Source organism: Capricornis sumatraensis, chromosome 3 (genome assembly GCF_032405125.1).
Source record: "Capricornis sumatraensis isolate serow.1 chromosome 3, serow.2, whole genome shotgun sequence".
Lineage (NCBI taxonomy): Eukaryota > Metazoa > Chordata > Mammalia > Artiodactyla > Bovidae > Capricornis > Capricornis sumatraensis.
Genome location: NC_091071.1, coordinates 45,443,871 through 45,515,959, shown reverse-complemented (window position 1 = coordinate 45,515,959; position 72,089 = coordinate 45,443,871). Strand labels below are relative to the sequence as shown.

General features: G+C 39.2%; 1 protein-coding gene across 1 annotated transcript; it reads left to right on the top strand.

Moving 5' to 3' along the window:
• The first annotated feature begins 11,453 nt into the window (after positions 1–11,453).
• On the top strand, positions 11,454–68,751 carry TUBGCP5 (tubulin gamma complex component 5). The gene is made up of 23 exons (XM_068967619.1): positions 11,454–11,599; positions 13,729–13,782; positions 13,895–14,003; positions 33,603–33,699; positions 34,080–34,159; positions 34,546–34,681; positions 38,627–38,741; positions 45,608–45,697; positions 46,153–46,246; positions 46,731–46,977; positions 48,686–48,888; positions 50,045–50,160; positions 52,068–52,336; positions 53,339–53,537; positions 54,657–54,845; positions 55,649–55,831; positions 60,467–60,551; positions 60,666–60,786; positions 61,275–61,453; positions 62,681–62,806; positions 63,606–63,694; positions 66,219–66,319; positions 67,746–68,751. Exons 1-23 carry the CDS (start codon positions 11,454–11,456, stop codon positions 67,790–67,792), a joined length of 3,075 nt encoding a protein of 1,024 aa, XP_068823720.1. The 3' UTR covers positions 67,793–68,751.
• Positions 68,752–72,089: the final 3,338 nt, after the last annotated feature.

Below are 72,089 nucleotides of genomic sequence, written 5' to 3'. Positions count from 1 at the left end.
ACAGAGGATAAATGGGGCCCACTGGCTATGTGAGGAATTAGCTGGAACATCACCTGTTGAGCCTGCAAGAGAGTTCAGGATGAAAAAAAAAAAAAAAAAAAGGATGAGGCACTCATCCTGATAGTTAGATAGTTAGATGCATATCTCTGAAAGAATTTCAGGACTTCCCTGGTTTTTCCAGTGGTTAAGAATACTCCTTCCAATGCAGGGGACACAGGTTCCATCCCTGTCCATGAAGATCCCACATGCCTTCAGTTCAGTTCAGTTCAGTTCAGTCGCTCAGTCGTGTCCAACTCTTTGCATCCCCATGAACCACAGCACGCCAGGCCTCCCTGGCCATCACCAACTCCTGAAAATTACCCTAACTCATGTCCACTGAGTTGGTGATGCCATCCAACCACCTCATCCTCTGTCGTCCCCTTCTCCTCCTGCCCTCAATCTTTCCCAGCATCAGGGTCTTTTCAAATGAGTCAGCTCTTCACATCAGGTAGCCAAAGTATTGGAGTTTCAGTTTCAACATCCGTCCTTCCAATGAACACCCAGGACTGATCTCCTTTAGAATGGACTGGTTGGATCTCCTTGAAGTCCAAGGGACACTTGAGTCTTCTCCAGCACCACAGTTCAAAAGCATCAATTCTTCGGCACTCAGCTTTCTTTATAGTGCAACTCTCACATCCATACATGACCACTGGGAAAACCATAGCCTTGACTAGACGGACCTTTTTTGACTAAGTAATGTCTCTGCTTTTCAATATGCTGTCTAGGTTGGTCATCACTTTCCTTCCAACATATGCCTTAGGGCAACTAAAAATGAGTGCCACAACTACTGAGGCCCACAGCCTCCAGAGCCCATGCTCCCCGATAAGAGAAGCCACTGCAATGAGAAGCCTACGTGCTGCAACAATGATCCAGCAGGTAAAAAATAAATAAATAAATATTTTTAAAAAGTCTTTAAGAAAGAATTTCAATGAGCCAGATTTTTGCATGTTCCCATACATGGGAAAGCACCAAAATCATTACCTTGAACTCTCTTTGTGGCTAGCAGTAATCTTTTAACCACACTTTGGGTAGCAAGGTCCACTTTTTGGGAATGTTAAATTCTTTGCTACTTGTTTTGGGAATTTCGTTTGTTTTCTTTTAGCAAACCAAAGCTAGTGACTTGGTTGTCAGAAGGAATATTTAAGCTCTTTCCTTTAATGTAATTTGGCCAGTTGGCATTTGAGCTAGGTTGAACTTGAGTTGGATTTTTATTTAGGTCTAAATAGTTTCATAATTAATGATTTTAAATTGTATAGCACTGAATTTTTACAATCAAAGAGAATTGTTCTTTATTTTCCAACATTTTCTTGTGGTAGTCATAATTATGTCTTCTTTGGTCCTCTATTTCTGCCCTTTTTCTTTCTTTTAATTCTTCAACAACAGAAGGAAGATCCCTTAGGTTCTTGCACTCTGGCTATTGATTCTTATATATTTGTCTCTTGTCTTCCTTTTAAGTTATATTTTTAACTGCAGAATGCCTCAGTTTCTGATCTCTAAATTATTGCAGCTTGCCTTTGATGCATTTGGTAATGTTAGTTAATGGATGACCAGGAGAAATGTTTTGAAGTTGTAAAATGACATGAGTATCTTAAAGGGTTGAACTTTCTAGCTTCTGAACAATTTGTTGAAATTAATAAAGTGCTTTCTTTAAAAAAAATCTTTTTAGTTGTGATAAAATACACATGACATAAAATTTATCATTTTAACCATTTTTTAAGTGTACAGTTCAGTGACATTAAGTGCATTTTCATTATTGTGCTACAGTCATTTCCATCATCTGCAGAACCTTTTTCATCTTGCAAAACTGAAACTCTCAAGCCATTGAATAGTAACTCCCCAATTCCACCCTCCTTTCGGCCCCTGAGAACCATCATTCTACTTTGTGTCTCTGTGAGTTTGACTATTCTTAAATACCTCATATAAGTGGATACAAACAGTATTTGTCCTTTTATAACCAGGTTATTTTATTTAGCATCATATCCTCAAGGTCCATCTTGTAGCATGTGTCAAAATTTCCTTTGTAAAAATAAATAATATTCTGTTGTATGCATATTTTGTTTACCCATTTATATGTTGATGGATACATGTGTTACTTCCACCCTTTGACAGTTATGAATAATGCTGCTATGAACATTGATGTACAAATACCTATAGAAGTCTGCTTTTTTAATTTTTAAAAATTAAAGTATAGTTGATTTTACATTGTTGTTTTTCAAGTGTATAGCACAGTGATTCAGTTGTATGTATATTATATAAATATATATAACACATATATGTGTGCCTGTGTTCTTTTTAGACTCTTTTCTCTTATAGGTTATTACGAAATATTGAGTATAGTTCCCTGTGCTATGCAGTAAGTCCTCAAGTCTTTGCTTTTAATTCTTTTAGGTATATCCCCCTAAGTGAAATTGCTGAATCACATGATGATTCCACTTTTAATTTTGAGGGGTCCTTTATTTTTATTATTCTATTTAGATATTATTCTCAGTATTGCTTCAAACTGTAGGCAAGCTTTTGGTGCATTATAATTAGCTTAGTGTCACCCACACACTGAGCAAATGAACTCAAATGTCAAGTTTCTACCTCAAAGTTTCGCTATTTCTGCTTCCAATATTTGTTCAGTCACTGACCTTATATTGAGAGCTTCCTTTGTGCTAGGTACTGCAGACTAAGTATTAATGAAACTTCCTCTCCTGTCCTTGAAGTACCAAGTATCATTATCATGTATTTTGAAATTTTGATCCATGTTTTCTGCTAATTGACTGGTCTTGTGTCCTGTTCTTCTTCAGTTAGGAACCCAGAGACACCGCTGGCCACCCTGGGACAGGTAGTGTGTAGTTAGGGACCCTTGGGCTGGAATAGGCCCGGTGCTGGGGCCAGGCTGCTCTCTGCTCTCTGCTGCTTTCTCAAAGCCGCTCTGCCTATCCGCAGAACTTCTCCCTATTCCTCCTTCCTTTGGCCCATCCTCTGTATATCTCTAGTCCAAATTCCAGAGGAAACCTGTCTGACTGACTTGAGCAGCTGCTCTTGTCCTTTCTGGGCAGAGCCTGGCCTCAGCAGTTCCTGATCAGCCTGTTAATTGGCCCCTCTTGGATCAGAGCCTGTTGCTCCCATCCAGAGGGTAGCCATCTCGACATTCCTCTTCCTACTTCTGATACAGGAGCTGTTACAGCCAAAAGGAAGTTCCCCTGTCTGTTCTGTACCTGGGGTAGTGCTGGGTTTAATGGATATTTGCTAGCAGATGCCCAAATGGGATACAAATTGTCAGGCCCTGGGGATGATGGTCTGGTTCATGTTTTGAATCAAAATTGGAAAAACAGTCACATAAAATAGCAGATCTTTTTTGAAGAGCTTATTAGACAAGGTTGATAGTAAACTATTTGATTTCCATCAAGGACAAAAACTCTCTCTTAATAGGGTAACATGCGTACTTGAGAGAGAGAAAAGAGGATCCCCAGTTTGCAAGAGGTCTTATTAAAGCTTTAATCTCTGTGAACCAGAAAGATTTCCAAGTCTAAACATTTTAGTTATTTAGAAGGTATCTACTAAGCATTTGAGCTTCCCAGGTAATGCTAGTGATAAACAACCTGCCTGCCAATGCAGGAGACATAAAAGATGCAGGTTCAATCTCTGGGTCAGGAGATCCCCTGGAGGAAGGCACAACAGCCGACTCCAGTATTCTTGCCTGGAGAATCCCTTGGACAGAGGAGCCTGGTGGGCTACGGTCCATAGGGTCGCAAAAAGTCAGACACAGCTGAAGCAACTGAGCACGCATGCATCTCTTCGTGACTAGCAGTAACCTTTTAACCAAGATATATGCTTGAATACATGTATTTCCCTAGCCAGAAAAAAAAGAAAAAAAAAACACCTCATTTATATACAGGCTCCTTCCCTACCTGTTTGGCACAGTTTCCCACAGTATATCTGATTTTCTTGAAGTCAATAGTTTACAAGGAGAGAAAGTTGAATGGCACCCATGTGGGTGTTCATGAAGTGTATGTTGAATGGTACAGGTGGATGAGTAAGAGGTGGCCACTGAACCACACAGAGTAAGTGTGCAAAAGTGACATCTGGATGACAAAGCAGGCAGGCAAGATGCAGTCTTAGGTTGATGCACTGTAGTGTTCAGACAGTGGTTTTGAATCAACACAGCACAGATGCTGAAAGTGAGAGTGGGTGTCCAAGGAGTGGAAGTGGATGATCAAAGAGCCGAAAAGTCGTGTATAACAGCTGGAAGGGAGGAGGCTCACAGTGGGTGTGAGAGTCATATAAGCCAGATGACTTGGTTGGTGTGTAGACTAGTAGGTGCATGAAACACCCAGATGTGCAAGGAGTCATGTTAGGATAACGTGGAATGGGTGAGCAAAGAACTATTATTTCTCTGCAAGGAGCTGTAATTGAATTGCACAGTCTGTGTGAAAAGTGTGGAAATGGAGAGAACAGCCTGATTGTGCAGCAGCTGTCAGGTGAGTAGCACAGAGGGGGCTTGTCAAACAAAAGCTGGCTGGAGTACAGTGGATGTGCAAGAAGTGTCATTGCTGCAGGTCTTAGTGGCCACCGGGAAACATTCTTACGTCTCCTCTCCAGTGGCGGCCAGAAGAAGGTGGCGGGGAGGTGCTGTGGGGTGGGGAGAGGCAGGGCAGCCACAGGATGTGCCTCCTGAGAAATTGCCTAAGCCTCCCCATGGAGGTAATGTCCACCAGGCTGGAGAGTCTTAAGGAGGATGTCTTTGGCTGCCCTGGTCATTGCATGCACTTCCCAAAACCTTTCCACCACCTCTGGCCAAGTGGGTCTGGCCTAGGTTAATCTGGTGCAGCCAGATGAGATCGCTTGTGATACTCAATCATGGAAGCACCTCCTGAAAATACTTTCTAAGTGTTCTCTGACATACAGAACCTGCCTGAGCCTCATCCAATATAAACATCTTGAAAAATCTTTTAAAATTCTTCTCCAGAGGACTGAACCAGCATTTCCCCCAGAGGACTACTCCAGAAATGTTCTAGGAAGCATGTAGTTTCTTTTCCCAGGGAAAGATGGTCCTGCCAATGTCCATTTCTGCAAATGAGTTAGAAGTATCTTGTAAAGGTGGTTCAAAACCAAGGGCCACGTGGTCCTTCCTTGATGCCCCTCCACACCTTGGCTAGCTTCATTTCCCCTCCAAAGTGACACAGAAAACCTTTTGAAGGTGCATTCTGCAACAGAGTCCTGTGCCTCCTATAACCAACCCAGGCTTACTTTGGTGAAGTCCTAGTGCTTTCCACAGAACTTCCTGGACCCTGTTCCAGAGGGAGACAGAAACATCTTCATGGGGCGCAGCCTCTTGCAGCCCAGGAAGGGTTGTGGTGGGACTGCGGTACCTCCACTGGCCTAATGGTGCAAACCAAACAGTCCTGGCCCCATTCCCCACATTTAGACATTTTTTGATGGAGGCTACCCATTACTTTGGCCACCTCATGCAAAGAGTTGAGACTCATTGGAAAAGACCCTGATGCTGGGAGGGATTGGGGGCAGGAGGAGAAGGGGATGACAGAAGATGAGATGGCTGGATGGCATCACTGACTTGATGGACATGAGTTTGGGTAAACTCTGGGAGTTGGTGATGGACAGGGAGGCCTGGCGTGCTGCGATTCATGGGGTTGCAAAGAGTCAGACACAAGTGAGCAACTAAACTGAACTGAACTGAAACCATTACTGAGACCCCACATGATTGAGGCATGACCAGGTGTGCAACCTATGGCCCCCTGCTCAACCTAAACCGCTATACCCACTCCAGGGGGTGAATTGGAAATGGTAAGGGAGATTCGTACAATTACCATGCCCTGCTGCTGCCCAACATGACTGTGACCAGACTTGCTGCTCGCAGGGCCTGCCTGTCTATCCTGGGTTGTCCCCACCACCACAGATGCTTAGAAAACATTGGGAGACACACTGACCAAGCAGAGTCAGCCAGGCCAAGGTACCCCCTGTAAAAGAGCCAGACATTAGTTAAAGCCATGAAAACAGGTTTTACTAGTAACTTTTGACAGTATACCGCTAAGCTGTATAGGAATACAGGAATACAGCTAAACTCTGTTCCAGTGAGTGTGTTTTAGGGGAGTACAAGGGAGGGGAGTGTGGTTGCTGGGCAGAGAGCTGAAGAAGTACACAGGGTTTTTCAGTACAGATGCAATCTGTTCTACACGCAAAGTAGTTCACTGGCAGTTAGAGATGTTACGACAAAGACTGGAAGACAAAGACCTTATCCTCAGCAATTACATTTCCAAGGAATGGCTCTCAGGTCATTGACAGAGATGCTTCTGAGTTGCAAGTGATACTGTAGAAACAATTACAAGCCTGTTTTAGTAAGTACTCTGGAAAGGGCAGGGGCCAATCATCAGGTGTTGGCTGGAACAAATAGTACAATTCCTGTCAGCATTGAGCTTTATCAAGCAGGTATTTTATGTGGGGTGGGGGTTGGGGAGGATCAGGGGTCATCCTAGAGACACATGCTGCCAAAAGACAAGCTACAGCTCCATCAGGTCTTTCAGTGAAAGTGTTCTGTGCCAGGAGTCCTTACCATTCTTACCCTCTGGGCCTCCCAGGACGACCAGTTCCCACCAACACAGGAGGCAGGCCCCATGCAGCAGTGTGGGTGGGCATGGACAACTTCCACAGTCATCCCTCTCTGACTGCATCACTTCAGGACTGTAGGAAAACTTGTGTGAGGTGCTTCAACTCTGGGAGTAGGAAGCCAGTCCCAGACACCATCTCCATGCCTCCCTGGGTCCAGAAGTGGACATGGAAACGTTTTCTAAAGGGGCATGTGATGACAGAGGCCCATGTGGGACTGTGACTGAACCATCTGCCCCTCCACGGGCATCTCTGGCCAGCCATTCTACAGACATGGAAAAACTTTTCAGACGCACGTCTGGCCACTGAGCCATACCTAGGACTGTGGCTAGGACAGTGCCATCACTGGGCCTCCCTGTCCATCCTAGGTCAGTCTCTGTCTCCAAAAGGAGCTTAGAAAAAATTTCAACAGACACATATGATAAACAGGCCAGACTGTGCCCGGGCCCCAGAACCACTTCATGGCATCCCTACCCAGCGCTATGCGCAGAGACAACTTGGAAACATCTCCCACACATGACCAGGGCCCATGTCTGACCATGGTTGGGACACCTCATGAGGCTCCCTGGCCATTTCAGGCCAGTCTCCACCATCTGTGAGAGCTTAAGAAAGTTGCTGGGTGCTGCCTCCAGTGACCAGGCCCTTGATGACCTGCCCTGGGTGTGATTTCAGGCTGCATCCAACCCGCCTGCAGCGCCTCCTCTGGTTGGGGACAGGAAAACATTTGGAGGGGCTGCACACAATGACCAGGCCCACATGGGATACCACCAGGCCTGCGTGTGCCCTTCTTGATTCTCAGTGGTTCCCATTCATTGGAATGGGACTTAAGAATATTTTAGAAGGGACTTCTATGACTGGGTCCCACAAGGAGCCTTTCCAGGGACCTCTCTGGCCAGCTCAGTCCAATCCCCATTTGTAAGGGGGATCCAGCAACCACGGCTGAGACTAAGGCACCCTCCTAGAGCCTCCATATCAGTCACAGGCTGGTGTCCACCACCAAAATGGGACATAAACAGTTTCTGGGGGCACATCAAAAATGACCTCACACAGTTGAGGGCCCACATAGGATTAACTTCTAGAAGCCATCCAAAGTACACACCCACACAGGATCAGGGCCTGGCCCTCAGTGTCTTCTCAGGCCTCCCTGGCAGGTTCATGGTGGCATGCCCCTCCCCTTGAGGGGAGCTTAGAAATGTTTTTGGAGGCACACTAATGACTTGGGCCCATGCAGGACCATAGCTGTGTCCACTCTACCTACCCCTGCTTCCAATTTGGCTTGGGACTATGAACATTCAAGTGGGTGCTGCTGACTGCCATGCTTTCATGGGACTGTGGTAGAGCCCAGAGCCCTCCCCAGGCCTCCCTGGCAGGCTGTTTACTTCTCAGTCACTGGAGGGGGACCGAGAAACATTTTGGGAAGGCACCTTTTCCTTTAGAGTCAGAAGCTAGCCCTGTACCAGGTCCTGAGGGCACCTCAGTTCTGACCATGGTCCCACTTAGATACTAAAAGGTGGATGTACATTCTGAAGATATTTCTGTCTCCCTCTCGAGGGGGTCATCACCAACACCAGTCTGGAGACTGTGGAGGCACCTTGAACTTGGCTGTCCTCCTGCCTGAGGGCTGGTCTTTGGAGACACCCCAAAACATTCCTAAGCCTCTCTCTGATGTAGAAAGACATGGGAAGGACAGAAAGACCTAGAAGTGGAGTCTGGTTAGCTCCTGGTATTGGGAGCCCCACCCCCAAAGTTTCTAATGCCTCCTCCAACAGGCCCAGGGAGGGTACAACAGGCCCGAGGAAGGTACTCTCACTGGCCACAATCCTGTGTCAGTCCTGTTTATTGGCTATATTTCCCTCAAACACTTCCAATTCCCCCATCCCAGAGGTGGGCATCACTTTGTGCTTGACATGAAAAAAGGGATGAGCATTGCACATAAATACCCCTATTCTCAATTTTCGAAAGTTGCCTCTAAAGGCCAGGACAAACTTGGCTGGGCAATATCTACAGTAGGCCTCTCTAGACTGGCACAGTCCCATATGTGGCACATTCCCAGAGATACCCCTTAAATATCTCTAAGTCCCGCCAAAGAGGTTATTGGGACAAGCTAGACAAGGAAGATGGGGATGGCACCCTTAGCCAGGCTACAGTAGTGCCTGGGGCCTGGTGTTTGCATCAGTCAGTTCAGTTTTGTCCATCTCTTTGCGACCCCATGGACTGGCATTACCATCTCCAGAGCTTGCTCAAACTTATGTCCATTGAGTCTGTGATGCCATCCAACCATCTCATCCTCTTTCATCCCCTTCTCCTCCTGCCTTCAATCTTTCCCAGCATCAGGGTCTTCTCAGATGAGAAAGTTCTTTGTATCAGGTAGCCAAGTATTGGAGTTTCAGCTTTAGCATCACTCCTTCCAATGAATATTCAGGACTAATTTCCTTCAGGATTGACTGGTTTGATCTTGCAGTCCAAGGGACTCTCAAGGGTGTTCTCCAACACCACAGTTCAAAAGCATCAATTCTTTGGTGCTTTGCTTTCTTTATAGTCCAATTCTCACATTCATACATGACTACTGAAAAAACCATAGCTTTGACTAGATGGATCTTTATTGGCAAAGTAATGTCTCTGCTTTTTAATATGCTATCTAGGTTTGTCATAGTTTTTCTTCCAAGGAGCAAAATGAAAGTGAAAGTGAAGTCGCTCAGTCGTGTCCGACTCTTTGTGACCCTGTGGATTGTAGCCCACCAGGCTCCTCCGCCCATGGGATTCTCCAGGCAAGAATACTGGAGTGCGTTGCCATTTCCTTCTCCAGGGGATCTTCCCGACCCAGGGATCGAACCCAGGTCTCCTGCATTGCAGGCAGATGCTTTAACCTGACTTCAGTCACTATCTGCAGTGATTTTAGAGCCCAAGAAAATAAAGTCTGTCGCTGTTTCCATTGTTTCCCCATCTATTTGCCATGAAATGATGGGACCAGATGCCATGATCTTTGTTGTTTTGAATGTTGTTTTAAGCCAGCTTCTTCACTCTCCTTTCACTTTCATTGAAGCTCTTTAGTTCTTCTTTGCTTTCTGCCATAACGATGGTGTCATCTGCATATCTGAGGTTACTGATATTTCTTTCAGAAATCTTTATTCCAGCTTGTGCTTCATCCAGCCTGGCATTTTGCATGATGTACTCTGCATGTAAGTTAAATAAGCAAGGTCTTTGAGTACACGTTCAGAAAATTTATATAGAGGCCACTCTGGAGGACTGCATTGGCCTAGACCAGTAAATGACATGCGGTAGTGCACCCAGCCTGTTTGCTGTTCTTGCTTCGCATATTCTTTCCAAAAGTATTTCCATGTCCCCAGCCTTAGAGGCCCACAGAGGACACCTGGGGCCCAGTGGTATTCTGAATGAGGCTCCAACTCCTTTTCTTGAAAAGGAACATTGGCCTACGCCAGCCAGGGAGGTGTGTGAGAGTAACTCAGTCCCTACTGGGTCTAAGTCATTGGGAGCACGCTATGGAAAGTTTTCTAGGTCTCCCTCCAGAGGTCAAGACCAACTGGCTCGATAGGGAGTCAGGAGAGACACATGCTAAGTGTGTATGTTCATTTCTGGAAGTGTACAATAAGCAATTTTAGATTTGGAGTGCTAAGAAAAATGTGGGTTGCATACGCAAATCTGAGAGTTATAAACACACAGATGACAGTTGAGACTGGAGTAGAAAAGATTGCCCCAGGACGAAGGTATAAATTTCTTCACGGAATCATTTCTACTCCTATGATTTCCCCCTTCTTATGGGATTTATTCAGTTGTGTGCAGTCTATGTTTTAGTTAGTTGCTATAGTCTGGGTGTTTGTGCACCCTCAAAATTAATAATTTGACATCTTAATGCCCAACATGATGGTATTTGAGAGGTGTTTAGAAAAGGATGGTGGAGGTCTTGAGAATGGAATGAGTGCCCTAATAAGAGACCCCAGCGAGTTCCCTTGCCCGTTTCATCATGTGAAAACACAACCAGAATTCTGATTCGAGGAAGAGGGCCCTCACCCAATCATGCTGGCACGTGGATCTCAAATTGCTGCCTGCAGAACTATGAGAAATAAATTTCTGTTGTTTTCAAGCCATCCAGTCTATGGTATTTTGTTATGACAGCCCAAACAGCTAGAGCAATGCAATGTAACAAACCACATGAAAACCTAGTAGATCCCTAAAAGAAAAAAAAGTTAAACGTTTTATGCAACAAGTCTTGTAATGGTTATGAGCAATTCTTTACATAAACAGTTTAAAAGTACAGTTTTAATTACGAACAACAAAAGCACTACTCCACTTTCGGCCAGTGTTGTTTAATAAGTCCTCCTTGGCCCACTGGGAGTCGCAGGAGGCAACGCGCTCAGTCTGTGTGCGGGACAACGCGCTTTCTTTACATCTGCTGTAGTGCGTGCCACGTAGTGCGGCCCATGTAGGCAGAGCGGAATCCAAACACCACTGGATATCACCTCTAGGAGAAACTGAATGATGGACAACTGACGAAGGGTGGTAGCTAAAAACTGTGCAAACAGATACACTGAATGAGAAGTGGCTGTTCTTGAAACACCAGGCGTTAGACCATCAACCAAAGTCAGTCAAAGACTATTATCAATAAATTAATAATAACTGCTTCTCCTTTGACGACACTCACAACCCTGCCACCGACCAGAACCAGACCCAAGGCTCAACGTGACTGCAGCGCGAACTCTCGCGAGGGAGACGCGCAACGCGGCCGCAGCTCGAACTCGCGCGAGAGCTGGCGCAACCTCGCGAAGGACGGCGGGAGCGCGGGAGGTATGGCGTCCCTGCCGCCGTCCTGGAGTCGGCTGGATAGACGACAAGAGCGCGACGTGCGCGAGCTCGTTCGCCTTGTGGCGGGCGTCCAGGACGAAGCGGACCCCAACTTCCAGCTCGCTTTGCACTTCGCCTGGTCCAACTTCAGGTGTGGACGCGGCATCGCAGCCGGGGAAGGGAAGGGGTCTGGCGAGTTGTGTTGCAAGACCGGCAGAGTCCCGGCGCGCTTTGCCGCTCCAGCAGTTTAATGCCTTCGTGCATTCTGGATGCCCGAGGCGGTGATCAGTTCAGTCGCTCAGTCGTGTTCGACTCTTTGCTATTCCGTGGACTGGGACACGCCAGGCTTAGCTCAAACAATGGGTTGTGGGTTGCTGGGGGTCGTCCTCCGATCTTTCTCCTAGTGAAGAGTTCTGACAATCCGGTTCCCTGCTCCGCCCACTGCGCTTAGCGCGGGCCCCTGCCCATCAATTTTTTGAGTGGTTGGTTGAGTGAAATTTTAGAGCAAAGTAATGGTCACACCCTATTCTCACTGACTCCCTCTCTGCTCGGACCACTCCGTATTTCTTACCCTGCTCTTTTTTTCCAAAACGCGAAGCATAACACATTGGATAACTCATTTGTTGTTATTGTTTGTCTCCACCCCCACCGTCATGCAGAATATAAGCTCCACCAAAGTAGGTATCTTCGTTTGTTTTGTTCATTTCTTATCCCAGCGCCTAAAACAGTTCTTGGCATAGAGTATTCGAGGTCCAATGCAACTTTTAATACGGTTTTTTATTTAATTAATTTTAAAAGATTTATTCAGATTAGGTACTTAGGTGAAATCAGAGCTTTTTCCCTTATGGGACATGTAAATCAGTTATGATCATTACCTGTAATGAAATTATTATTAGAAGAATGGTAGTCATTGTTAATCTTCTGCCTGTTTAATGTCGAAAGAAGTCTTGTTGAATGGTAAACAGTTTTTCGAAATCGGTAATCTTTTTATCAACCTTAATGATCACACATAAAGTGCCCACTTGGTTTATAATAAGAATAGATGAGTCTAAACGGCCCCGTTTTTGAAATAAAATACTCAATTCTTAAGTGTAACATAAATATAACAATTCCTTAATAGGTGATATTCAGAGAATAGGTCATATTAAGAGAAACTTAAATGTCCTATCCCAAATAATTTTTCTGTTAGTATATCTAAATGACAGTAGGTAAGCAGACATCATTTTAGAGTTAGGAGAGCTTAGCAGTTACTAACGCCTTTTACACATTGAGAAACTAAATTTATAGGTAAAATAGTATTCCATTCAGCCATTTGCTAGGTTAGAATTAGATATTTTAATTAGTAGTGTAATTTACTTCTTTTAAGTACAGGTTGTGTGGCTTCCACTAAAAGATGGAAAACAAGAGTTGAGTGAGCTATATTGTAATTTTGTGATGCTTTAATCCATCATAAAAATGAACAATTCATATTTATATTTTTAAAAATTGAGGCCACATTCTAGGCCTTAGAAATTCACAGACAGGTGCAATATAGCTTCTATTCTTAAATAAGACAGACAAAAATTATTACATATGATGTAGAACAGAACTTCTTAACCTGAGGGTCTGAATATATTAATAGTAGAATTCAGATATAACAGATTTGGACAAGAAGAAAATTATACTAACCTCTAGCTAAAAAGTAGCATTTCCTTCAATTATGAGTGAAAGTAACAAGAAGTAATAGCTTACGTACTGTGTCACCAGTAGAAATCACATATTTCACTATCATATTGTAATTACTGCAGATATTTCTAATAAATCTTATTTACTGTTACTTAGTTATGAACCCACTTCTAGATCTTGTTATTTAATGTTTTCACAAAGAAATATGTCTCACTGTATCACAGACTTCAAAAAATGTTTCAAAAGTGTATTTCAGTATGCTTGGCTTCCTTTCTGTTTCATTTTATCCTGAGATGGGATCCCTAGGATTCATGGGCCTTCACAATGGCATAAAAAGATTAGGAAACCCTGCTAACAGGGATGTGCTGTGCTGGACTTACACACAGGGCATTATGGAAAGAGAGAGGAGCCAGAGGACAGAGTTGGGAAACTCAAGACAATCTGTGTCATAAGGAAAGGATGCTTGAGCAGTCTTAGGTTGACTGGTTGTTTGCATGAATGACAGAGGTGATACAGGGAGAGAGGTACACTCACTGGAAACACATGTTGGACCGTGAGACTAGTCAACTTAGCTTTATGACACGATTGATATAAGAATCACATTTTCTCTTTTAGATTTCATCGTTTCTTAGATGTCAATAGCCACAAAGTACAAAAGACAATAGAAGGGTAAGTCAGTTTATATGTATATATATGTGCATGTTCAGATATCTATGTATCTTACAGACCTTTTTATTAATACAGCTTTTTAGTTGTTAGTTGATTTTTTTTAACATTCTAGGATTTATGAAAAATTCATCATTCATTCCGATCTAAGCAAAGCTGCTAGTTGGAAGAGATTAACTGAAGAATTTCTAAATGCATCGCTTCCAAGCATAAAGGAATTCAAGGTATGCTATATTGTGAAATCTCTGCTGTATTTTACTGTTTCTAATCTGATTATTGTCAGCCTGATTCTATTAACATTTAGACATTCATTCTATTTTACTATTGTCCACCGACTAGAATCACCATCTGCTGGAAATTGACATAAAATCCACTGTGTCTCAGGCTTGTGATTAAAGAAGTATATTCATGTTTAATCATGTTGGCCCCAATCTACTGTGGAAATTGAGATCAAAGATTGGAAGAAATAGTAGCACTTCTAGCTTTCTTAAAACTTTTCAATGACTTCTCAGCACTTTGCAATATAATTATTGGTATATTGCTCACTAGATGCTAGGTGCTGTTCTAAGCTCTTCCATATTCAGTCATGTGTCCCTAAAACCACCCCTTAGGCTCAATGATTCACTAGAATAACTCACAGAACTCCAGAAAGAAAACTGCTATCCTTATTGTTTGGCTTATTGTAGTGAAAGAATACAGATAAGCAAAGGGGAAAGGTATGGGGCAAAGTCCAGGAGAAACCAGGTACAAGCTTCCAGATGTCCCTTCCCAGTGAAGTTGCAGAGGGATGCACTTAATTTTCTCAATGACAAAATGTTGCAAACCAGGGAAACTCCCCTGAGTCTTGGTGTTCAGGGTTTTTTTGGGGGTCAGTCACATGAATATGCTTAGCTACTCAATCTCCCCAGAGGTCAAACCAAGGACTTCAGGCCTGGAAAATTATTCACCATAAGTCACATTGTTAGCATAAACTGTCTGGTCAGACTGATATAGTGTGGCCCAAAGACTGCCATACAAATACACTGTACTAACAGGGTATTCCAAGTGCTAGGAGAATATCTCAGGAGCCAGTCAAGGATCAGTCCTGAAGATCTTTGAGATGTGCAGGGTTTGGACAACCCATTCCTCCCAAATTAACTCTTTGTGCCTACATATATCAAGTCAGTCTTCACAGTCCTTGTGGAATAGTCTGTTACTGATAGGCTTTCCCTCTCTTTACACTGAATTGGTGACCTAAGAAAGAGCTTTAGATAATTTTTAAAACTGTCCATCAATTTTAGGAAGGGCTATAAAGGTATTTCTGGAAGAGAGAGAACTGCAGTGCTATGAATCCATGCCCTAAAGATTAGTAAGCACTTCCATGTATTGTTCCTGCAAGGACCATTTTAAAAAAGGAGACAAATCTTTTTTTATGTCTCTTCTTGATTCACTTTGTGTAGCTTTCTGAGTGGACTGTAGAGCTTAATAATTTAGGCACTTCTTGTTCTTCAGTCACTAAGTCGTGTCTCACTCTGTAGCCCCATGGACTGCAGCACACTTGGCTTCCCTGTCCTTCATCTGCTGGAGCTTGCTCAAATTCATGTCCATTGAGTCAGTAATGCCATCCAACCATCTTGTCCTCAGTCATCCCCTTCTCCTTGTGCCTTCAATCTTTCCCAGCATCAGGGTCTTTCCCAATGAGTTGGCTCTTCACATCAGGTGGCCAAAGTATTGGAGCTTCAACTTCAGCGTAACTCCTTCCAATGAATATTCAGAATTGATTTCCTTTAAGATTGACTGGTTTGATCACCTTACAGTCCAAGGGACTCTCAAGAGCCTTCTCCAACACCACAGTTCAAAAGCATCAGTTCTTTGGTGCTCAGCTGCCTTTATCGTCCAGTTCTTACATCAATATATGACTACCGAAAAAAACCATATCTTTGACTGTATGGATCTTGGTTGGCAAAGTAATGTCTCTGATTTTTAATACACTGTCTAGTTTGGTCATAGCTTTTCTTCCAAGGAGCAAGCGTCTTTTAATTTCATGGCTGCAGTTACCATCCACAGTGATTTTGGAGCCCAAGAAAAGAAAATCTGTCATTGTTTCCACTTTTTTCCCTTCTGTTTGCCATAAAGTATTTGGACCAGATGCCATGATCTTAGTGTTTTTTGAATGTTGCGTTTCAGGCTAGCTTTTTTTCACTTTGCTCTTTCACCTTCATTAAAAGGCTCTTTAGTTCCTCTTCACTTTCTGTCATTAGAATGGTATCATCTGTGTATCTGAGGTTGTTGATATTTCTCCTGACAGTCTTGATTCCAGCTTGTGATTCATCTAGCCCAGCATTTCCCATGATGTACTCTGCATTTAAGTTAAATAAACTAAGTGAAGTATATAACTTAGGCACTGTGACACCATATTAATAATAAACATAATGGCAAGCATTTTTAGTGCATTTACTACGTGCCAAGTACTGTTATGTTAGTCCCATAAGACCATGATCAGTACTTACTGGTTTCTGTCATTTTTTTGCCAGGCAAATCTAAGTTTCATCTGTACCAGTGAAAATACCAGAGTGGTGCAGAATAATTAAATGAAAAGATGAGTGTTACTTCTGATTCCTATTTTGACTTTTTCATTGGCCATCTCTGGTTATTTTTCTGTACACCCCCGCCTTAGGGCTCACTGAATACAGTGGGACCATATTCTCTAATTCTTCTGTGGCACATCATATGTCCTGTACCTGACCTTCCTTTTCTGCCTGAGGAATCTCATCATTGATTATCAAAATTCAAATACCATCTATAGATTCTATATATTTAACTTTTTATTGTGTTTGTTATTGTTTATTTCCTATCTCCTCAATAGAGTTTTACAGGTGTGGGGCTTTGCTTCTGATTTGTTCTCAGCACCTAGACGAGAGTAGACAATAGATACTGCAGGAATAATCTGTCTGTTCTTTTTGGCCTTGCTATTCATCTCTGTCCTTGGCTCCTGCCCCTCTTTCACAGACAGTTGGTTGCCCTTTTCTCCTTTGCTGTGGCATCTCTGACATGTATGTTGGGGTGCAGCAATAACTTCATATTTTTTTTCAGCTTTACTGATACACAGCTTACCATGGAGGAATTTATTTTTAATAAATAAAGTTATGCAACCACAGTCCAGTTTTAAAACATTTCCATCACCCCAGAAGTTCTTCTTAAATCAGTTTTTTATTTGTTTTGCAATCAGTGCCTGCACCCAACCCCAGACAAGTACTGACCTAATGATTTTTTCATGTACCATTTATCTGCCTCTGTGATGTTCACTCAGTTCTTCTAACCATTCTAAAGTCGGATTGCTTGTCTTATTAATTGTCAGAGTTGTTTATGTGGTTCTCATGCAAGTTCTTCATCAGGAAAGTGACCTACAGGTATTTTCTTCTAGGCCCTACCTTATCTTTTCATTCTATGAGTGGTTGTTTTTTTTTTTTTTTTCATTTTATGGGTGGTTGTTTTTGAAACTCAAAAGTTTTTCATTTTAATGAAGTCCATTTTACTTATCATGCTTTTGATGTCATATCTTGCCTAACCCAAAGACTTTTCTTTGAGGTTTTCTTCTAGTAGTTTTAGCACTTGCATTTAGATTCATAGTCCATTTTGAGTAAATTGTTGTATATGTTGTGAGGATGGGATTTACAGTTTTTTGGTTTTTGCTTGAATATATTTATCCATCCTATTACCATTTGTTGAAAAAACTATTCTTTTCCTTTTGAATTGTCTTGGCAACTTTGTCAAAAACAAATTGACCATATGTATAAGGATTTACAAGTTCTCAATCGTTTGATTAATCTGTATGCCTATCCTTACATAAATACCATACTGTCTTTGTTACTGTAGCTTTTAAGCTTTGGAATAGGGTTATAAAAGTCCTCCAGTTTTTTTCTTTTTCAAAACTGTTTTGTCTATTTTAGAGCCTTTGAATTTCCATACACATTGTAGGGCCAACTAAATTTCTGCAAAAGCCAGGTGGATTTTGTCAGGGATTACATTGAATCCATAGATCAATTTGGAAAGTATTGTCATTTGTTAGGTTGAGTTGTGTCCCCCAGAAAGATGCGTTCAAGTCTTAGCCCCTGATAATCTTACTATAGGGTCTTTGACAGTGTCAGCAAGTTGAAATGAAGTTAAACTGGATTAATTCAGTGATTGATATCCTCATAAGAAAATAGGAATTTTAACACAGAGATGCACATAGTGTTACACTATGCAGTGAAAGAGGCAGAGACTGGAACAATGTGGCTACAAGTCAAGGAAAGCCAAAGATTGCTAGCAACCATGAGAAGCTAGGAAGAGTCAAGGAAGAAGTCTTCCCTTGAGCCTTCATAGGGAGCTTGGACTGCCAGCACGTTGATTAAGACGTCTAGCCTCCAGAACTGAGAGAGAGTAAATCTCTTTGTTTTAAGCCACATGATTTGTAAAATTTGGTAAGGAAGGCTTAGGAAACTAATACACAATCTTACCAATATTATATCTGTTAATCTGTGAATATGGACTCTTCATTTACTTAGATCATTTAAAATGTTTTTCATCATTTTTATTTTTCCATGTACAAATCTTGCATTTCTTTTATATATATTTCTAAATATTTTATTCTATTTGGTGCTATTATGAGTGGAACTTTTCTTCTTAAATTCATTTGCAGTTTGTTTATTATATACCTAGCCTTGCTAAACTCATTTATTCTAGTAATTTTCTTCTGAATTCCTTAGTATTTTCTACATATAGGATTGTGTCATCTCTGAATAAAGACAGTTTGACTTCTTCCATTCCAGTGGGAGATTTTTTTTTGTTTTTTGTCTTATTGCAGGTGGTCCAATACAATGCTGCACAGAAGACAAAGTCCGCATATTTGCCTTGTTCCCAATTTTAAAGGAAAAGCTTTAGTTTCAGGTTTTTTACAGGTGTGCTTTATCAGAAAGAGGATATTCCTTTTTATTTTTAATCGACCGCAAGGTTTTTTTTTAATTGTGAATTGTCAAATCTTTTTCTGTGTCTTTGAGATATTCCTATGTTTTTTGCCTTGAATTCTGTCCATATGCCTTAGTAAGCTCAGACTACCATAACAGAATTACCACACACTGATCTTTCAGTGACTTAAAAACAGAAATTTATTTCCTTATACTTTTGGAGACTGGAAATTAAGAGCAAGGTGCTGGCCACTTTGGGATTGCTGGTGAGGACTGTTCCCAGCTTGTCAGTGGCTGCCTTCTCTCTGTGTCCTCATGTGAAGACAGGAGCTCTCTGCTTTTAGCCCGTTGGACCAGTGCCCCACCCTCAGGAGCTGATTACCTCCCAAAGGCCCCTTCTCCAAGTACCATTGCATTAGGAGTTAGTTTCAGCACATAAATTGAAGGGGTTATTGAAGAAGTTTGAAGTGAAGTCGCTCAGTCATGTCCTACTCTTTGAGACCCCATAACTGTAGCCTGTCAGGCTCTTCTGTCCATGGGATTTTCCAGGCAAGAATACTGGAGTAGGTTGCCATTTCCTTCTCCAGGGGATCTTCATATTTGCCGTGAAGTGATAATACCAGATACCATAATCTTAGTCTTTTGAATCTTTTGAGTTTCAAGACAGCTTTTTCACTATCCTCTTTCACTCTCATTAAAAAGCTCTTTAGTTCCTCTTCACTTTCTGCCATTAGAGTGGTGTCATCTGCATATCTGAGGTTGTTGATAATTTTGCCAGCAGTCTTGATTCCAGCTTGTGATTCATCCAGCCCAGCATTTCGCATGATGTATTCTGCATATAATTTAAATAAGCAGGGTGACAGTATACAGGCTTGTTGTACTCCTTTCCCAATTTGGAACCAGCCCATTGTTCCATGTCCAGTTCTAACTGTTGCTTCCTGACCTTCATACAGGTTTCTCAAAAGACAGGTAAGGTGGTCTGGGACTTCCATCTCCTTAAGAATTTTCCACAGTTTGTTGTGATCCACATAGTTGAAGGCTTTAGTGTAGTCAGTGAAGCAGAAGTAGATGTTTTTCTGAAATTCTCTTGCTTTCTCTGTGATCCAAAAGATGTTGGCAATTTGATCTCTGGTTCTCTGCCTTTTCTAAACCCAGCTTGTACATGTGGAAGTTCTTGGTTCATGTACTGCTGAAGCCTCATGTGAAGAATTTTGAGCATAACCTTGCTAGCATATGAAATGAGCACAATTGTATGGTAGATGCAACAGTCTTTGGCATTGCCCTTCTTTGGCATTGGAATGAAAACTGACCTTTTCCAGTCCTGTGTCCACTACTGAGTTTTCTAAATTTGCTGACATACTGAGTGTAGCACTTTCACAGCATCATCTTTTATGATAGCTCAGCTGGAATTCCATCACCTCCACTAGCTTTGTTTGTAGTGATGTTCTTAAGGCCCACCTGACTTCATACTCCAGGATTTCTGGCTCTCAATGAGTGACCACATCGGCGTGGTAATCCAAGTCATAACCAGTCCATTCTAAAGGAGATCAGCCCTGGGTGTTCTTTGGAAGGAATGATACTAAAGCTGAAACTCCAGTACTTTGGCCACCTCATGCGAAGAGTTGACTCATTGGAAAAGACTATGATGCTGAGGGATTGGGGCAGGAGGAGGAGGGGACGACAGAGGATGAGATGGCAGGATGGCATCACCGACTTGATGGACGTGAGTTTGAGTGAACTCCGGGAGTTGGTGATGGACAGGGAGCCCTGGCGTGCTGCGATTCATGGGGTCGCAAAGAGTCAGACACGACTGAGTGACTGAACTGAACTGAACTGAAGACCTTTTTCTATGATTCTTTGTAATCTTACCACCTCTTTTTAATCTCTTTTGTTTCTGCTAGGTTCTTAACAGTCTCTCTCCTTTTTCATGCCCATGCTTGTGTGAAGTGTTCCATTGATATCTCCTGTTTTCTTAAGAGATCACTAGTCTTTCTCCTTCTTTTGTTTTCCACTATCTCTTTGCATTGTTGAAGGAGGCCATCTTATCTCTCCTTGCTGTTCTCTGAAACTGTGTATTCCATTGGGTATATCTTTCCCTTTCTCCTTTGCCTTTCATTTCTCTTCTTTCTTCAGCTGTTTGTAAAGCCGCCTCAGACAGTCACTTTACTTCCTTGCATTTCTTTTTCTTTGGGGTGGTTTTTTTTGGTCACTGCCTCCTGTACAGTGTTATGTACCTCCTTCTGTATAGTTCTTCAGGCCCTCTGTCTATCAGATCTCATCTTGAATCTATTTGTCACTTCCACTGTATAATCATGAAGGATTTGATTTAGGTCATACCTGAATGGTTTTCCCTACTCTCTTCAATTTTAGCCTGAATTTTGCAATAAGGAATTCATGATGTGAGCCACAGTTAGCTCCAGGTCTTGTTTTGGCTGACTGTATAGAGCTTCTCCATTTTTGCCTGCAAAGAACATAATCATTCTGATTTTGGTATTGACCATCTGGTGATGTCCATGTGTAGAGTCATCTCTTGGGTTGCTGGAAGAGGGTATTTCCTTTGTTCTACTGTTAGTCTTTGCCTTGCTTCATTTTGTACTCCAAGGTCAAACTTGCCTGTTATTCTGGGTATCCCTTGCCTTCCTTCTTTTGCATTCAAATCTCCTATGATGAAAAGGAGATCTTTTTTGTTGTTAGTTCTAGAAGGTGTTGTAGGTCTTCATGGTGTAGTAGTAGTCCTATTTGCTCAGTCGTGTCCACCTCCTCACAGCTCCATGGACTGTAGCCTGCCAGTCTCCTCTATCTGTGGAATTCTCCAGGCAAGAATACTGGAGTGGATAGACATTCCCTTTTTCAGGGGATCTTCCCAACCCAGGGATTGAACTGGGATCTCCTGCATTGCAGACAGATTCTTTACTAACTGGGCCACCAGGGAAGCCCCAATAGGTCTTCATAGAACTGATCAACTTCAGCTTCCTTGTCATCAGTGGTTGGGACATAGACTTCGATTACTGTGATGTTGAATGGTTTGCCTTGGAAATGAACTGAAGTTATTCTGTTGTTTTTGAGATTGAACCCACGTACTGCATTTTTGACTCTTTTGTTGACTGTGAGAGCTCCTACATTTCTGTAAAGGGATTCTTGCCCACAGTAGTAGATAAAGATGAGATTCCCAAGTGGCTCAGTGGTAAATAATCTGCCTCCCAAGCAGGTGATGTGGGTTTGATCCCTGGGTCAGGAAGATCCCACAGAGAAGAAAATGGCAAACAGCTCCAGTATTGCTACCTGGGAAATCCCAAGGACAGAGGAGCCTGATGGGCTACATCCCATGAGGTTGCAAAGAATCTGACATGACTTAGCAACTAAACAACAAAAGTAGATATAACGGTCATCTGAATTATAGTTCCCATCCATTTTAGTTCAGTGATTCCTAAGATGTCAGTGTTCAATTTTGCCATTTCCTGCTTGTCCACATCTAGTTTACCTTGATGCATGGACCTAACATTCCAGGTTCCTGTGCAGTATTGTTCCTTACAGCATCAGACTTTAATTTCACCACCAGACACATCCACAGCTGAGTGTCATTCCCACTTTGACCCAGCTGCTTGCTTCACTCTTACTAGAGCTACTAGTGTTTACCCTCCGCTCTTCCCCTTCATGGATCACAGCCTTGTCGTGTTGAAGTGACTTGTATAACTCAGTGAAGCTATGAGCCATGCTATGCAAGGCTACCTAAGATGGAAGGGTCATACTGAAGAGTTCTGACAAAATGGCATCCCCTGGAGAAGGAAATGGCAAACTACTCCAGCATTCTTGGCTGGCGAACTTCATGGTCAGTATGAAAAGCTTAAGAGATATGACACCAGAAAATGAGCCCCCAGGTTGGAAGGTATCCAGTATGTTACTGGGGAAGAGCAGAAGGGTTACTAATGGCTTCAGTAAGAAGGAGCATAAAAGAACAATTAGCCCATGTTATAATGAATTGAAGTGCAGTTAACCTACAACACTGTGTTAGTTCCAGGTGCACAACACAGTGATTTGGTATTTCTAGTTACCATGTGTCACCATACAAAGTTATTGTCATATTATTGACTGTTTCCACTATTATTCATGTCTTCCCCATGACGACTCATTTATTGTGTAAGTGAAAGTTTGTTCCTCTTACTCTCCCTCACCTATTTCACTCATTCCCCATCCCTCTCCTCTTTGGTTAGCTGCTATTCTCTGTATCTTTGACTTTGTTGCTGTTCTTTTATATTTGATTTGGTTTTGTTCATTTGTTTTGCTTTTTAGATTCCACGTATAAGTGAAATGATACAGTCTTTGTCTTTGTCTCTCTGACTTATTTCACTTAAGCATGTTATCCTCTAGGTTCATCCCTACTGTCAAAAAGGTCAAGATTTCATTCTTTTAAATGGCTGAATAATATCCATTGTATTTATATGCCACTTCTTTTTTACTCACTCATGTATCTGTGAACATTTGAGTTTCTTCCATGTCTTGGCTGTTGTAATATACTACAATGAGCATAGGGAAGATGCATCTATTCTTTCAATTTAGCGTTTTTGTTTTCTCCACATGAATACCAAAAGCAGTGGAGTTGTTGGATCTTATGGGGTTTTTTGTTTGTTTTGGCTACACCACCTGGCTTGCAAGATGTTAGCTCTCCAACTAAGGATTGAACTTGGGCCATGGCCGTAGACGCCCAGAATCCCAACTACTGAATCCACCACAGAACTCCCTATTTTTATTTTTTAGGATGCTATACTGTTTTCCATAGTGACTCTACCAATTTTCACTCCCACCACCAGTGTACAAGACTTCTTTTTTTTCCACATCTTTTCCAGCACTTCTAATTTTCTTTTTCATATGACCATTCTGACAAGTGTGAGGCAATATCTCATTGTGATTTTAATTTGTATTTCCCATATATTGACTGATGTTGAGCATGTTTTCCTGTGTCTGGCCCTTTGTATGTCTTCTTTGGTAAAATGTATATTCAGATCCTTTGCCCATTTTTTTAATCTGATTTTTTTTTTTTTATGTTGAACTATATGAGTTCTTTGTGTATTTTGGATATAAACCTATTTCAGGTATATTGTTTGTAAATATCTTCTCACATTCAGTAGATGGCCTTTTCAGTTTGTTATTTTCCTTTGTTGTTTAAAAGTGTTTAAGTTTGATGTAGTCCCAGTTGTTTATTTTTCCCTTTGTTTCCCTTGCCTAAGAAGCATCCCCCAAAATATTGCTAAGGCTGATGTCAAGCAATGTACTCCCTGTTTCTTTTTCAGGGTTTTATGGTTTCAGGTCTTCTATTTGATTTTTAATCCAGTTTTAATTTACTTTTTGTGCATAATGTAAGAATGTTGTCTGCCTTGGTTCTTTTGCATGTAGCTGTCCAGTTTTCCCAACACCATTTGTTGAAGAAGCTGTCTTTTCCCCGTTGTATATTCTCATCTTTTTTGTCATAGAATAATAGACCGCATACATTTGGGCTCAGCTCTGGGCTCACTGTCCCATTGATCTGTGTGTGTATTTCTCTGTCATTATCGTGCTGTTTTGGTTACTGTAACTTTATAGTGTAGTTTGAAATAAGGGAGTATGATACCTCAAGCTTTGTTTTTCCTTTACAAAATTGTTTTGGCTATTTAATCACATTTATTTGTGATTCCATACAAATTTCAGAATTATTTGTGGTAGTTCTGTGAAAAGTACCATTGGTATTTTAATAGGGATGCATTGAATCTGTAGATTGCTGACTAGTGTTGTCATTTTAACAGTATGAATTCTTCCAATATGTAACAACTGTAGATCTTTTCATTTCTTTGTGTCATCTTCACTTTCATTCATCAGTGTGTTTTTTCCAAGTATAGGTGTTATACATTCTTAGTTAGATTCATTCCTAAGTATTTTATTCTTGATGCAATTGTAAATGGGATTGTTTTCCTAATTTTTCCTTCTCATAGTTTGTTGTTAGTGTATAGAAATTCAACAGCTATCTGTATATTAATTTTGTGTACTGCATCTTTAGTGAATTCATTGAAATAGTTCTAATAGTGTTATTATGGCATCTTTAGGATTTATATATATTATCATGTAATCTGCAGTAACAGTTTTACTTCTTCCTTTCCAGTTTGGATTCCTTTTATTTCTTTGCCTTGTCTGATTGCTGTGGCTAAGACTATGTTGCATAGAAGTGACAAAATTGGTCATCCTTGTCTTTTGTCTGATGTTAAGAGAATATGCTGTCACCTTTGAATATGATATTAGATGTGGGCATATCATATATGGCCTTTATTATGTTGAAGTATATTCTGTCTATACATGTTTTTTTCACAAGTTTTTATCATAAATGGATGTCAAATTCTGTCAAAAGCCTTTTTCTTCTTCTGTTGAAATGATCATATAATTTTATTTTCCAGTTTATTAATGTGATGTATCATATCAATTTGCAGATTTGAATCATCCTTAATCCCTGGGATAAACTCCAGTTGATCATGATATATGACCCTTTTAATGTATCATTTGAATATTTTGTTGAGCATTTTTACATCTGTGTTCATGAGTGATACCGGCCTGTAATTTTCTTTTTGCGTGTGATATTTTTCTCTGACTTTGGTATCAGGGTGATGGTGGCCTCCTAGAATGATGTCAAAAGTGTTCCTTCCTTTGTAGTATTTTGAAATAGTTTCAGAAGGATAGATTTTGACTCTTCTTAAACATTTGGTAGAGTTCACCGGTAAACCCATCTAGTCCTAGACTTTTGTTTGTTGGAAACTTTTTGGTTACCAATTGAATTTAATTACTGGAAATTGGTCTGTTCGTATTTTCTATTTCTTCCTGATTCAGTCTTGGGAGACTGTGCATTCCCAGGAATTTGTCCATTTCTTCTAGATTGTTCATTTTATTGGCGTATACTTCATTGTGTAGTGTCTTATTACCCTTTGTATTTCTGTGGTATGGGTTATAGCTTCTCCATTTCTGATTGTATTGACATGGGTCTTCTTTCTTTTTTTGATGAGTCTGATAAATTATTAAATTTATTTTTTCAAGGAACCAACTCTTAGTTTCACTGGTCTTTTCTATATTTTTTTGTCTCTATTTCACTTATTTTTGCTGTAAATCTTTATAATTTCTTTCCTTTTACTAACTTTGGGTTTTGTTTGTTCTTTTTTTTCTAGTTCCCATAAGGTGTGAGGTTATGTTGTTTACTAGATATTTTTCTTTTTTCTGAAGTAAGATTGTACTGCTGTAAACATCCCTCTTAGAACTGTGTTTGCTGTGTTGCATAGATTTTTGAATCATATCCTTTTTTCATTTGTCTCTAGATATGTTTGATTTCCTCTTTGATTTCCTCAGTGACCCATTGGTTCTTTAGTAGCATATTATTTAGTCTCCCATGGTTTTGTTTTTGGGTTTTTTTGCAATTTTTTTTTGTGGTTGATTTCTAGTCTCATAGCATTGTGGTCAGAAAAGATGCCTGAACTGATTTTTAGTCTTCTTAAATTTACTGAGTCTTATTTTGTGGCCTAGTTTGTGATCTTTCCTGGAGAATGTGTATTCTGCTTTTTTTGAATGAAATGCCCTACATATATCTGTTAAGTCCATCTGACCTAATGTATCACTTAAGGCCAGTGTTTCCTAGTTTATTTCTATCTAGATGATCTGTCCATTATGTATGGAAAGATGTCCCCTACTATTATTGTGTTACTGTCATTTTTTTCTATGTTTGTTATTTGATTTCTGTATTTAGGTTTTCCTAAGTTGGTTTCTTATGTATTTACAGATGTTGTATCTTCTTGGATTATAATCTTTTGATCATTATGTAATGTCCTTTGTCTCCTTCTGCAATCTTTGTTTTAAGGTCTCTTTTGTCTTGTTTAAATTGTACTACCACAGCTTTAATTTCCATTTGTATGGAAATCCTCTCTCCATTTCCTCACTTTCCATCTACATGTTTCATCTTTAGATCTGAAGTGAGACTCTTATGAGCAACATCTATATGGGTTTTGTTTTTGTATCCATTCAGCCACACTTTGTCATTAGATTGGAGCCTTTGTAGTCTATTTATATTTAAAGTAATTACTGAGAGAATTCCCTGTTGGTCCAGTGGTTTTGCTTTCACTGCCAGGACCATGGGTTCAGTCCCTGGCCAGAGAACTACGATCTGGCAAGCTGCACAGCACAGCCACAAATAAATAAGTTATATAGGTGTGTTCTCATTGCCATTTTGGTAATTGTTCTGGGATTTTTTTTTTTTTTTTTGGTTGTCATTCATTTCTTCTTTTCTTATGATTTGATGACTATCTTTAGTGTTAATATTTGAATTTCTTCCTGTGTGTGTGTGTATTATAGGGTTTTGATGTGTGATAACCATGAGATTTTTATATAGCAGACTTTATATAGTCATGATTATTTTAAGTTTCTGATCTCTTAAGTTGGAACACATTTCACAACCGTGTGTTATCCCCCAACATTTAATGTTTTTGACACTTTAATATTTTAAAATCTTTTTGTTTTGTGTGTCTCTTAATTACTTATTGTGGATATGGATCATTTATCAGAGGAGCCTGAAGAGCTACATTCCATGGGGTCACAAAGATTTGGACACAACTGAACGACTAATACTAATTTCTAATTGTAGATATAGACCATTTTATTATTTTTATCTTTTAACCTTCCTAATAGCTATATAAGTGGTTGATCTACTACCTTTAATGTATATTCATCTTTACCAGTGAGACTTTTCCTTTTGTAATTTTCTATCTCTAGTTGTGATCTTTTCCATTTAAAGAAGTCCCTTTAACAATTCTTGAAAAGCTGGTTTGGTGTTGCTGAACACTTTAAGCTTTTGCTTATTTGTAAAACTTTTGATCTCTCCTTTAAATCTGAATGTAGCCTTGCTAGGTAGAGTATTCTTGGTTGTAGGTTTTTTTTTTTATTATTATTATTCCATCACTTTAAATGTATCATGCTACTCCATTCTGGGCTGGAAAGTTTCCACAAAAAAGCCAGTTGATAGCCTTAAGAGAATTTCTTCATAAATAACATTGCTTTTCCTTTATTGACTTTAAGATTGTCTCTTGAGCTTTAATTTTTTGTATTTTAATTACAATGTACCTTCGGGTGGATCTCTTTGGGTTAATCTTGTTTAGAACTCTGTTTCTGAGCTCGATGTCCATTTCCTTTCTCATGTTAAAGAATTTTTCAGCTGTTATCCCTTCAAATAAGTTTTCTGCCCATATCTCTCTCTTCTTCAGGGACCTCCCCCTATAATATGAATGTTAGTATTCTTGACATTGTCCCAGAACTCTCTTAAACCATCCTTGTTTTAATTTTTTGTTGTTGTTCAGCTTGCATGATTTCCAGTACTCTCTTATACTTCATCAATCCATTCATTCCTCTATATCATTTCATCTACTGTGAATTACTTCTAGTGTATTTTTAATTTCAGTTTTTGTATTCGTCACCTGCTTTTGGTTTTTCTTTGTGTTTTCTAACTTTTTGTCATGCTTCTCATTGTGTTCATTCTTTCTTCTCCAGAGTGTGGGAAACTCTACCAGGTAGATTGCTTATCTCCACATTGCTGCTTCTTTTTTTTTTTTTTTTTTTTGGCATCTTATCTTGTTTCATCATTTGGAACATATTTTTCTGTCACCTTATTTTCCCTAATCCTCTGTTTTTATTTCTGTTCATTAGAACAGAATTAGTAGAATGCTCATATTTCCCAGTCTTGGAAAAGTGGCCTTGTGTAAGAGATGTCTTTGGGCCCCTGGCAAAGTACTGCCATCTGGTCACCAGAGCTGTTTGCTCTATGCGTATCCCCTCTCTGGGCTACATGGACCCATGTGTTGTGGGCTAATTGTTGTAGGCACAGTGGTACATAGGGCTGATCCTCAGCATGGTTGGCTGCACGAGCTGGCCTCATCTAGGTCTGCCAGCTGCTGGTGGGCAGTGCAGGCTCCTGGCACAGCCGGCTTCAGGACCCAGGAAGTCCCTATGCTGGTCCACTAGTGGGTGAGGCTGGGTCCTGAACACACTGGTAGTTGGGCCTTGGTCTCCATATGGCTGGCAGCTTGCCTAGGGGTCCTAGGATTGTTGCTGATTGGCTGCTGGGCAGGTAAGCCCCATGTGCTAATAGGCTGGAGAAATACTCCAAGATAGTGCTTGCTTGCACTCATGTCCTCATAGAACAAGCTCTCCAAGATGGCTACCAACAGCATCTGTGTCCTCAGGGTGCTCTCCAAGATCAGCAGGTGGGTTTTACTGAGGCTCCTTTCAAATTGCTGCTTATGCCCTGGGTCCTAGAACATGTGAGATTTGTGTGTTCACCCTTTAAGAGTGAAGTCTATTTTCCATAGCCTTCTGAGTCACTTGAATGTAAGCTTTCAGTTCAGTTCAGTCACTCAGTCATGTCCAACTCTTTTGTGACCCCATGAATCGCAGCACGCCAGGCCTCCCTGTCCATCACCATCTCCCGGAGTTCACTCAAACTTAACGTCCATCGAGTTGGTGATGCCATCCAGCCATCTCATCCTCTGTCATCCCCTTCTCCTCCTGCTCGCAACCCCTCCCAGCATCAGAGTCTTTTCCAGTGAGTCAACTCTTCGCAAGAGGTAGCCAAAGTACTGGAGTTTCAGCTTTAGCATCATTCCTTCCAAAGAAATCCCAGGGCTGATCTCCTTCAGAATGGACTGGTTGGATCTCCTTGCAGTCCAAGGGACTCTCAAGAGTCTTCTCCAACACCACAGTTCAAAAGCGTCAATTCTTCGGTGCTCAGCCTTCTTCACAGTCCAACTCTCACATCCATACATGACCACAGGAAAAACCATAGCCTTGACTAGACGGACCTTTGCAGGCAAAGTAATGTGTCTGCTTTGCAATATGCTATCTAGGTTGGTCATAACTTTCCTTCCAAGGAATAAGCATCTTTTAATTTCATGGCTGCAGTCACCATCTGCAGTGATTTTGGAGCCTCAAAACATAAAGTCTGACACTGTTTCCACTGTTTCCCCATCTATTTCCCATGAAGTGATGGGACAGGATGCCATGATCTTTGTTTTCTGAATGTTGAGCTTTAAGCCAACCTTTTCGCTCTCCTCTCACTTTCATCAAGAGGCTTTTTAGTTCCTCTTCACTTTCTGCCATAAGGGTGGTGCCATCTGCTTATCTGAGATTATTGATTTTTTTCTCCCATCAATCTTGATTCCAGGTTGTACTTCTTCCAGCCCAGCATTTCTCATGATGTACTCTGCATAGAAGTTAAATAAGCAGGGTGACAATATACAGCCTTGATGTACTCCTTTTCCTATTTGGAACCAGTCTGTTGTTCCATGTCCAGTTCTAACTGTTGTTTCCTGACCTGCATACAGATTTCTCAAGAGGCAGGTCAGGTGGTCTGGTATTCCCATTTCTCTCAGAATTTTCCACAGTTTATTGTGATCCACATAGTCAAAGGCTTTGGCATAGTCAGTAAAGCAGAAATAGATGTTTTTCTGGAACTCTCTTGCTTTTTCCATGATCCAGCGGATATTGGCAATTTGATTTCTGGTTCCTCTGCCTTTTCTAAAACCACCTTGAACATCTGGAAGTTCACGGTTCACATATTACTGAAGCCTGGCTTGGAGAATTTTGAGCATTACTTTACTAGCATGTGAGATGAGTGCAATTGTGTGGTAGTTTGAGCATTCTTTGGCATTGCCTTTCTTTGGGATTGGAATGCAAACTGACCTTTTCCAGTCCTGTGGCCACTGCTGAGTTTTCCAAATTTGCTGGCATATTGAGTGCAGCACTTTCACAGCATCATCTTTCAGGATTTGAAATAGCTCCACTGGAATTCCATCACCTCCACTAGCTTTGTTCATAGAGTTGCTTTCAAAGGCCCACTTGACTTCACATTCCAGGACGTCTGGCTCTAGGTGAGTGGTCACACCATCGTGATTATCCCGGTCGTGAAAGTCTTTTTTGTACAGTTCTTCTGTGTATTCTTGCCACCTCTTAATATCTTCTGCTTCGGTTAGGTCCATACCATTTCTGTCCTTTATCAAGCCCATCTTTGCATGAAATGTTCCCTTGGTATCTCTGATTTTCTTGAAGAGATCTCTAGTCTTTCCCATTCTGTTCTTTTCCTCTATTTCTTTGCATTGATCGCTGAGGAAGGCATTCTTATCTCTTCTTGCTATTCTTTGGAACTCTGCATTCAGATGCTTATATCTTTCCTTTTCTCCTTTGCTTTTTGCTTCTCTTCTTTTCACAGCTATTTGTAAGGCTTCCCCAGACAGCCGTTTTGCTTTTTTGCATTTCTTTTCCATGGAGATGGTCTTGATCCCTGTCTCCTGTACAGTGTCACAAACCTCAGTCCATAGTTCATCAGGCACTCTATCAGATATAGTCCCTTAAATCTATTTTGCCTTTTCATACTGTTCATGGGGTTCTCAAGGCAAGAATACTGAAGTGGTTTGCCATTCCCTTCTCCAGTGGACCACAATCTGTCAGACCTCTCCACTATGACCCGCCTGTCTTGGGTGGCGCCCCAGGGCATGGCTTTTTAGAGGAGGCTGTGGTCCTAGTGTGATTAGATTGACTTGACTAGTTTTCTGTGAGTATGGTTTCAGTGTGTCTGCCCTCTGATGCCCTCTTGCAACACCTACCTTCTTACTTGGGTTTCTCTTACGTTGGGCATGGGGTGTCTCTTCATGGCTGCTCCAGCAAAGCACAGCCGCTGCTCCTTACCTTAGAGGAGGGGTATCTCCTCACAGCCACCCCTCCTGACCTTGAACATGGAGTAGCTCCTCTAGGCCCTCCTGCGCCCGTGCAGCCACTGCTCCTTAGGTGTGAGGTAGCTCCTCCTGGCCACCGCCCAGGGGCAGGGGGTAGCTCCTCTCAACAGCCGCCCCTGACCTCAGACATGGGATAGCTCCCCTCAGCCATTCCTGCGCCGTCGTAGCCTGGCACTCTGGGCCACTGCCCCTGACCTCGGACGTGGGGTAGCTCCTCTTGGCCGCCACCCCTTGGGCATGGGGTCCTCCCGGCTTCTGCCCCTGACCTCGGACATGGGGTTACTCCTCTCGGCCGCACTTGTGCACTGTCACAGCTGCCCGTGAATATAAGCTTTACTGACCTTCAAAGCCAAAAGTTGTAGAGGCTCATCTTCCCGGTGCAGAGCTCCAAGGCTGTAGAGCCAGATGTGTGGCCCAGACCCCTCACTCCTTGGGGAGAACTCCCATTCGTGGGAGGATAATTTTAACTGGGTGCATGGATCTTGACTATGCCATGTCCCCACCTCTCTTACCCATCTCATTGTGATTCCTTCTTTGTTTCTTTAGTTGTAGAAGATCTTTTCTGCTAGCCTGCAGGGACATTCTCACCAATTGTTGTTTAGTTGCTAAGTCATGTCTGACTCTTCTGCAACCCCATGGACTGTAGCCCACCAGGCTCTTCTGTCCATGGAATCTCCCAGGCAAGTATACTGGAGTGGGTTGCCATTTTCTTCTCCAGGGGATCATCCTGACCCAGGGATTGAACGTGCATCTCCTGTGTTGGTAGGCAGATTCTTTACCACTGAGCCATCATTCTCACTATTAGTTGCTCTGTAAATAGGTGCAATTTTGGTGTGCCTGTAGGAGATGAGCTTCCCAGTCCACCATCTTAGACAGTCTCCTATGTCATCTAAATGTTAACTTCCAGAGTCCTAACTTAGCAGCAGTCTTTTTTCCTTAGTATCATCAGTATGTTATTACTAATACATGAAACTGTAGTTTCAGGTGTACAGAGTTCTTTCAGAATAAGCAATCTGACGTAAGTGATTACCACAAAATAATAGATTTATATATTGGGAGTTATTTTCTTCAAGTATTTACATTTTAGACCACTTTTCTCTACGGAATTAAAGTTTCATTTTTTGTTTTTCTTTTTTTGGTTAAAGGAAGTTAAGGCATTTCCAAGCAGAGAAATTATCTAAAAAGAGGCAGCTCTTGTAGTCTTATTAGCCATACATTGCCTTATACCTAGGGAAGTTTACCAAGTGCCTTCTGTGTCCCTGGTGTCACTGGGTTGTAGCAATACAGAATAAGCAATGCATGATCATCACTACCCAAGTAGTTATTGAATAGCTATTTAGTTATAATTATGGTAAACCCTATAAAGATATACATGAAGTACCACACATTATATAATAAGGAGAGGTCACCTGAAACTTCCCTTCCATTCCTTGAATTTGATTCATTTCCTCTCTGCTTTCCATGCATAGTTTATAGTGCATAGTTTCCATGCATAGTTTGCTTATTTGGAGTGTTTTTAACTTTGACACCTTTTTAAATGTGATTTTTATAAATACAATTTAAATTTTTAAAAAGTATAGAAGTTGAAAAATAGTAAAAGGAACATCAGTCTACTTTTTGTTCAGGTTCACCGGTTGGTATCCTTTGATCCAGAACATTCCTCACCATTTTTTTTCTGACCTTGACATTATTGAAGAGAGCAGGCTAATTATTCGGTAGCTTGTCCTTCAGTTTAGGTTTGTCTGACAGTTCCTCATTATGATTCACGTAGTGCATTATTTCACAGGTTCCTCTACCTGTACATGTTTGAACTATAAAAGCAAGTTTAGAGATTGAGATTTATTTAGGTATGATTGTCTTCTTGATGCACACAAAAAAATTGAGGACATAACTGTCATGAGGTAATCTGTTCTTTTTTTGAGGGAGGGGCCTGCACCAAATTGGCATACAGGATCTTAGTTCCTCACCCAGGGATCAAACCCATTCCCCCAGCAGTGGAAGTTCCAAGTCTTAACTACTGGATGTCCAGGGAAGTCCCAGGGTGAAGTTTTATTTACTCAAACTGGTTTAGAAAGCTCTTACCAACCTCAGTGATTCATATTTTTCATTTCTTGTTTTAAAGACAGATGTACATTATTCCATACTGTCACTTCTTCTGTGTCTGTCTGATTCTCCTTCGAACAGCAATTATGTGGAAACACCAAGAGATAAAGAAATGGGTATGTTACCAAATAAGAGAGAAATTGTTTTATGATATAATTACTAGACATTGAGAGTTTATAAAAAGCTGTAAATAAATGTATGAAATAAATATTTCTATTGTCTTTAAGTGCAGTTGTAATTGTAAACTTTCATATAAAATATAAACTATGACTTTGTAAGTTAAACTACTTTCAATTATGTAAAGAGAAAAATAAGACTGAAGATAAAAAATTAAAATTTTAAATATATTAGAATGTCAATTTATTGTCAGTATTTTTGAACTTTAATTTCTCAAGTGTGTTTTATTTTGAGTTTTGCTAAACTTTTTACTATAATTTGGAGTTTCTTTCCCATATATTTCTGATAAAACTGATGAGATTCTTCTGTTATATTTTAGAAAAGAAGGATGATTTTGACTGGGGAAAATACTTGATGGAAGGTGAAGAGATTGACCTTGGCCCAAATGTAAACACACCGGTGAGTGGCAGTAGTTTTGCTGTATAAATACATCCCAGGTTATTTAGATTATTTTTATGGGTCCTTCTGCATTATAGTAACGTATCTAAACTAGGAACACTCTTCACTAAATTAGAGTAGTTTATTATGGAATTTTTATTAAGATTTTGCACCAAAAAACTGGGACTAGAAAGTTGATCAGAATGAATATATGTATCCCTTAAGCAGCTGTAAATCTAGGGATTTTTGCCACCAGAAATAATTCCATCCTGTAATAGTAACTTTCAACATGTATTAAAAGTTTCATTTGATACAGTTTTTGCTTTTCTTTCTGAAATTTTCATAATCTGAATAGGTCCATTTGTTAGGTGCTCTAAGGTTAAGGTTTATTTCCTTCTTTTAATCAGAATTGGTCTGAAGAAAGTGAAGATGAAAATGATCAACAGTCCTTAAGCCGAGAGGACTCTGGGATTCAGGTGGACAGGACACCCTTAGAAGAACAAGATCAAAACAGAAAACTGGGACCTCGAGTCATCTGGAAAGGTACTCTGTGTTCTCGAATGCTGGCATCTCTCTAATAGAATTCTCTAAAAGGAAAGGCAAGCTTTGAGAATCAGTCCCATGTGATTTATAACATTGGTAAGCTCTGCCTTCCTAATAAAACGAACCTTTTTAAACCATTGGCAGATCTTCTGTAATGCATTATAAGTATTATAGCTCTATAGAATTAATGTTGAAAAGGCATTTACAGTGCAATTTTGGTCTTTTTTTAATAGGTCTGAGAACTTTGTTAGTCTTAAATGGTTTGTTTATATTTATAATGAAGAAAGATTGGCTTTGATAAAGTTGTTATTCAGTTGCTCAGTCGTGTCCAACTCTTTGCGTGACTCCATGGACTGCAGCACGCCAGGCTTCCCTGTCCTTCACTGTCTCCCGGAGTTTGCTCAAACTCATGTCCATTGAGTCAGTCATGCCATCTAACCATCTCATCCTCTATCATCCCGTTCTCCTCCTGCCTACACTCTTTCCCAACATCAGGGTCTTTTCCAATGAGTTTGCTCTTCGCATCAGGTAGCCAGAGTATTGGAGCTTCAGCTTCAGCATCAGTCCTTCAATGAATTTTCAGGATTGATTTCCTTTATGATTGACTGGTCTGATCACCTTGCAGTCCAAGGAACTCTCAAGAGTCTTCTCCAGGACTACAGTTTGAAAGCATCAATTCTTCAGCTCTCAGCCTTCTTTATGATCCAACTCTCACATCCATACATGACTATTGGAAAAACCATAGCTTTAACTAGACAGATGATGTCTCTGCTTTTTAATGTGCTGTCTAGGTTGGTCATAGCTTTTATTCCAAGGAGCAAGCGTCTTTTAATTTCATGGCTGCAGTCACCCTCCAGCAGTGATTTTGGAGCCCCAGAAAATAAAGTCTGTCACTGTTTCCATTGTTTCCCCACCTATTTGCCAGGAAGTGATGGGGCCAGATGCCATGATCCTAGTTTTTTGAACGTTGAGTTTTAAGCCAGCTTTCTCACTGTCTTTCACCTTCATCAAAAGGCTCTAAAGTTAGTGACTAAATAAAAGAAAAATATCTTACACAATTTAAATTTTAATGCTTTTTCAGTTTTTAGTGAAAAAGTATGATTTGGTAGAATCTAGAAAGAGCTAGAAACAACCTTAGAGATTAGAACAACTACTCCTACTTCTCATTTTATAGATAAAAAACAAAGATGTGATTATAATGGTTTTCTCATGTGCACAGCTGTGACGGTAACTCCAGAAGCTGGGATCTCTGACCTGGCCCTGTTCATTGTACCTGAATCTTGCCAAATGCACATAAAGTAGTTAAAACTGATTTGGCATGCTAACAATTTTCTGGTTTCTTTTCTCTTACCTTTCTTTTTCATTATTGAATTGGACCTTTAGGACAGAATGTGGATTAATCAGCTCAGTGTCATGAACAAGCAGCCTGTGCAGGGCCTTTTGGTTTAGCTTATTTCTGCTCATCTTCTCTTTCTGATTCTCACTCCGCTTTCTCTGCCAGCCTAGTGACAGCCTCTTCTAATGTATTTGATACCTGTTCTCAAACATGTTGAGGTCTTCTAAAGTACATTGTGTCAACGGTTATATTTTATTTTTAAATTGCATGCTGATAATACGCTGTGTGTAGCCTCTGTTCTTTCACTCTTTCCATGTAACTGTTTTAATCCGTCCACGTTGCTCTGTGAACATTTTTCTGTTGCTCTAATGGCTACATAGGATACTGCAGTTTGCAACACCACACTTGTATTACTGCTTCTCTTGTTGATAGGCCTGAGCTACCTTCTCCCCTTCTTCCTGGTGCCATGCCCGTTTTATGGACATGGCCCACAGTTTCATCCCTACTTGATTAGATCACCCACTTTGATTTAGTTTGCTGTTTTCATTTGTGTTTGTCTAACTACTCAGGATAAGTACTTCGGATCGCTTGGTTCCCTCAGGCTTGCCCCTTATATGATGTGTCCATTGATGTCCTTTCCTTGCTTTTCTTTGGAGTTTCATGTCCTTCCTGCCCATCCCCACCAATCAGAGTTCTTTATATATAGATAGTAATTACAAGGTTTTATACATTGCTCTTTTCTTCCCTTAGTCACCTGTTAACATTTTTATGGTATCCTTCAAACAGAATCTGATTTTTAAAAATATTTTATTGTACTTAAATCTGTGAATTTTTCATGATATGGTTAGAATTTAGACCTTGATATTTTTCTTTATGAAAACATTCCCCTGTATTTTCCTTCTCTTTGCTTTTTTATAGCTTTTGTGTAGCTCTTCAGTGACCACCAGATCTTCCCTTATATATGAAATGAAGAACAGCTTACTTTTCTCCACTGTCAGGAGCAAATTTCTCAGCAGTGTCTAGTGAAGAGTCCATTCTTTCCACATTGCTTTGTGGTTCTAAAATTATTGTATATTGATACACTTATTTCTGAACATTCAGTTCTTTGTCCTGAGTGTGAGTTGTGGAAGCACAGACTGTTTATGTCTTTGTAATGTGTTTCAGCACACAGAAGGCAGGTTTTCCCTTCACCTCCTTTACTCTTTTTCAAAATTGGCTTAGCTATTTGTAGACTTCATTCTTCTGTAGACATTTTGGGAGCAGTTTGGTAAGTTCTTTTCTAAAAATCCAGCTGGAAAAAAAAATCCACCTGTGATATTTATTGGGATTGCATTGAATTTATGTATTTTAGCTTGGGGAGATTTGACATCTTTTCTGTGGAAATATCTATATTCTAATTCTTTTATGTCTTACTAGATTTTAGAAATTTTCTTTGTCAATATCTTAAGTTATTTGTTGATTTCTATGTGTGTTAATAGTTGTTATGTTTAATAGTGTCTTTTTTTGTTTTATTTATTGCTGATGTAGGGGACACTTGGTTTTTGTAAATTGTTTTTTTTCCCAGCATTCTTGCTGAACTCTTGTATTAATTATATATTGTTAATTCCCAAAATATTGTTTTTTTTTTAATAGATGATCAGTATTCTTTGCAAATATTGACAGTTTTATCCACTACTAGTTCTTAATATCCTATTAATGAAAGGTTAACCATGTCTCTTTTCTGGCCAGCCCTCTAGTCTGCAGAGGAAGCAGTAGCAATGGGCGTGGATTTCCTGGAGTGGTTTTTATCCCAAGAAGGTTGCCCATGAAATTCTGTAGTTAAGTGTGATGGTTTTGGCATAGGTTCTGGATATGTGGCCTTTGCAGAATTAAGACTATTATTCCTGTTTTTCTGGGAGTCTTTAGTCATAAATATTAAACTTTATCAAATGCTGTTCTTTATCTATGAGGTAATTCTATAATTCATCTATTTTGCTCTACTACTTTACTGATAGATTTTTTTGATAGTGAATCATTATTGTATTCCTAAGCTAAACTTCTTTTGACTACGTCGTGGGATTGGGTTGTTAGCTTTTTTTAAATGGAAATTTTTAATCTTTATTCTTTGATGAGTTACTTTCTCATATTATGTTTTCATTTGGTTTTAGAAGCAAGGTTATATTAGCCTCATAATGTTAGGTAGCCCTTTTTCTGTTTTCTGCACCAATCTGTATAAGATGGCTAATCCTTCAAAGCTTAGTACTAGTCCTGAGGCTTTGGGGCTGCTTGGAAATATCTTAAGTTACCATTTCAATGTCTTTCATGATTATTAAACTATTCAAATATACTGTTTGTGTTTTTTTATTCATGGGGTCATTTTAAGATTGAGTAACTTTTTTAATTTGTAGCAATGACATTCAATTTTATATATATGTCTCTTTATAGTTTTAACTGCTTTTATATATATATATATATATATATATATTAATGTCAGATATCTGTTATTTTAAAGAGCTTTTTTCAATTGAATATTTGAATGGAATCCTAAGTCTGGCTATCATAGCAAAGTTGATCGAGTATTCTTTTCTTAACTCTTATAACTTAAATGTAACTAAATTTCTTTCCACTAGATGAGCCAGATGTCCGAAGCTGGTTGGAACAGCATGTAGTCCATCAGTACTGGGCAGTCAGGTCCTCAAGATTTCCTCACAGTTTACATTTGCATTCCAATCTAGCTACTGTCTGGTAAGAAGTTAGTTTTCATTTCATGTGTTGATAGAAGAAACTTTATGTTTTAAATTTGGTTTTGAGTTGTGATTTAAATCAAGTAGTTCCTTAAACTTTTTAAAAATTGAAGTATACTTAATTTACAGTGTTGTATTAGTTTCAGGTATACAGTTATGCATACAGACATTACATGTGTGTATGTATATATTTTTTTCAGAGTCTTTTCCACTGAGTTGTTACAAGATGTTGAATATAGTTCCCTGTCCTATATAGTAGGTTCTTGTTTACCTGTATATATGTTAATCCTAAATTCCTGATGTATCTCCGCCCTCTGCCCTGCTATCCCCTTTGGTTACTGTAAGTTTGTTTCCTATGCTTATGAGTACATTTCTGTTTTATAAATAAGTTCATTTGCATCTTTTTTTGTTTATATTCCACATATAAGTGATATCATATGATATTTGCATTTGGCTTTCTTACTTACTTCACTTAGTATGTTAATCTCTAGGTCTATCCATGCTGCTGCAGATGATGATTTTTTTTTTATGGTCGAATAATATTCCAGTTAGTGTGTATGTTTGTACCACATCTCTATCCATTCATTTGTCAATGGATATGTAGGTTGATTCCATGTCTTAGACTATTCCATGTCTTGTACTATTGTAAATAGTCTACTGCTATGAACATTGGAGTACATGTATCTTTTCAAATTAGAGTTTTCTGTGGATATATGCCCAGGAGTGGAATACAGGATCATATGGTAACTCTGTTGTAAATTTATAAGGAACCTCTATACAGCTCTCTTTAGTAGCAGCAGCAGTTTGCATTCCCACCAGCAGTGGAAGAGGGTTCTTTTTCTCTGCATCCTTTCCAGCATTTATTATTTGTAGAATTTTTAATGATGGCCATTCTAAATGGTATGATCTGATGCCTCATTGTAGTTTTGTTTTACATTTCTCTAATAATTAGTAGTATTGGGCATCTTTTCATATGTCTATTGCCCAACCATGTATCTTCTTTGGAGAAGTATCTGTTTAGGTTTTCTTCCCATTTTTTGATGTTTTGTTCATTTTTTTATACTAAGCTGTAGGAGCTGATTATAGATTTTGGAAATCAACCCCTAGTCAATTGCTTTATTTGCAAATGTTTCCTCCCATTTGCTCAGTTGTCTTTTAGTTTTGTTTATGCATTCCTTTGCTGTGCAAAAGGTTTTAAATTTAATTATGTATCATTTGTTGGTTTCTGTTTTTATTTTACTGTAGGAGACAGATACAACAAAATATTGCTGGGATTTATGTCTGAGAATATTTCAATATGTTGTCTTCTATGAGTTTATGATGTCATATCTTATACTCAGGTCTTTAATCCATTTTAAGTTTCTTTGTGTTTATGGTGTTACAGAATGTTCTAATTTCATTTTTTTACATCAGCTATCCAGTTTTCCAAGCACCACTTATTGAAAAGACTGGTTTTCTGCATTGTTTATTCTTATCTCCTTTGTTGTAGATTAATTGACCATGAATGTGTGGTTATATTTCTTGGCTTTCTATCCTGTTCCATTGATCTGTATGTACATTTTTATGTCAGTATCATACTGTTTTGATTACTGTAGCTTTGTAGTATAGTCTGAAGTCCTCCAGCTCCATTTTTCTTTCTCAAGATTGTTTTGGCTATTTTGGGTCTTTTTGTCTTCCCATACAAATTTTAAGACTTTTGTTCTGTGAAAAATGCCATGGGTGATTTGATAGGGATTGCATAGAACCTGTAGATTGCTTTGGGTAGTATGGTCATTTTAACAATATTGATTCTTCCAGTCCAAGAACACTATATATCTTTCCAGCTGTTTGAGTTGTTTTAAATTTCTTTCATCAACATCTTTATAGTTTTCAGAGTACAGATCTTTTGCCTCCTTAACTGGGTTTATTCCTAAATATTTTAGTCTTTGATGCAATGGTAAATGGAATTGTTGTCTTACTTTCTCTTTCTGACATTTTGTTGCTAGTGTATAGAAATGCAACATATTTCTGTATATTAATTTTGTATCCAGCAACTTTACTGAATTTATTGATAAGCTCTAGTAGTTTTCTGGAGGCATCTTTTGGAGTTTCTATATATAGCATCATGTCATCTGCAAACAGTGACAGTTTTACTTCTTTTCCAATTTTGATTCCTTTTTTTTCTTCTCTGAATGCCATAGCTAGGACTTCAAAACTATGTTGAATAAAAGTGGCAAGAGTGAACATCCTTGTCTTTTTCCTTATCCTAGAGGAATGCTTTCAATTTTTCATCTTTGAGTATGATGTTATAATATGACTTTTATTATGTTAAGGTGTGTTCCTTTTATGCCCACTTTCTGAAGAGTTTTTATCATATTTTGATGTTGAACTTTATCAAAGATTTTTTCTTCATCTATTGAGATGATCATATGGTTTTTATTTTTCAGTTTTTTAATGTGGTGTATCACATTGACTGATCTGCAGATACTGAGAAATCCCTTGTATCCCTGGAATAAATACGACTACTTAATCATGATATATGATCCTTTAAATGCATTGTTCAAGTCGGTTTGCTAGTATTTTGTTGAGGACTTTTGTATTAATAAGCTGTGTTCATCAGATGATGGCCTGTAATTTTCTTTTTTTGTGTGATATCTTTGTCGTATTAGGGTGATGGTGGCTTCATAGAGTGAGGTCAGAAACGTTGCTTCCTCTGCAGTTTTGTTGGCATAGTTTCGGAAGGATAGATGTTAACTCTTCTCTAAGTGCTTGATGGAACGCACCTGTGAAGCCATCTGGTCCTGGTCTTTTGTTTGTTGGGACTTTTTCTGAGTACTGATTCAGCTTAATTACTGGATATTTGTTCGTTCATGCTTTCTGTTTCTTTGTGATTCAGTCTTGGGAGATCGTACATTCCCAGGAACTTGTCCATTCCTGCTAGGTTGTTTGTTTTGTTGGCATATAGTTGCTTATAGTATTTTCTCATTACCCTTCATATTTCTATAGTGTCAGTTTTAACTTCTCCTTTTTCATTTCTGACTTTATTGATTTGGGCCTTCTCTCTGTTTTGTTTTGGTTGTGTGTGTGTGTGTTTTTCCTCCACGGAATGATTAAATAGAGGCGTGTCAAATTTGTTTATCTTTTCAAGGAACTAGCTCTTAGTTTCATTGGTCTTTTTTATTTCTTTGTCTCTATTTCTTTTATTTACAGTCTCCCATCATTATTGTGTTACTGTCAGTATCTTCTTTTAGATCTGTTAACATTTATTTTATGGTTTCTTTCCTTCTACTAACTTTGTGTTTTATTTGCTTGTCTTTTTAATCTAGTTCCTTTGGGTGCAAGGTTAGGTTGTTGAAGACTTTTCTTTTTTCCTGAGTTAGGTTTGTATCACTGTAAACATTTGTCTTAGAACTGCTATGTCCAGTAAATAGACTTAGGATTAATATATTTGTGTTTTCATTTGTCTCCAGGTATTTTTTTATTTCCTCATTGATTTCATCAATGACCCATGATCCACTTTTTTTTTTTTTTTGCAGCTTTTTTTTCCTCATAGCATTGTGGTTGAAAAAAATGCTTGGTATGATTTCGATTTAATTTACCGAGTCTTGCTTTGTGGCCCAGCATGTGATCTGTCCTGGAGAATGTTCCATTTGCAGTTGAAAAGAATGTGTGTTCTCCTGCTTTCAAATGGAATGTTCTATAAATATCAGTAAGGTGATCTACTGTAATGTGTAACTTAAGGCCTATGTTTCCCTATTTATTTTCTGTAAGGATGCTCTGTCCATTAATATAAGTGGGTATTAATAGCTCCCATTATTATTGGGTTGCTATCAGTTCTCCTTTTAGATTTGTTAACATTTTAGTTGTACATTCAGATACTTTCATGTTGGCTGCATATATGTTTACGCAGCCATTATATCTTATTGGATAGATCTTTTGGTCATTGTGTAGTGTCCTTTTTTGACTCTTGTAACTCTTTATTTTAAAGTCTGTTTTGTTTCATATAAGTATTGCTACATCAACTTTGTGTTGATTTCCATTTTCATGGAATACTTTTTTGCATCCCATCACTTTTAGTATGTGTCTCTAGATCTGAAGCAAGTCTCTTGTAGGCAGAATGTATACAGGTCCTGTTTTTGTACCTGTTCATTCAGACTGTGTGTTTTGGTTGGAGCATTTAGTCTGCTTATGTTTAAGGTAATTATCAATATATATGTTTCTACTGCCAGTTTATTAACTGTTTTGGATTTGTTTCTGTAGGTCTTTTTTTCCCCCTTTCTTTTGTTCTCTTATGATTTGATGACTGTCTTTAATGTTATGTGTGGATATCTTTTTCCTTTTTTTGTGTATGCCTATTATAGATTTTTGTTTTGCAGTTACCATGAGGTTTTTGTATAGCAGTCTGTATACATACATGCTTGTTTTAAAATCTGTTAATTTCAAATGCATTTTAGATACCGTGCCTTTGTATTCTCTTCCCTTCTGCCTTGCAGATTTTCTGTTGAAAAATCAGCTGATAGCATATAGGAGTTCCCTGTATGTTGTTGTTGCTTTTCGAGTGTTCCTTTTCATACTCTATCTTTAAGTTTTTGTCACTTTGATTATAATATATCTTGGTGTGTTCCTCTGTGAGTTAATCCCATAGGAAACTGTGCTTCTTGGACTTGGGTGACTGTTTCCGTTCCCAAGTAAGAAAGTTTTCAAATATTTTTTTCAAGCCCTTTACTTTCATCTGTTTTTGGGGCCTCTATCCTGTAAGTATTAGCACACTTGATGTTGTCCCAAAGGTCTCTTAAAAACAGATCTCCTATCATTTTATTCTTTTTTCTGTTCAGCAGCAGTGATTTCTACTACTCTGTCTTCCAGCTCACTGATCTGTTTTTCTGCCTCATATAGTCTGCTGTTGATTTCTTCTAGCGTAGTTTTCAGTTACTGTATTGCCCAATTCTGTTTGGTTGTTCCTTATATTTTCTCACTTTTTTCCTACAAACTTCTAATTTCTTTCTCTGTACATCCATTCTCCTTTCACATCCTTTGATCATCTTTACAGTCATTACTTTTAACTCTTTCTAGGATGAATTTTCTATCTCTGTGTCACTTACTCTTATGGGGTTTTATCTTATTCCTTCATCTGAAACATTCCCTCTTGTCACCTCATTTTGTTTACATTGGTATTTATATTTTTATGAATGTGGTACCTTGGTTAAATTTCTCAGCCTTGTAGAAGTGGCCCTGTGTAGGAAATGTCCTATGTGCCCCAATAGTGCACTCCCCTCTTAGCATACAAGGGCCAGGGGCCAGCTGGTCCCAGGGTGTTGTCTGGCTTGCATTTGTGGACTCAGTCTACAGGCTGCAGGACTGTGGTTTTCTTGCTTGTGATGTCTGTCCCCTGGTGGGTGAGGCTGGTCTAGAGGCTTGTGCAAGCTTCCTGCAGGAGGGGCTGGTGCCTGCCCCCTGGTGAGTAGAACTGGGTCTTGTCCCTCTTGTTGGCAGGGTCATATCTTAGAGCACGTATAGAAGTGGCTATGGGCTCAGGAAGTGGAAGTCTTTGGGTAGCCTGTCTCCTGGTGGGTGAGACTGTATCCCTGCCCAGTTTGTTATTTTGCTTGAGGTGTCCCTGCACTCCCTGGAGTCTATAGGCTGTTGGCTAGGGCCAGGTCCTGGTGCCAGAATTTCAGCCTCCACGAGAGCTTATGCAGGTGAATGCTCCCTGATATATCCACCACCAGTGTCTGTCCCCAGTGTGAGCCACCAACCATCTCCTGCCTCCAAGACCAGCAAGTAGGTCTGGCCCAGGTTCCTATCATATTGCTACTTTTGTCCCCAGTCTTGGTCTGCTTGAGATTTTGTGTGTGTCTTTAAGAATGAAGTCTCTGTTTCCCTCAAGGTTACAGAGATCATGTAGCCTTTGAAGCCACTAGCCTTTGAAGCTAAATGTTCTCTTCTTTCTGGTGCCAGGCATCCAGCAAAGGCTCATGTGTGGGAGAACCTCTGTAATAATTCTCCAGTTTGTGGGTCACCTACCTAGGGGTTAAATGGATTTGATCATACTGCAGATCTACCTTTCCTACCTGTCTTGTGGTTCTTTCTTTAATATTTACTTAATGTTAAGTAATATTTACTTAATATTTATTTAATACTGGTATGTTCCAGTGCTTTTCATCAGGCTTTCTTTCTGCAGTAGGTGTCATTTTGATGTGCTTATGAGAGGATATTATTAGCTTAAGGTCCTACTCTGCCATCTTGGCCACTCTCCTGAGTCACTTACTCTTCATAACACTTTACACTTGCCGCTTATCCTGTGGTCATTTCCTCGACTGACTAGGTCTATTCGCTTAACAAGCAGCATGCCAAATGAAACACCAAGGTTGCAGCAGAAAAGGGTTTGTTCCCAAGGCAGCCAAGTGAGAAGGGAAAACAGATCTCAAATTTTCTTGAAATTTTTGTCAGTTTTAATTGAATTGATAAATTTAGCTTTTAATTAATTACTTTATTATTTAATTTAATTTCATAATGAAGTTATTATTTAACTATAGTCTTTGATTTGCTTATTTTCAAAGTGGATGGATTGGTATATATTATTTGATTGCTATTTTCATGCACTTACTGTAAAAAGAGTTAATAATTTTTCCCAAAACAACAATACATAATTTTAAATATTTGCTTAAGTCAGCAATAAACAGAACAGAAATACTCTGAAAGTGCTTCTCTGAGAGTATTTCAGTTGACTTGTGAAAATGAATATGGGAGGAAAATTAAAGCGTGTTATGTTTATTAGCTTATCAAATACTTGTTAAATTGCTAATAAATTACTTACATTCTTTGAGACTTCTAACTTTACTTAATGAGACATCTTTTCATTGGCATTTGATGTTTGTTATCTAATAGGGACCAACATTTGTACAGCAGTGACCCGTTATATGTTCCAGATGACAGAGTTTTTGTTACTGAAACACAGGTTATTCGGGAAACCCTATGGTAAGATCCATTAACCTAATTCATAGTCTAAAGACTTTATTAATAAGAAGCAGAATTTTGGTTTTTCAAAGAAAGATGTTTGAGGGTATTTCACATGCATATTAAAAACAGGCCATTAGATTTGAACCCAAAACAGGTCCTCAGGCACCTAATCTAGTGCTGTTACCTGCTGAGATTTCTAGATTCTGGTTCTCAAAAGTGGGAAGATGTGTTTTGACCGTCACCTGGGTGAGGAAATGCTTTAACAACACTGTTTTGGACTTTTTTAAAGACGAAATTGGAATATGTTGAGTCTTAAAATAGTCAGATAAAAAGACTGGTGTCTTTTATTTTCTAATTATCTTACCTCTTTGCCTTCCCTCACCTTTCTCTTCAGAATCTTTATTTAAATTTCCTAGACATTACTGTAGTGAATATTTTTTTAGACTTATATTCATCTTTTTATTTCATTTCAGGTTACTTTCAGGGGTAAAAAAGCTCTTTATATTTCAGTTGATTGATGGAAAAGTAACTGTGAGGAACAATATTATAGTAACTCATTTGACACATGTAAGTTATTTGTGCTTGTTGTAATTAAGATTTATATAAACCATGGTAATGTAATTTTATAACATTTTCCAATATTGAAATTAACTACTAAATGTTATTTGAGTTTCACAAGGCAAAATTAAGTTTGTATCTTTAGAATGCTTGGAGAATTCTTTAATATTGTTTGTGGTATTCATATGTAGCTTTGTATTTTCTGTCATTTCGTATTGGGAAAGCTATCTACTGTAACTTTTTGCCTGTAGTACATATACCTTTTGTTTGTGTGTTTTGAAACAGTATAAGCCACAGTTCTATATCATATACAATTTAATACTTATGCTGTTTCCTCTGAATATAAAACTAAATATTTACTCTATTACTTTGTCTTTTGATAAGCATACTGTTTCAAGCAGTCACAAAAGAAATATTTTATAGTGAGGAAAATACTCATTAGAATTCCTGTAGAAGTCTGACTATAAATCATTGTGGTTTGCTTCTGTTGTAGAGCTGTTTACGATCAGTGCTAGAACAAATCGCAGCATATGGCCAGGTTGTGTTTCGACTCCAGGAATTCATTGATGAAGTCATGGGGCATAGTTCTGAAAGCATGTTACCTGGAAATGGTTCTGTTCCTAAGAAGTCAACAGAAGCACCTTTTAGAACATACCAGGCTTTCATGTGGGCCCTATACAAATACTTCATTAATTTCAAAGAGGAACTTGCAGAAATTGAGAAGTGCATCATCAATAATGGTATTTAAATATTCTTCCTTTAATAATTGATAGAAGATTTGAAATTTACATGGCAAATAAGTAATTGTCCTGAATACACTCATTTTTTAAAATTATTTTAAATTTGTATTTTTAAACCATTCATATCTCTAAAAATCCAAACAGTATAGAAAGATTTACAGCAAAAATTTTTCCTCCTATACTGGTTCCCCAGTCCAGAGGCAACCAAGTGATCCATTTCTTGAGCATCCTTCCAGGTATAATTTAAACATATAAAAGCAATACATATTCATATCCACAGGCCTAGTAGTCTTTTCACTACTGTCTTCAGATTGTTTTCAATTTGAATTTTGAGAATTAAATCATACAAGTATTTAATTAAAGAGCCTCCTCATTCCTTTTTTTTTTTTAACCAACTGAGCATTTTGTCGTATGGATGTATCGTAGACCAGTACCCTTTTCACGGACATCTGGGCTGTGTCTGATCCTTTCCTGTTGCCAGCTTCAGTGATAACCACTTACATATCAGTGATTGTGCACATGTATAGCAAGTTATCTATAGCACAAATTCTTAGAGTGAAATTGCTGAGTCAGAAGGTATGTGATGGCTTATGTGACTTTAGTAGTTACTGTCACATTGTCCTCCGTGGCAGTGTAGATAAATAACTTTACACCCTTGCTGGCAATATATATGAGTATGCCTTTGTTCAGTCTTGTCAGCAGTGTGTTATCAAACTTTTGGATCTTCACCAGTATGTTAGGTGAAAATGGTAGCCCAGTGCAGGTTTTTCTCCCTTAATTTTTATATACGACTGTTGTAAAAAACAGTACATCGAGGTTCCATGTTCACTTCTCCCAGCATCGTTCGTGTTGACACTTAAATAGAGTAATCAAAGCTAGGAAGTTGACGTTGACACAGTACCATCACAAGTCTGCAGGCCTGACGTGGGTTTCACCAGTTTTGCAGGTGCTTGCTTTTCAAGGAGGTAAGTAAATCTTTCTCCAGTTCTTTGGCATTTTACCACATGTGTAGATTTGTATTACCACCTCCATATTTAGGATTCAGAGCTGTTCCTGACCAGGGAACTCGCTCTTGCTGCCCTTATTAATCACGCTTTTCTGCCTCCCCTCAGTGAAACAGGAGCCCACTATACTCTGTTTTATTTGCCCAGTATAGTTTTATTTTGCAGTCTTTTTTTCGTGAGGTTGAACATCTTTCTGTATGTTTGAGAATCGCTTGAATTTCCTCTTCTGTGAATTGTCGGTTCCTTTAATTATTTTTCTGCTGAGTTGTCTTTTCCTTCTTTTAGGGAGTTCTTTCTTGGGGAAATTAGCTCCTTCTAACATGAGATTAAAACCCACCATCGTGGACTCACCTCATGGTCCAATGGTTAAGAGTCTGCTTGCCAGTGCAGTGTACACAGGTTCAGTCCCTGGTCTGGGAAGATCCCACACGCTGTGGGGCAGCTAAGCTCGTGCTCACTAGAGCCATTGCTCTGCAACAAGGGAAGACACCCAGTGAGAAGCCACAACTAGAGTAGCCCCTTGTTTAGCGCAACTAGACGAAGGTTGCATTCAGCAATAAAGACCCAGTGCAGCCAAAAGTAAATTTAAAAAAGAAAAATCCTCCAGTGTGCCATGCTTTTCCATAAGTGGCTTAACATTTATATCACATTTCAGATGCAGATATTTTTCCTTGCTAAGGAGTTTGATTTCTTGATATTTGCAGATACTACAGTAACTCTTGCAATAGTGGTGGACAAATTGTCACCTCGATTGGCTCAACTCAGAGTTCTGCACAAAGTGTTTAGTACTGGAGTAGCAGAAGTTCCACCTGACACTCGAAATGTTGTCCGAGCATCTCATCTGCTCAACACCCTGTACAAAGCCATCCTTGAATACGACAATGTTGGAGAAGCCTCTGAGCAAACTGTAAGTGGGACCCACGTCTAGTCCACTGTGTGTGACTCATTCTGCTCAGCATAAGAGTGGTGGATAGCCTGTTGTAGATCTTTGTAAAACTGGTGTGTCAGACAGTTGTGAGTTTTTAAATTAGCTTCTAAATTTGAGGCTGCATAAAACAAGCTTTTCAGCTATAATTGCCAAGCTCACCAGATGAATGTGGCAAAAATAGAGCAAAACATAAAAGCAAGATGGGAAAAATACCTAGCTGACTTCAATATAGATACTCACCATACCCTTTGTTAAATACAAATACAAATTTATTATGTGATGTATCTAGAGCAGCCAAACTCATAGAAACAGAGAGGAGGATGAGAGTGTTGGTTACTAGGAGCTGGGGAAGAGGAGAAAAGAGGATAGTTAATGGGTACATAGTTTCAGTTTTGTGGCATGCAAGAGATTAGAAAGGCCTATTTCACAGCAGTGTGAATATACTTAAAACTGCCAATCTGTGCACTTTGGTTAAGATAGTATATTTTTTTACTATAATTTAAAAATGCAAATCTAACTGGAGACTTTGATGTAGATAGCTCCAGGTTTGTTTTGGCACATAACTTAGGTGGTTTGCCTAGTTTGTTGGTGTGATCCTTTTTTCCTCAGCATTTTGGTACTGCATTTCAGTTAAAAGGAAGTTGATTTCTTTCATCTCTGTACTTTCTTTTTTATTAATAACTATATATAGTAGAATGAAATCACTTCCTTGTTGTTAATGGACATTTTGCTAATAGCACTATTTGGATGGAGTTTGGATTGTCCAGTTTAGAACTGTTGTGCCTGTGTAACTTTCACTACTAAGAAAGTGCTGTTATGAACAATATGGTTTCTTATATTTAGGTGAGGTTTTTCATAAGGATTTTATAGCATGTATCTTGGGTTTTTAATTTCTTACTTTGTTTCAAAAAACATAGATGGATTTCCCTGGTGATCCAGTGGTTAAGACTCTGTGCTTCCACTGCAGGGGACGTGGTTTGATCCGAGGTTGAGGAACTAAGATCCCACGTGGCCAGTGTTGCAAAAAAAAAAAAACCAAAACAGGAATCACTTTTTAAAAGATGCTTCAGAAATGCTTGAGCCTCATCTTATCGAAGGATGAGGGAGTTCTAAGAATGGATGCGCCTCTCTTCAGGTCTCTTTGCTGTTCTCCCTCTGGGTGGAGACCGTGCGGCCCTACCTGCAGACTGTGGATGAGTGGATCGTGCATGGGCACCTGTGTGACTCTGCCAGGGAGTTCATCATCCAGAGGTGAGGGAGGTGCACCAGACATTGGCTCTTCTCCCCAATATTTCCATTAGCTTCAGATGATACTGGGGGTGGGGGACAGTTCCAGTAATAGAGCTGTGTTGTCACCATAGGCAAGTTCTCTTGCATTTTTTATATAAATAGAAGACATCAAGTACCACCCGCCAAAAAATTTTTTTCCAAGGTTTTGTCAATTCACAGCTTTCCGTATTAGCAAATTGCATTTTTTGAATTATAATATGTTTATGGATGGTTGGTATGGTGAAAGGCAGACCGAGTCCTTTGAAATGAATTGTTGTTCAGTCACTAAGTCGTGACTTTGCACCCCATAGACTGCAGAACGCCAGGCCTCCTTGTCCTTCACTGTCTCTGAGACTTGGGTCAAATTCATGTCCACTGAGTCGGTAATGCTAGCTAACCATTTCATCCTCTGCCGTCCTCTTCTTTTGCCTTCAATGTTTCCCAGCATCAGTCTTTTCCAGTGAGTTGGCTATTCGCATCAGGTGAACAGAGCATTGGAGCTTCAGTTTCAGCATCAGTCCATCTGGTGAAAATTTAGGGTTGATTTCCTTTAGAATTATTGGTTTGATCTCCTTGCAGTCCAAGGGAATCTCAAGAGTCTTTTCCAGCACCACAGTTAGAAAGCATCGATTTTTCGGCACTCAGCGTGCTTTATGGTCCAACTCTCACATCTGTACATGACTACTGGAAAAACCATAGCTTTGACTAGATGGACCTTTGTAGGCAAAGTGATGTCTTTGCTTTTATTTTATTTATTTATTTTTTTTGATGTCCTTGCTTTTAAATACACTGTCTAGTTTGGCCCTAGCTTTTCTTCCAAGGAGCAAGCATCTTTTAATTTCATGACTGCAATCACCATACACAATGTCGTTTAATTTCATGACTGCAATCACCATCCACAGTGATATTGGAGCCCACAAGAAGAAAACCTGTCACTGCTTTCCATTTTTCCCTTTCTATTTGCCATGAAATGGTGAATTAGGTGATGTCAAATGTCTTCATTAATGGGAATCAAGGAGAATAAATTAATGATGAGATAAAAAAAATGTGAAAATATTACCAAATATACCTCTAATATACTTATTTCTCCTAGTTAGCTACTCTTTTTTTTAACCTTTTTAGTATATTATTTAATAAAACAGTTAAGGAGAATCCTAATCATCACGAATCCACTTGTGATGATTCCCCTTCACTTAATTGATTTTTCTGAACAGAATCATAGAAGCTGCAATGTAGAACTGTTTGCACTCTCTTATCTCAGTCTTAAATTCTGCACTGTGTAGACGTACATGTTTTAATTGATGGCTATCCACTTAACTCATCAGGGAGAATAGCTTTCTTAGAGTTACAGAAAGGTAGCCCTGTTTACACAGTGATTATATCAAATGAACTGGCGTTTCTTTTATCTGAATCTTCAGTCTCTCATAATGTCCTGCTTCTTCTATTGCACATGAGGATTACTGTAAAATCAGGATTCTTAATCTCCTTAGAGGGGAATGAGTAACCCTCGCTTCATTGTTAAAACAGTCCAGCTAGGAAACTATGTGGGAAAAAAGATGTCGAAGTCTGGAGTTTACTTTCATAGGAGATAGCAAAATAGGTAACTTATTCTACCTTTAAAGAAAACCAAATTAATTAAATTTTGTTTAATTCCAATTCAGGAAACTTTCTGCTTATTAGATTTTACCAATGCCATTCAGAATATTAATCCATTTTTCTATGTTAAACTGAAGTCAGGTAAGTCCCATTTTACCTAAAGATTGCATCATTTTACTAATAGTTGATATTACTGTATTTTGGAATGTCTGGAAAACATGCATAAGTTAGAGCAGATACATTGTTTTTAAGAAAGAAAGGTTAAAGTTTAAAATTCTTTTGAATCCCTGTAGAAACAAAAATGTTCCAGTAAATCACAGAGACTTCTGGTATGCAACCTATACACTATACAGTGTATCTGAAAAGACAGAAAATGAAGAAAAGATGAGTGATAATGCTAGTGCCAGTTCTGGCAGTGATCAAGGGCTCTCCAGCAGGCAGCACACCATGGTGTCCTTCCTGAAACCCGTCCTCAAGCAGATCATAATGGCTGGCAAGTCAATGCAGCTGCTGAAGAACCTGCAGTGCACAGAGAGCACCACGTGCCAGGCCACAGCCAGAGGTACCCCCTTAGTGGTGGGGCAGCAGTTCCCTCTTCATACTTGCCATCCTGAGATACGTCATTATTTTGCACTTTGGAAATGCTCAAAGCCTTTTATTTTCATGAAAATCATCACCATGATCAAATTAATAGATCATGCTGCTCTTGGCTAAAAACAGATTGTCCTCATTGGAGCCTTTGAGCATGGTGTTTGAAAGGCAGTGATGATGTGTTCCACGTGCATCTTCCTTATTCTTGTTGCTTCAGGACTGGTCCTTTATAGTAATTCTCTGGCATTTCTTAATGTAGTGCAGCATTTGGCATCTGAGGACATGAACTCTGGCAGATAGGAATTTGTTGGTGAGCAGTTCAGATTTGACCATAGATTTTGAGGAAATCTTGATATACTTTTTTGTATTATATAAAATTTATATTATATATGGTCTTTTTCCAGCAATGTAATTTAAGCAATATACTGAAGGTTTTATCATCTGACTAAAAAGGCTCTGAGAGGTATAGGTGTGACCTTACTTGTTTTGTTTGTAAATCACCTTAATGCTATGTTAATTATTTTGAATTATTTTATGTCTGCTTTAATATTTTCTCAGTTTGTGGACTATTTCCTTTCTTACTGAGTAATAAAACGTAAAGAACTTTACAGGGCCACTGTTGGAAGTGTTTTTCCCAGTGAATTATGACTCTTGTTAGTGTTATCATAGTGCTGTCTAGTACGGTGGCAACTTAACTTTCAGGCATCCTGTTTGGTCTGTTACTCTGTTCAGAAAAAAAGCAAGTTTGTATTTTGAATGTTTGACCATGAACTTTGCAGTTGTCTAACAGAGGGTATAAAAATGTTTAGTTGTGCTAAAGGTACTATACTGTAAGGCTAACATAACAAAACAGGGATAGACCTTCACAGGCTGAAGGAAAACTACCAGGCTATATTTATATAAAGTTTACTTAATAATTCTTATAGTTCCTTATTTACTAAAACATAGTTCACCCTACACATTTTTGTTTCAGATGCAGAAAGAAAAAGTCTGTATACCCTCTTTTTGGAGTCTGTACAGTCTCGTCTTCGACACGGAGAAGACTTCACTGCACAGGCCCTTACTGAGCAGCAGGCCACCAGAGAGACCCTGATAAAGATGCAGTCCATTGCCGAGAGGCATCTTGAATTGGATGATGTTCACGATCCACTGCTGGCAATTAATTTTGCAAGGTGTGATACATACCTGCTGGATTTTTGATATTTAAAATGGCAGAATCTGTTTATTTCTGCCAGGTAGGGCTTTCCAGCCTTTAAAATAGAAACCTTTATTCTCTCCTTTTTGATGAATGAAATATGAGAATGTATTGTGTTTACTTGTTTCAAATACATAATTTGGCATCCTTGTTATTTGTGAAAGTCCATAGCCTGTCCTGTGCCTTGAGCCCATGGGCAGCACTGCCACTCATACAGAAGAGGCTCGTAGAAGTTGCAGTCCTGGGACATGCTGAGTCAGACCCTCCCTGTGTATCTTGGCTTTTTAGAAAGTGTTTTTAGGTACTTAGCCTGAGGCAATAAGTTGTTAATATCCACACAATAAATACCCTGTTTATTGTCTAGTGGCCATCATTCACTGTCTTCAGCCTAATGGCTAGAAAGGCCTCCTCTGTACTTGATCTTCTAGGGCAAAAGCAACGTGTGAAGCACTATTTCACACAAAGAATATTTTGAGGAGAAAGATTTCTATTTCTATAATAATTGGCATTTTTAAGACTAAAGATAAAAATGAGACTCTAGAGTTTTGATTAAAGAGAATTCTGGTGAATGTATAGACGAGGTGTGGTGTATTAAAAAGAATGAAAATTTTCAATTTGCAGCAGAATAGAGTTAGAGGGTATTATACTTTAGTGAAATAAGTCAGGGAAAGACAAATAATATATGATATCACTTATATGGGAAATCTAAAAAATACAACAAACTGATGAAATAAGAAACAGACTCATAAAGAACAAAATATTGGTTACCAGTGGAGAGCGGGGTGGGGGAGGTGCTACTTAGGAGCAGGGAATTAAGAGGCACAAACTACTATGTATAACATAAATAAGCTACAAAGATATAGTGTACAGCACAGACAATATGTTGATATTTTATAATAGCTATAAATGGAATATCACCTTTAAAAATTGTGAATCACTGTGTTGTACACCTGAAACTTATATTAATAAAATATTCTAAATCAACTATACCTCCATTGAAAGGAAAAAAGGAACTGAGTATTTTGTGTTTTTTTTTAAAGAGAGAATTCTGTTGACAGCAGCTCTTAAAAAGAAGACTCATGTTTTTATATTAAAGGTTGTATTTGGAACAGAGTGACTTTCATGAGAAGTTTGCTGGTGGAGACGTATGTGTGGATAGATCATCAGAATCTGTGACTTGCCAGACTTTTGAATTAACGCTGAGATCTTGCCTCTATCCCCATATTGACAAACAATATCTAGATTGCTGTGGAAACCTCATGCGAACTCTAAAAAAAGATTATAGGTATGAAGAATGGTTAAGTTTGGGAAGTGTTGGTAGTTTTTTATACTTGAAAAATAGTTGAAATTATTTTTAAACCTAGATTTTGAACTGATTTTTGTTAGAGTAGGGAATGGATATGCAATGAACACTTTTCTTTTGAGAGGATCAATTAATCATCAGTGTTTTCTTAACTTTATGTGAAATTTGTTTCTGAGAATTTATCCCAAATGAACACAGAAAAAGCTTGTTACACAAAATGGCTTGTCACAATGTTTGCTATCAGAGGGAAAAACATGAAATTGCTTAATAATGGATAACTTGTATTTTAAATTGTGGCATATCCATATTAAAATATGGCATATTCATCTCCATGTATGAACTTTGTAAAGTTCATGTAAATTACATTTATATAGAGTTTTAAATAATGTAAAGTTTCTTAAGTTGTAAAAAAAATCCAGGATGTGTAAAATGGTAAGAACCTTTTTTTTTTTAATGCATAGATTAAAAAGACTAGGGGAAAAAAATGCCCTGAATATTAACAGTGGAAATTCATCATGATTTTGGATTAACCTTTTTTGTAACAGTTTAGTAAGTTTGCCAGATTTTTTCAGTTACAGGAAAATAACATACCTCTCTGATTATTAAAAGTAGGCTGTATGCTGTTTTATTATTTTTGAAAGTATTTTAAATGTTTTAGTATTTCTGATTTTAGTAAATGTTGTATGTAAACCTGTTTCACTAAAAATGATGTACAAAACCTGGTACTGGTCTAGAATCCTATTTTATAAGCCTGAGATCTTTCTGTGACTTTTCTCTTCTTTCAGGCTGGTTGAATACTTGCAGGCCATGAGGAATTTCTTCTTAATGGAAGGGGGAGATACCATGTATGACTTCTACACATCAATTTTTGATAAAATAAGGGAAAAGGAAACCTGGCAGAATGTGTCTTTTCTTAATGTCCAGCTCCAAGAAGCAGTAGGACAACGTTATCCTGAAGACAGTTCACGGTAAAATATGGGAGGCACCTTTTAAATGTTACAAAATAACCCATATGCCCCAAACTCTTCTATGACTTCTTTATGCTATCTTATTTTATCCTCATACTGATCCCCGTGAGTTTTATTAATGTTATTTTGCACATTAGAAAACCAAGGCAGCAGCCACTTGCCAGCTGAGTGAGAGGAGATGTGAGATGGGAGCGTGTGGCCTCTCAGAATCTGATGGCCTTGCTCACGTGGCTGGGGTCCATGCTGGCCCGCCTTCCTGTCCCATGGTTCTTCCTCTCCAGCCAGCTGTTCCAGCATTCATGGTGGTATCACAGGGAGTTTTCTGAGAGAGTGAGAGCAGGGCCTTTGGCACTGCCAGGGCCTGAACTCCAGGCCTCACAGACCCTCACTTCCACCACAGACCAAGTCAGAGTCCAGCCCAGTTAGGAGAGGAAGAGAGATTTCACCACTCTTCATGGGCAGGGTTGCCTGTTTTCAGAGTGTCGTACTGGCTTTCCCTTAGTCGGGGAGCTCACCTTCCCTCCTCCTTGTCCCTCCTCCTTGTCCCTCCTCCTTGTCCCTCCTCCTGCCTGCTAAGCAACTTGGCCAGGGTGGTGCCAGTAAATACTTAGATGGCAGAGGCTCATCTTCCATCCTATTTGGTAGTCCTTTTTCCCATTCTGTGTCCTTACTTGGCTGCGTTTCTTGGCACCCTCATTGGCCCTTGAAAAGTTATAATGATAATAATTAACATTTGTTTCATGCCACTTAGAACATTGTTTTCCCCACAGCCATGCCAGATTCTACTTCTTAGTAGTACATAAAATAATTCCTTTTATTTTTATGTGATGTATTACCTTTGATTTTTGCACAAAAGCAGAATTTTCATCAAAAACTTTGGTTAGTATAAGCAGGGTAACTGCTAGATTGTTTTCATAGTAAAAAATTAATGCCTAGTAGTCCCCAGAGGGGGCCAGGGAAAGTTAAGGTTATTATATTTTCTACTACCAATAGAAACTCGTGAATTTTGTTATTTTTAGAATGCTTCAATCTATTACAGTTATTCCTTTTTCTTGCTTTGACTGTCCCATTTTCACTCAAAGGGAACTCCTTCACTTGACTTTAGTAATCTTGGAGAGCATCCTTGCTTTTAGGACTGGATATCTGGGCTTGTCCTGTGCACTTCCCGCCCAGGCGGTACACCTCCCCGAGGAGCACTGGTCCCATCTCTTCTGAGACTTTAAAGGCCCTTGCTCAGTGTCCCAGAGTGTTCATCTGTTCTGGGTTATCAATACTCTGGACTTACTCAGTGGTTGGAGCTAGGAAATATGTAGAAAAAGGAAAATGAATCATATGCTCATATTGATATTTCCTATATTTATTAAAGATTACAAGATTTCACCTCTTTGATTTTCTTTTGTATCTTTCACCTTAAGTGATTACCAACACATTAATATAAATATTTACTGGATTTATTCTATAATAAATCATAATAGTTCCAAAGTAACAGTAGCAGCAACAAACCCACTGAGAAGTTAGAACATGCTTGTGACTTTATTCTCTTCTTTGTACTTTCAAGTCATCAGAATCCTGTCTTTCAAGGTCACTTGGACTAATTCTCCATGTGATTATAGCACTGATACAAGGTTGGGTTCATTTGTTCTATCTTTTAGGAATTGCCTTGTTTTTGTTTTTCTTGATTTAATTGTATAAAACAGCTCTATTTTTTAAGTTAAGATCATTAATGCAAAGGCACTTCTAGTCTGGCTGCTAGTGCACTCAGTCTCAGCCACCAAACCACCAGGGAAGTCCCTAGAAAGCCTGTATTTTTCTCTGACTCCCACCAACATAGCTTTCGCCACAACCTCACTAACAGAATATGTTGTCAGACTTTCGGATTTTTGCTTGTCTGATGATGAAAAACGATGTCTCAATATAGTTTTAATTTACATTTTTCTTAGTCATCTTCTCATATGTTTATTTTTGCCTTTGTTTTAAAGTGAACTATCCATATTTTTTGCCACTGTTTCTGTCAGTATCAAGTTATTTATTGGTCTTTATCCTCTTTGTTTTTAGAAGCTCTCTCTTTCTTTTTGTTTGGCTATGCTGTCAGGCTTGTGGGATCTTAGTTCCCTGACCAGGGGTTGTTGAGCTCATGCCTCCTGCAATGGAACGCACAGAGTTCCAACTACTACAAGACCACCAGGGAGTTCCTTAGTAGCTCTTTCTATAGGTTTCCCAGTTTGACATTTGTCCTTTTGTTCTGCTTATGGTATAACAGTTTCTTATTTTGTCGTGCAGTCATTTTTCAGTGTTTGTATCACGTATCATAGTGTATTTACCATGTATCAGTCTTTTCTCTTACTACTTTTGGACTTTGAATCATAATTAAGAAAGTTTTACTCTTTCCTAGTTACAAAGAAATTCCACCCAGGCTTTCTTTTAATGATTTAATGGATTTTTTTTAACATTCAGATGTTGATCCATTTAGCGTTTACTCAGCTAAAAAACATGAGAAATAGATCCAGTTTTATGTTTTTCCAGATGGCTGACTGGTTGCCATTGCTTATTTCTTTTTTAAAAAATTTCTTTTCCCTGTTTATTTGATTACCCCTTTGTCATTAAATTTTCATATGCACTCATTATATGCATTGTGTCTCTAGATTTTTCGTCCTGTTTCACTGTTCTTTTATTCACATTGCTAGTAGCATTCTGTTTTAGCAATAAGGTTTTCTTGGCTATTCTTGCTTATTTATTTTTCCAAATGTATTTTATCTTTTTGTCTAGTTCTACCCAGAAAAAATGAAAGCAAAACCCTTGGTGGTATTTTTATTGAGTTTCTCTTTCATAGATTTAACTCAAGACAGATGAGCCGTCACTTTGGGAACCTTCTCCTGTGGCTTCCGTGTGTTCTAGGTGCCTGTCTGTGCCCTCAAGCTTCCTGAGTCTGAACCCATGAGTTCCCTTGGTTCCAGGCTCCCCTGCCCTGCTCACAGCTCTCCCATGTCATTGGCACTCCACCTACAACTTCCCTGCGGATCCTTTGGCCTCCACCCACCCTTGGTGTAGCTTTCTGCTCTCCTGCCTTGGGCATCCTCATTCCATGTTTATGGCTTCAGCAACCACTAATGACCTGCAAATCTGTATTTTTGGCCCAGGTGACTTCACTCAAATGTCGTGTTTGCATCATTAAGCTCATCGTTTTCTGAGCCCTTTGTTTCTCCTTGATGAACACTGCTGTTCATCCCAGTGCCCAGTGAAGCTCACCTTAGATTCCTTCCTCTCTGCCAGCCTTCACACACCTCTAGTCCCTCAGTTCTGCCTCCTGGATAATATTCCCCATCTCAGTGCTCACTCCAGTACTCCCTGCCACCTCCTAACCAGCTGTCTCAGAGTCTCTCCCTTCCATTTGGCCCTATAGGACCACTCAGAACGTGAGTCACCCCACTACCACTCATGCTCAGGCTCCTTTGTGCCTCTGAGCAGATAGGCTGAGCTTTTCATGAGGGAGAAAACTTTTCACTGTTTGGTTCCCCACCTTGTTTCTTATACACACAAGGGTACAGACATATTGTGTACTTTCTCCACCATACTCTCCATTTCAGAGATTTGGAAATTCAGAGATTTCCATTTCAGGAATATTTCTGGTTTCCTTGAGAACTATACCCTCTCCCCCAGGAGCCTTCACGTTTTTCTGTACTCCCCAGTTACTTAAGTTACCTGCTCTCCCGTGGGCATGGCCAGCAGTGATCTGCCCATCTGGCTTGGTGCAGCACCCTGTGCCTGCTTGGTGACAAGAGGGTGACTGAGCTTTGCTCTGGGCTATGAACCTCTGGAAGAGGGGTAGGGATTGATTTCTTTATCACCTGCTTGTACAGCACTTGACAAATAAGGTATTCAGTAGGTGACTACTAAGTACTCAGTGGATGCACATGTGTACTAAAAAGTTCTAACTAGCTTGTGACATGAAATGAATTGGCTAAACTCATAAAGCACACACTGCCCTTTATATTTCTGGTTGTAAGGCCTTACAGTTAATCTTTTGTGGGCTGCATACGAGCATTGTCAGAGGTGCTTTGTAATCATGAGAGAGTCCTGTCATTGCTCAGTCCACTGACAGAACTGTTCTGAGGACAAGTGCCTGGCTCAGGGACGTTTCCATGCCCTATGGTAGCTGCATTTTATTGAGAGTTACACTCAGGCTTATTAGGAAAGTGGATAAAGCAGTCTGTGACGCCTTTGCTTTAGAGGCAGCCTCCATGCTTGCTCACACACTGCCTGTGTGCTCTCTAGGGTAAGGAGAACAGTGCCCCTCCCCAAGACACACACACACACTCACACCACCCTCAGCAGAAGGTCTGTCTCCTGAGCCTATTGCTGAACTCTGCCAGGTTTAAGCACATGGCAGGTTAACCTTCCCTGACTTCATCTTTTTTCCTAAGTAGGTTTACTCTATCTCGTTTTTTATAGTTAAACACATTATTTTAAAATTTTGCCCCCTTTCCCTAATTCTAAAACCTGATTTCTATTCGGCAACATATGCTTAGAAAATATACTTTTATTGGAATATTTGTGTTCCTTTTATGAAATATCTTTTTGTAATGTATAAATTAAATTAAAATGCTAAATAGCTAAAACTGATATCTCTTTATCTAGTCTGTCTATATCTTTTGAGAATGTTGACACAGCTAAGAAGAAATTCCCTGTTCATATCTTAGATGGTCTGACCCTGAGCTATAAGGTATGTGCTGATATTCTTTGTAATAACATTTTCTGTTAAAATTAAGTCATACAAGTAACAAGTTACTTTCTGTTCTGAGTCTAAACGGTGAAAATTCTGTTTTTGCTTTCATAGGTCCCATGGCCTGTGGACATTGTTATAAGTTTGGAATGTCAAAAAATTTATAATCAGGTGTTCCTTCTCTTACTGCAAATAAAATGGGCAAAATATAGCCTGGATGTTTTATTATTTGGTGGTAAGATTTGTTTTCAGCAGATAAATTATACTTTAAGCTCTCTTTCCAGAGAGGTTGGTGGTCTTAAGTCATTTTTTATGTATACACAGGTACCAGAATGACATAAATTTATGGCATTGCATAATAGTTTTACAGATAATCAGAATTAACTTCCTTGAATCAGTACAGTTAATCTGAAATACAATAACTAAATTAGGAAATTAATCAGAATTTAACCAGAAATAAAATTTTGGGGTCATATGAAAAAATTTTAATGACAAGTTAATGGGACTTTGTTTTTACATTTTTGATGACATTGATAATCAGAGTGATATGGCAGCTTTTATTGCTTCACCTTCCAGATGGGGAAGGTAGTGTCCCTGCTGTGCATCCAGACAAGTGCTCTTTACAGGGCCAGTGATCACACCATCACAAGCCCTAGGGCAGTAGTGTAGGTGAGGTCTGAGCAGATGCTTTTCCCACCTTCTCTCCTCTTTGTTCCTTTACAGAACTAGCTAATCCTGCTGACAAATCACTACGTAAAGAAGGACTTTTAGGTAACCCAGACACAGCTGCTCATTTTGGCCCACAGAAGGAGCCAGTAAGACTGCAGGTTCATCGTATGTTCCTCTTAAGAGTGAAGCTCATGCACTTTGTGAACAGCTTACACAACTACATCATGACCAGGGTTTGTGTCTGTCAGTCCGTTCAGTTCTATCACCATATGTACATATGTTTATGGAGAATTATAATATATTTATAAATACAAAGAAGCATGCAGAATACTTAGAGGCTGTAAATGTGAAGATATCAGATACTAAAAACTTGATCATAAAATAACATGGCAGCAGGTTAAGTGTTTACTTTTCTTTCTTTTTTTTAAACATGCCAGAGCACGTATATCCAGAGGCTGCTCTTTCTCTTGTCTAGTGACCCCTTGGAACGACACACCCAGAGCTCCTCTTTTGGAATTGCCATCAGAACTTGCCATGTATTCCTTTAAATTTCACCAGTGGTAACAGGGCTATCCCTGGAAAATGGCTTCAATTTTTAGTAATGGAAGCCTAAGAAAAAGTTTGTCAGGCTAGTATGGAGTGTAAGAGGGAAAATGCAGCCAGATTATGTAATTTTTTCTTATTAAATATAAGAAGTAACTCAGAGTAAATAAAATTGCTTTTCTCACACATATTAAAACCAGTTCTAGAGGAAGTTCTGAAGAGAAAAATCAGATGTTTGAACAGTGGCAGTGTTATTAGAGGATAATATTCACTTGGGGTTTAAAATGGTTGCTAAAAAAAATTTGTAGTCACTCTGGTAGATAGGTTCTAGAGCCCACTTGTGTGTGGATGAAGTGCGCCTTTGAAGCCTTTGTTTTAGACATGGTCCACATGGCAGAGGTGCCCTCTGTTTCCTGTACACTAGTGACCTTCAGAGAGCAACCTTAATCTCTTAATTGTTCAGTCTTTTTTCTCAATTTTTTTTTTGAAGTTTAGATGATTCAAAGTGTTGTGCCAATCTCTGCTGTACCCCAAAGTGACTCAGTTCTACATATATATGCCGTCTTTTTTTTAAGCTCTTAATTGTTGAGGGTAAATGGTAAGAGATTGTTTTTGTTTTGTTTTGTTTTCTACTTAAAGTACAGTTATGCTCCTTTTAAAGAAGGACCATTATGTAAGTAGTGCAGTTTATTGAAACGTATAAGTTCAGTTTACCTGATGACTTTTAAAAAATCAGTGTGTTTTCTATACAGTTACCTATACTTGTCCCTCTGTGTAGGAGCAATCTGTTAGTCCAGAGTGAGGCATTCCCTCCCTGTGCAAGTGAATGTAGAAGTTGGTAAAAAAGTTTTGTGTATTATATACAAATTCTCACAGAAAAGATATGCTGATTAAATTTGTCATCTTTCTCTTTGAAGATTCTTCACAGTACAGGGCTGGAGTTTCAACATCAAGTCGAAGAAGCCAAGGATTTAGATCAGTTGATTAAAATTCACTATAGATACTTATCAACCATCCATGATCGATGTCTGCTGAGAGAAAAGGTACATGAACTTGGCTGTTGAGGCAGGAATGAAGCCAGCCAAGGGAAACTGTCTGTGTCCTTTGGAGTTTTATGCTTAGTAAGCTTCTGATACGCAGAATATTCTTTTAAGGAAGCACCAGATCCAGTGAGATTATAAATGTGTGCCATATTACCAGAAATTAGGTCTAAAAGAAACAATTCACATTTTTATTGTGACAGTCTATACTCATTCAGCACTGTGTTTGAATTCAATTAGAAAATTTTATCTGCTGTTTTGGAATAGTAGTACTTTGTTTAGAAGTGTATCCAGTTTGATGTGAATATATGGGATTAGGTCATCATACAGCCACTGGAATGACTTGCCCCATTCACTGGTGAATTTAAACTCCTGTCTCAGGAAATGGTAGCTTACTGTCTCTGCTGGTCAGATTGCACTGGTGATGCACCTTTACATGGGTGCAGTGGACATGGGCCCAATTCCACCTGTATTGTGTTCAGAGCCTAGCACCCTTCCTTATACTTTGTTGTTGTTGTTGTTCAGTCGTTAAGCTGTGTCTGACTCTTTGCAACCCCACAGACTGTAGCACGCCAAGCTCCTCTGTCCTCCAGTGTCTCCCAGAGTGTGCTCAAATTTGTGTCTGTTCAGTCAGTGATGCTGTCTAACCATCTTGTCCTCTGCTATTCCCTTCTCCTTAGACCTGGAAGGCAGTTATTGGATTAATGAACTTTTTCTGTGACATTTAAATTAGGTAAAAGTGTTGGTGTCTGTGTTCAAACATGGTCACAAGGTTTGTGTTCTTCCATGGCTTTCTCTCCAGGTCAGCTTTGTGAAGGAAGCCATCATGAAGGTGTTGAACTTGGCTCTCATGTTTGCAGAGGGGTGGCAGGCTGGCCTGGGGGCATGGCAGTAAGTATGCAGCTTGTGGAGCTCTATGCTGTGACCATTTCAGTTTTGCTTTTAGCTGGCTTCATCTGGCAGTCTTGTTTTTTCATCATGACAACATATCACATACACTTATAATTATGGAAAGAATTAAAAATTGTCTAGTCTAAAGAATAGACAGCATCAAAAATCATGCAGTTAATTTCTGGCTGGTGAAACAGTAAGAAAAATCTGAAGTCTTGATTAGCAGAAGCAAATATCTTTAAATTACATTCCTGTTGTATAGCAGTGTTAGTTGCTCAGTTGTGTCTGACTCTTTGCGACCCCATGGGCTGGAGCCCGCCAGGCTCTTCTGTCCATGGGATTCTCCAGGCAAGAACACTGTGGAGCGGGTTGTCATTTCCTTCTCCATCCTGTTGTATATGTTTGCTAAGTTTTTGTTACAGTTGCCTCCAGATATACTCAGAAGTGGGTAGGGGGGTGGTGGAGGGGAAGCATAACAGACCCTGGAGTCCATTACTCCGCTTCAGCAGATGACAGTGACACCCAGTTTTGTTTTGTGTTCACTGCTCACTCCCACACACTCAGTTATTTTAAACCAAATTTGGGACATTATGCTAGATTGTAGTCCAAAATCATATTTTAGAGAGCTCTAAAAGAATGATTGTATATTTTACTGTTAGGGTGTTTATTGTTCACACCTATCACATAGAAAGTCAGAGGACACTTGAAAACCCAGGAGCTCTTTCTTCCTATCCAGAGTACCATCTTCTACAGTTACCTTGAAAGTGTAGCTCAACAGCTTGTCCTTGTCTTGTTTATAAAATTAGTGTTATGCTGCTGGTATTACTGGCCTGAAATAAAAGTGTTAAGTCTGGTTGACTAGACTGTTGAGATAAGAGTTAATAGTTTATAGTTAATTGGTATTAGTAAGGAACTGAAAGTTCATTATAGCACTAATCTAAAATTGTAGTTATGACCAACCTACACAGCATATTAAAAAGCAGAAACATTCCTTTGCCAACAAAAGTCCGTCTAGTCAAGGCTATGGTTTTCCGAGTAGTCACGTATGAATGTGAGAGTTGGACTATAAAGAAAGCTGAGCACCGAAGAATTGATGCTTTTGAACTGTGGTGTTGGAGAAGACTCTTAAGAGTCCCTTGGACTGCAAGGAGATCCAACCAGTCCAAGGGACTCTTAGTCCAATTCTAAAGGAAATCAGTCCTGAATATCCATTGGAAGGACTGATGTTGAAGCTGAAATTCCAATACTTTGGGCCACCTGATGCGAAGACTTGACTCATTTGAAAAGACCCTGATGCTGGGAAAGACTGAGGGCAGAAGGAGAAGGGGACGACAGATGATGAGATGGTTGGATGGCATCACCTACTCAGTGGACATGGGGTTGGGTGGACTCCAGGAGTTGGTGATGGACAGGGAGGCCTGGTGTGCTGCAGTTCGTGGGGTCACAAAGAGTCGGACATGACTGAGTGACTGAACTGAACTGAAAATCCTAACCTATAGGGCTTTATCAAAGTGCTTTCAATGAAGAAACTCTGATGGTAGGTGAAATCCCTAATTGCAGGGGTGAAAATAGGAGTCTTACTTGCTTTATTGTTGCTGTTTCCAGTGTGTGAAGCAGTGTTCTCCCTCCATGTCACTGTCAGATGGAGGAGAAGGTAATAATACTGCTGTGCACACATGGCTAAAATAGAACTTCAACAAGTAAATTGTAAGAAAAAAACAGGATGTGAGGAGGACTTAAGCATATTAACTATCACAGTTTGTGGAAATTAATTGATCCTGAGTCAAATTTAGAGCAAAAAAGTGAAAAAATTTTAAAGATCGGTATAATTTGAACAGTATTATTTCATGATATTTTTTAAATCATTAAGAATCTTTAAACACGTGGTATTGTGGCTATGGATTTAAAGGAGTCTTTGTGTTTAGTGTGATACTGAAATATTTATGCCTGAAATGCTGTGATGTCAACTTTGCTTCTGAAGATGTGGGGCTGGGTGTATCAATACTGAGGGGTGACTGCTGAAGCTGGATGTGGGTGTTTGCTATTGCCCATATTAACAAGTTTTTAGTAATTTTTAAACATAAAATTTTTATATCTTTAATGTGCTATTTATTTCAAAAGAAGGTGTGCTTTTGAAAAGTAAAAATATAGAATTGTGCAGTAGAAAAGGGAGGGACTTCCGTGGGAGTCCAGTAGTTAAAACTCCACTACAGGGGGCCCAGGTTCAATCTTGTGTCAGGGAACTAAGATCTTCTAAGCCATGTGGCCAAAAAAGGGGACTATCCCCAGTGACCCTCACTTTGGAACTCAGCAGCATGCTGAAGCAGCAGTTTTGTGTCCTAATGACACTGTCCTTCAGACTCTTTGAAAGTTTGGCAGATTTTGTATTTTATTTTAGAATCTTTAGACTTAGGAATCTAAATAAATTAAGCTGAAGGACATTTGTAATTGCTCCAAAGGTATTTTATAGCTTGCTTAGTAACTCCTTATACGCTTATTTAAATTGAAATTTACTCTTTCCTAGGATGGAATCTATAGAGAAAATGGAGTCTGATTTTAAAAACTGCCATATGTTCCTTGTAACCATTTTAAACAAAGCTGTCTGTAGAGGATCCTTTCCCCATTGTGAGTATTACGTTAAAATATTGCTTTTATATTTTCCGGTAACTCAGTCTGTTACTGTTTTGTTACTGATCTCATGAAGATTTAGAATTTTTCACTTCTTCAAACCTGGAAAGCCCTCAGCAGTTGATTCCCAAGTAAGTGGGGTGAGTGAATCAGATGTAAAATATTGAGACTGAAGATAATGCTTTCTAAAATATCATGTGTAACACCAATAGATTTCTAAAACCGTAAGTAAAGCAGATGGCAAAATAGGTTTCAGTCACATTTCACTATCATGCATAGCTTTTGTAACTGTTCCTTTCAAAAAATAGGCTTGGAGGTCGGTTTGCTTTGTTTTTTTTGTTCGTTTTTTTTAAGCAATTTTAAAACTCCCAAGGCTGCCTCTTACACAAAGAAATGCAAGCCTGACAGTTCAAAACAGCGTGAAGCAAACAGAGGTCTGTGTGGTGAGTCACAGGGAGAAAAGAGCTGTGTGCTTATAGACACAAAGGACAAAGTAGTATTTCTTGCACAGCTTTTTTGGAAAAAGTATGCTGGGCTAATTTTTTCCTATTTCTGTATATTCAGATTGTGATATGCTCATTAAGAGTAGGTGAACATTTTTAAAAACACTATTAGAGTAACAAGACAGAACACTGGGAATAAACAAAAATATATCATCAAAAAGTTGTTAATGCAAGGACATCTAAGTAAATTAAGTTCTGGTGTGAGATGAGGCTTTCAGTGCTAACCTGCTATACCCACAGCGGGTAGGTGGGGCAGGGAAGAGGCACATAGACTTTGCCAGAATAGAGAAACCCATTGTTGGTGTAGCAGACTGGAATCCTAGTTGCCCCCACAGAGGGCCAGTCTTCCCCACTCCCAGCTTACCCTATAAGTAGTGATGTGGAAGCTGAGGGCCAGCAGGGCTGGAAGAGAATTCTAATCTCACAGATCCCTAATTTCCTGTATTGAGTTGACTCTTCTACAATGAAGAGGCTTTCATCTGTTATGCAGGTATATAGAAACTAATGTTGTAAACCCCTACTGACACTTCTCAGCCTCCCCCATTTATACCCTTAACCCAAAAAAAGTACTGTGTTAAAAATGTGTTGAAACAGATTCCATTCATAGCTTAGAACATGGTGTTATGTTATGAAATGAGTCCAGGTTTTATGATATTTCAAAAAATGTGATTTGTTTAGTGTAAAACCCAGAGTTTTTTTTGTTTGTTTTCAAAACTAAAATGTTATGAAATAGAAGTAAATCATAGTTTTTCAATTTGCATTTAATAAATGAAGATTATTGTCTTTAGTATATGTTAAAGATAATTAGTATTTTCATTAAAAATAGAAAATATCTAATACTTTTTGGGACATTGGTTAAAGCTTATTCAGCCATTGTCATTTAAATCTATGTTGTTAATCTATTTTTATTCTTCCTACAGTGGAATCTCTAGCACTATCACTCATGGCTGGCATGGAACAAAGTTAAATATCTTCAGTATAGTAAATACCTCAGATTTAATCTTTATACATATACATTTCCACCATATGGAGCTAAGAAATGGGACTCTTATTTTGGTTTATTTTTAAACTGTTGTCTACTGTCTAAACAAGTGGGTTTTCTGTGTATTCTCTTGGGATTATTGGTGGTATATCAAGTTATGTGTATAGAACTTTATCAATGCAAAGTGAATACAGTCTGTTTACACTTATATTTCCTACTGTAAGCAATAGCTTTATGGTATTGGTACCTTTAAATGTAAAATATATCATTTTTGAAAATGTAGTTAATATTAAAAATACAGCACTTTATTCCCCTTTTGCTTAGTCACAGAAGTTTTTTAGTTTTACGTACTATCTTCCCTAAAGGTTGTCTTAGATTTGGTGGTCTGAAAAATGTATTTTTATATGCTTGGAAAGTTCCAAGATAGAAAACAGCTTCAGCCAATGTCAATAAATGTAAAAGCCAGCCGTGGTACAAAATCCTATTATATGGCTTTCGTGAGCTAACCATAATTGATTAAAACTATATTCACTGTTCGGTGTTCCCACATTTTCTTTGCACAGTTGTATTTCTCTAGCAGTTATGACTCAGCACTATATTTACTACTTATTTTTTGAAAACAGCTATTTTTTGGGCTCCAAAATCACTGCAGATGGTGATTGCAGCCATGAACTTAAAAGACGCTTACTCCTTGGAAGGAAAGTTATGACCAACCTAGATAGCATATTCAAAAGCAGAGACATTACTTTGCCAACAAAGGTCCATCTAGTCAAGGCTATGGTTTTTCCACCAGTCATGTATGGATGTGAGAGCTGGACTGTGAAGAAAGCTGAGCACCAAAGAATTGATGCATTTCAGCTGTGGTGTTGGAAAAGACTTTTGGACTGCATGGACATCCAAACAGTCCATTCTAAAGGAGATCAGTCCTGGGTGTTCTTTGGAAGGACCGATGCTGAAGCTGAAACTCCAATACTTTGGCCACCTCATGTGAAGAGTTGACTCATTGGAAAAGACTCTAATGCTGGGGGGGTGGGGGTTGGGGGCAGGAGGAGAAGGGGACGACAGGATGAGATGGCTGGATGGCATCACTAACTCAATGGACATGCATTTGAGTAAACTCCAGGAGGTGGTGATGGACAGGGGGGCCTGGCGTGCTGCAGTTCATGGGGTCGCAAAGAGTCAGACACGACTAAGTGACTGAACTGAACTGAAGTCCAAATAGCCTCCGAGCTGAGCATCAGGGGCCCCTACCCTGTACACAGTTTCAATCGTTTTACAGCATGCAGGTGGCAAAGTCAGCTAACCAGACCTCCTGGAAACCAGCCCAGGTCTCAGACTTTACTCTGAAGTCTTGGAAAGAGTTTGCTGAGGAGGCCTTCAAATACCACCAATGAATAAGTTATTACTTTCAGGTCTCAAGAAAAGACTGCAGTATAGCCTAACAATTGTAAAATGTGAGAAGTATTTCTTAATCTGATCCTACAAGTAAAAACTGTGGAAACTGATGGAACCACATGCCCATATAAAGCAGTTATGATGGAGTCAAGGTCCAAACAATGATGGCCTGGCTGTTTTGGTAAAGTTCTTTATGCATAGCAAAAATCATATCAAACATACCAAAACATAACTTCTTTCATAAACTGACTTACATTTATTGTCTGTGTCACTAAACCTGGAATAGAAGATACATTTATTTATAGGATACTTGGGAAATGTTTTCACTTTAAAAAATGAGTATTTAGAATTTTTGTTGCCACAGACTGGTTTTATACTATATTTGTTCTTTTCTCATGACTTTAGAGTTTCCAAGGAAAGATAAGCGAAGTTTAAATTGAGGGAGGGATAGACTTTACAAACTGTCACCAATTTCTTTGGGAAGTAGCCTCCAAAGTACAGAGTACCCAGTGAAAAGGGAAAGGGAGATGGACTGGCCAGAGAGAAAAGCTGTCCCAGCTGGTTGTCCCATGTTGGGCTGAGATAATTGGCTTCTGTTCCCCATCTCCATCAGTCATTTGTTGTGTGACCCTAGGGCAGGCGTGATCTCTGCAGCTGAGGCTACCCAAGGAGCAACACCAAAGCTGTCTGCTGGAAGTGCATCAGTGCATCAGCTACACTCATCTGGTGATTCTTGAGTTGTGTGGGAAAGTTAATGCTTTGATGTACATTAAACTACCTTCTCCTATATGTGGAATTTGATGGGCTCTTTTTTAATTTTTCTGCTGGTTCTATTTGGACCTTTGATCTTACAGTTTTCCAGTTGAGCATGTTAGGAGCTTGGAAGTCATTATTCATCTTCTGCAGGAACCAGAACCAGGCTGAGGGAACTTAAATTATAATTGATAAATCACTAGAGACTCAATGTGGATGAAACTCTTAGTTAAAGACTCCAGGGGACCTAGATATAAGGGATGAGGCACACTTTTGTGAGTTTTAAGACCACTGCTAGTTTCTCACAGTGAAGATCAGAGAGAAGTCCCCTTGTGCTTCTGCCATGCAGAAGGGAACAGTGTCTATTTCATAATATGCCCAGAGAATTATAGTCAACTCCAGCTCCTTCTAGCCTTCATGTGTCACCTGTGTGTGTGTGTGTGTGTGTGTGTGTGTGTGTGTAGGAGCAGAGGGAGGAGATAACCAAGAAGTACTTGTAAAGGTCATAGCAGCAGAGGGAGGAGATAACCAAGAAGTACTTGTAAAGGTCATAGCAGCAGAGGGAGGAGATAACCAAGAAGTACTTGTAAAGGTCATAGCACAGGGGCACAGACTGACTGCAAGAATAAGAGTCATACTACAAAATGCTTTTCTTGCCCTACACCCAGTACTTCATAGCACAGGGGCACAGACTCACTACAAGAATAAGAATCATACTACAAAATGCTTTCCCTCCCCTACACCCAATACCTCTGCCACACCAGTAGGGCTCCTGTGTAACTGAGGAACACGATAAATTACAACTGTGTGCTAAAACCTTACTTAGCAATAAATCCAAGGAAACCTGACTACAACAGAACACAAAAATCAGAACACCAGAGGAAGTTTTAGCCTCTGACCCCTACAGCTAGAGTAAACAGTAAACCACCACCCAGATAAACTTAAAATGTTACACCAAAGGCCTGTTTGACTCATTTCTTTTCACCCAACACATTATGTCTAGCTCCTATCAAAAAAATTTGCACAGCATGCTGAAAAAATTTGAAGAGAGCAAGCATCTGAACTGGATTCAGAATTGGCAGAGTTTAATATACCAAGGCTTTCTTATCTCTTCTTGCTATTCTTTGGAACTCTGCATTCAGATGCTTATATCTTTCCTTTTTTTCTTAGCTTTTTGCAGCTATTTGTAAGGCCTCCCCAGACAGCCATTTTGTTTAGCCTTTGAGTGGATCACAATAAACTGGAAAATTCTGAAAGAGATGGGAATACCAGACCACCTGACCTGCCTCTTGAGAAACCTGTACATAAATCAGGAAGCAACAGTTAGAACTGGACATGGAACAACAGACTGGTTCCAAATAGGAAAAGGAGTACGTCAAGGCTGTATATTGTCACCCTGCTTATTTAACTTATAGGCAGAGTACATCATGAGAAACGCTGGGCTGGAGGAAGCACAAGCTGGAATCAAGATTGCTGGGAGAAATATCAATAACCTCAGATATCCAGATGACACACCCTTATGGCAAAAAGTGAAAAGGAACTAAAAAGCCTCTTGATGAAAGTGAAAGAGGAGAGTGAAAAAGTTGGCTTAAAGCTCAACACTCAGAAAACAAAGATCATGGCATCCTGTCCCATCACTTCATGGGAAATAGATGGGGAAACAGTGGAAACTGTGTCAGACTTTATTTGTTTGGGCTCCAAAATCACTGCAGATGGTGACTGCAGCCATGAAATTAAGACACTCCTTGGAAGAAAAGTTATGACCAACCTAGACTGCATGTGGAAAAGCAGAGACATTACTTTGCCTACAAAGGTCTGTCTAGTAAAGGTTGTGGTTTGTCCAGTGGTCATGTATGGATGTGAGAGTTGGACTGTGAAGAAAGCTGAGCGCTGAAGAATTGATGCTTTTGAACTGTGGTGTTGGAGAAGACTCTTGAGAGTCCCTTGGACTGCAAGGAGATCAGCCCTGGGATTTCTTTGGAAGGAATGATGCTAAAGCTGAAACTTCAGTACTTTGGCCACCTCACATGAAGAGTTGACTCATTGGAAAAGACTCTGATGTTGGGAGGGATTGGAGGCAGGAGGAGAAGGGGACGACTGAGGATGAGATGGCTGGATGGCATCACCGACTCAA

Coding starts and splice junctions, on each gene's coding strand:
- TUBGCP5 (XM_068967619.1), top strand. CDS start 11,454: ATGGCGTCCCTGCCGCCGTCCTGGAGTCGGCTGGATAGACGACAAGAG. Junction 50,161..52,067: donor AGGGAGTTCATCATCCAGAG/GTGAGGGAGGTG, acceptor GAATCCCTGTAG/AAACAAAAATGTTCCAGTAA. Junction 53,538..54,656: donor CTGGCAATTAATTTTGCAAG/GTGTGATACATA, acceptor TTTATATTAAAG/GTTGTATTTGGAACAGAGTG.